The 70645-nt window shown below is 43.8% G+C and overlaps 4 protein-coding genes across 5 annotated transcripts; 2 read left to right on the forward strand and 2 right to left on the reverse strand.

Moving 5' to 3' along the window:
• Positions 1-5146: 5146 nt before the first annotated feature.
• Positions 5147-26726, reverse strand: grm6a (glutamate receptor, metabotropic 6a). The gene is made up of 14 exons (XM_069680706.1): positions 26145-26726; positions 24711-24927; positions 23948-24083; positions 23692-23846; positions 23311-23451; positions 22988-23188; positions 14364-14503; positions 14054-14176; positions 12171-12435; positions 10579-10814; positions 10319-10480; positions 8132-8281; positions 5340-5480; positions 5147-5236 (listed from the first exon to the last, which is right to left on the reverse strand). Exons 1-14 carry the CDS (start codon positions 26724-26726, stop codon positions 5147-5149), a joined length of 2739 nt encoding a protein of 912 aa, XP_069536807.1.
• Positions 26727-28789: 2063 nt separating this feature from the next.
• rad51c (RAD51 paralog C) lies at positions 28790-36973 on the reverse strand. The gene is made up of 4 exons (XM_069680731.1): positions 36813-36973; positions 31009-31237; positions 30341-30557; positions 28790-29346 (listed from the first exon to the last, which is right to left on the reverse strand). The coding sequence occupies exons 1-4, from the start codon at positions 36928-36930 to the stop codon at positions 28894-28896; spliced, it is 1017 nt and encodes a 338-aa protein (XP_069536832.1). The 5' UTR covers positions 36931-36973; the 3' UTR covers positions 28790-28893.
• A 282-nt stretch (positions 36974-37255) lies between these two features.
• abt1 (activator of basal transcription 1) lies at positions 37256-39633 on the forward strand. Its single transcript, XM_069680732.1, has 5 exons — positions 37256-37343; positions 37828-38186; positions 38418-38593; positions 38792-38977; positions 39101-39633. The coding sequence occupies exons 2-5, from the start codon at positions 37841-37843 to the stop codon at positions 39281-39283; spliced, it is 891 nt and encodes a 296-aa protein (XP_069536833.1). The 5' UTR covers positions 37256-37343; positions 37828-37840; the 3' UTR covers positions 39284-39633.
• A 932-nt stretch (positions 39634-40565) lies between these two features.
• cdk16 (cyclin dependent kinase 16) lies at positions 40566-55393 on the forward strand. 2 transcript variants are annotated; one of them, XM_069680705.1, is made up of 18 exons: positions 40566-40683; positions 42237-42271; positions 42358-42552; positions 43205-43360; positions 43501-43619; positions 43792-43920; positions 44892-44948; positions 46286-46400; positions 47269-47363; positions 47453-47515; positions 47885-48008; positions 49263-49383; positions 50406-50503; positions 50635-50740; positions 51016-51058; positions 52181-52271; positions 52360-52434; positions 52575-55393. In XM_069680705.1, the coding sequence occupies exons 3-18, from the start codon at positions 42429-42431 to the stop codon at positions 52610-52612; spliced, it is 1554 nt and encodes a 517-aa protein (XP_069536806.1). In that variant the 5' UTR covers positions 40566-40683; positions 42237-42271; positions 42358-42428; the 3' UTR covers positions 52613-55393. The 2 variants fall into 2 exon arrangements, with proteins under 2 accessions (XP_069536806.1, XP_069536805.1); XM_069680704.1 differs by lacking the exon at positions 42237-42271.
• Positions 55394-70645: the final 15252 nt, after the last annotated feature.

Raw genomic sequence — 70645 nt, forward strand, 5'->3', positions numbered from 1 at the left:
GTTCACTGTATGTTGCCTCTGTGTTACCTGTATGTTACCTGTATATTACCTGTTAGTTACCTGTTTGTACATTAGCTGTATGTTACCTCTGTGTTACCTGTATGTTGCCTCTGTGTTACCTGTGTGTTACCTTTGTGTTACCTACGGGTTACCTGTATGTTACCTGTTTGTACATTACCTGTATGTTACCTCTGTGTTCACTGTATGTTGCCTCTGTGTTACCTGTATGTTACCTGTATATTACCTGTTAGTTACCTGTTTGTACATTACCTGTATGTTACCTCTGTGTTACCTGTATGTTACCTGTATATTACCTGTTAGTTACCTGTTTGTACATTACCTGTATGTTACCTGTGTGTTACCTGTATGTAGCCTCTGTGTTACCTGTGTGTTACCTGTGTGTTACCTTTGTGTTACCTATGGGTTACCTGTATGTTACCTGTGTGTTGTATGTTACCTGTATGCTACTTGTATGTTACCTATGTTACATGCGCGTTACCTGCGTGTTACCTGTGTATTACCTGTATGTTACCTGTGTATTATCTGTGTGTTATCTGTGTGTGAGCAGACTGTAAGTCAGGTCAGTTTAACAGAATCAAACATGTTTTATTGTCAGTGCAGAAACAACATTGAAGCAAATACACACAAACTGTCAACACAGGAATCAAACAGGAAGTGGCCGTTTGAGTGAACAAGACTTTCCTCATCATTTTATAAATTCTTTTACCAATATTCAAACTTCAACGCCTGTAAATATAATTTAAATTAAAAACATGTCTCATCTTCTCTCTAACACCAAAGAGCCCATATTGATTTATTGGTAAATAATATGAAAACAGGTACGCTCAAATTCAAGGTAAGTGATGACGGAGCTGCAGCTAAACATTAAAGTCAAAACTAACCCTAAAACCAGGACCTTGGCCTATGAGGCCCCGCCCACACAGGGCTGTGATTGGTTCCTGTGTTTGACTCTGAGCTTAATGGTTCACCCAGTCCTCCAGGTGATTCTCATTGTAAACAGGAAGTGTGTATAGGGATGTATTGTCAGCAAGAACATCAAACATCTTTTGGCTTTCAAAGTAAACTAATGTTTGTTTGCTTCAGAACAAAGTCAAACACGAAGTCTTCAGTTTACTCCTTGATAAATAAAATCAATCTTAACTTCAAACTGCGGATGTGTGATATGATGTTTTTAAATCATTAATAGTAAAAGTATAATAATGTTAGCCTGGTCTGGCCTGTACTGGTCTGTTCTGGTCTGGTGTGGCCTGGTCTGGTATGTTCTGGTCTGGTGTGGCCTGGTCTGGTCTGTTCTGTTCTGTTCGTGCCTGGTGTGTTCTGATCTGGCCCGGCCTGGTCTGGTCTGGTCTGGTGTGGTGTGGTGTGGTATGGTGTAGCCTGGTCTGGTCTGTTCTGATCTGGTTTGGTCTGGTCTGTTCTGATCTTTTCTGGTCTCACTCTAACCATGTGCACTGATACTCTGAACTGTTCTAATAGTCTGAACCCTCCTCAGAAACCCACAGAAGCTCCTTTTACAGCTGTTGGGGCGAAGTCGTTCCAACGTTCAGCAGAGAAAACAGCAGAAAAAGACACTGTGACCCAGTTATGTGACTCTTCAGGGAACTGAACCGTCGGCCTGTCACTGCCTTGCTCCTGAGCCGCTCAGCTCTAAACATTAATCTTTAACCAGCAGCTGAAACATTCAGCAGCTCGTCTAGAAATATCTTCACCATCTTCTCTGTCCTCCTCGAACACGTTAGCCCTGACTACCTGCTGTATGACCCACCATATAAGGACATAGCCCCCACCCATTGGTCATATAATGTCATAAGCCCTGCCCCCAGCCATCATTCAACAGACTGAAGAGAAATAAGTAAAGACATCTTTTTATTTTCTTTGCTCCCAGGGCATGCTGGGAGACGTAGTTCCTGCTGCAAAGACTTTTGGTGATCCACACATCAACAAGTGGATTAAAATATTATTTCAATGATAATACATAAATACATAATAATATATTTATATCTGGGATTTGACATATTCACCATCTTAGAAGTGCTAACAGCTAATTAGCAGCTGAGGCTGACGGTGATATCATCCGTTCTGCAGACATTTAGTCAGAAATGTTGACCTGATGAAAAGTCACGGAACTTAAAAGCAGCTGGACTGACCTCAGCAAAAAAAGTTTACTGCAACTTGGTATTGCAATCATTGGGAGCAATGTCTTGATCATCTGGAGAAACATGTTGATCATCAGGAGCAACGTGTTGATCATCTGGAGCAACGTGTTGATCATCTGGAGAAATGTGTTGATCATCTGGAACAACGTGTTGATCATAGGGAGCAACGAGTTGATCATCTGGAGAAACGTGTTGATCATCAGGAGCAACGTGTTGATCATTTGGAGAAACGTGTTGATCATCAGGAGAAATGTGTTGATCATCTGAAGCAACGTTTTTATCATCATGAGCAACGTGTTGATCATCAAGAGCAATGTGTTGATTATCGGGAGCAACGTGTTGATTTTAATTCCCATTTCAGTCCCATTTCATCACAATCCTTCTGACAGATGTAGAACAAACATCCACAGAGGCAACATGTTGCTAAACATAAAGATAAAGAAACACAAAATGAAAAAATAACTACAGTGAGTACTTTTACTACACAGGTACTTGATGGACACCAACAGGTACTTGATGGACACCAACAGGTACTTGATGAACACCAACAGGTACTTGATGGACACTAACAGGTACTTGATGAACACCAACAGGTACTTGATGAACACCAACAGGTACTTGATGGACACTAACAGGTACTCGATGGACACTAACAGGTACTTGATGAACACCAACAGGTACTTGATGGACTCTAACAGGTACTTGATGAACACAAACAGGTATTCGATGGACTCTAACAGGTACTTGATGGACGCTAACAGGTACTTGATGGACACTAATAGGTACTTGATGAACACTAACAGGTACTTGATGAACACCAACAGGTACTTGATGGACTCTAACAGGTACTTGATGAACACCAACAGGTACTTGATGAACACCAACAGGTACTTGATGGACACTAACAGGTACTCGATGGATTCTAACAGGTACTTGGTGAACATTAACAGGTACTTGATGGACTCTAACAGGTACTTGATGAACACCAACAGGTACTTGATGGACTCTAACAGGTACTCGATGAACACCAACAGGTACTTGATGAACACCAACAGGTACTTGATGGACACTAACAGGTACTTGATGAACACCAACAGGTACTTGATGAACACCAACAGGTACTTGATGAACACCAACAGGTACTTGATGGACACTAACAGGTACTTGATGAACACCAACAGGTACTTGATGAACACCAACAGGTACTTGATGGACACTAACAGGTACTCGATGGACACTAACAGGTACTTGATGAACACCAACAGGTACTTGATGGACTCTAACAGGTACTTGATGAACACAAACAGGTATTCGATGGACTCTAACAGGTACTTGATGGACGCTAACAGGTACTTGATGGACACTAATAGGTACTTGATGAACACTAACAGGTACTTGATGAACACCAACAGGTATTCGATGGACTCTAACAGGTACTTGATGGACGCTAACAGGTACTTGATGAACACCAACAGGTACTTGATGGACACTAACAGGTACTCGATGGACACTAACAGGTACTTGATGAACACTAACAGGTACTTGATGAACACAAACAGGTATTCGATGGACTCTAACAGGTACTTGATGGACGCTAACAGGTACTTGATGGACACTAATAGGTACTTGATGAACACTAACAGGTACTTGATGAACACCAACAGGTACTTGATGGACTCTAACAGGTACTTGATGAACACCAACAGGTACTTGATGAACACCAACAGGTACTTGATGGACACTAACAGGTACTCGATGGATTCTAACAGGTACTTGGTGAACATTAACAGGTACTTGATGGACTCTAACAGGTACTTGATGAACACAAACAGGTACTCGATGGACTCTAACAGGTACTAGATGAACACCAACAGGTACTTGATGAACACCAACAGGTACTTGATGGACACTAACAGGTACTCGATGGATTCTAACAGGTACTTGGTGAACATTAACAGGTACTTGATGAACACCAACAGGTACTTGATGAACACCAACAGGTACTTGATGAACACCAACAGGTACTTGATGAACACCAACAGGTACTCGATGGACTCTAACAGGTACTTGATGGACTCTAACAGGTACTTGATGAACACAAACAGGTACTCGATGGACTCTAACAGGTACTAGATGAACACCAACAGGTACTTGATGAACACCAACAGGTACTTGATGGACACTAACAGGTACTCGATGGATTCTAACAGGTACTTGGTGAACATTAACAGGTACTTGATGAACACCAACAGGTACTTGATGAACACCAACAGGTACTTGATGAACACCAACAGGTACTTGATGAACACCAACAGGTACTCGATGGATTCTAACAGGTACTTGGTGAACATTAACAGGTACTTGATGAACACCAACAGGTACTCGATGGACTCTAACAGGTACTTGATGAACACCAACAGGTACTTGATGAACACCAACAGGTACTTGATGGACTCTAACAGGTACTTGATGGACACTAATAGGTACTTGATGAACACTAACAGGTACTTGATGAACACCAACAGGTACTTGATGGACTCTAACAGGTACTTGATGAATACCAACAGGTACTTGATGAACACCAACAGGTACTTGATGGACACTAACAGGTACTCGATGGACTCTAACAGGTACTTGATGAACACAAACAGGTACTCGATGGACTCTAACAGGTACTCGATGAACACCAACAGGTACTTGATGAACACCAACAGGTACTTGATGGACATGAACAGGTACTTGATGAACACCAACAGGTACTTGATGGACACGAACAGGTACTTGATGGACACTAACAGGTACTTGATGGACACTAATAGGTACATGATGAACACCAACAGGTACTTGAAGGACACTAATAGGTACTTGATGAACACCAACAGGTACTTGATGAACACTAACAGTTACTAACACTAATGGGTATGTTTGATATTGTGGTTTGTAGTTTCAGTACCTGAATAGTTGCAGTTTTACTGCGATCTATCTGGTTCAATCCTCGTCTCTCCATTCTGTTTCTCATTCAATGATTTCTGAGGCAACGTGGCAGCCTGGACAACAGCCTGCAACACAGCAACTTTTAGGCAACACAGCAACTTTCAGGCCACACAGTAACTGTTAGGCAACACACCAACAGCAACAATCAGCAACTATCAGACAGCAGACCTTGAAGCTTCTCTTCCTCTTCTGAACATTCTGTTCGGGGTGGAAGATTATGACGTAAACCTTCGGCATGTAGAGCATCCCGAGAGAGACAAAGGCGCTGAGAGACATGGAGACCGTCAGAGTGGCTGTCTGGATAAACATCTGTTGTGACAGAAACAGAGAGAGAACTTCCTAAAGAACCACTAGAACCTAGAATATTAGCAAACATCTTTAGCGAACTAGCGGAATTTCCTCAGTAACCATTTTAATCTCCTAAAGGACAACTAGAACCTCCTGAAGGACCATGACAACAAACTACAGGTCTCCAAAACCCTCCACAGTGCGACAAAGAACAACCTAAAGACTTTTAGAACATGTCATCCACTGAAACTCCTTAATGATTCCTACAATTTCCATGAGGACAAGCCTAGAACCACTAAAAGGACCTAGACCTTACTTAATGGCCACTTGAATTTAGAAAATTACCACTGACGACCTCTCAAAGGAGCATGGAACAATAACATGGCCCCTCAACCACCTTATGAACCACTGCAAGCTCCTAAAGAATCACGAGAACCTCTTAAGGAATCCCTAGAACTTACTCCATGGTCATAGAAACAACCCAAATTATCCAGATAATCAAAAAAGGACCCCAAAAAAAACTTGTAAGTGGCCACTAAAACTTTCCGAAGGACTATTAAAACCACTAAAAGACCTGCAAACTAAAGAACTCTCTAACCCTTCGATTCCACAGGATCCGTCTCCGGCGCGTTCCGTCTGTGCCGAGAACTCCAGAGTCGATCGCACCCATTCAATTCAATTACAGCGATTCCACGGCACGCGCCGTCCGTCTCCAGCGTGTCCCAGATGCTTGTCTCCGCTCTGCTCCGCTAAAGATACGCGCCGGGTCTATTTTTGATGGAGGCCACTTCAAACACACTTCAAGCTGAACAGAGCAGATCATTCCAAACAGGAAGTCACACACGAAAGCAGCATACAGCATCCGGTCATTTCAAAATAAAACACCATGTACAGACCGGCACAGACTCCCGTTTTTTTTGGTTTATTTTAAGATCAACACACTGAAATCTTGAAAAAAGAACACTTTTAATGAAGTAGTGTACTCAGCCATGGTAGAAGCACAAAAATCACGAAATGATTTCCAAATGAGTCGATAATCAACCTCAGATGTGCAAACTGAACTGTAGTTTGTGTGTTGCTCTGCTAACGTTGATGTTATCGCATAATTTCGATTTAAAGATAATGTAGTTCTCTCGCGATCTTGTGATCTCGCGAATCCAGCTGCTTGGGCCAGCGCTCCGCTGCGCTGTGGATCAGACATGCTTCCTGTGGGCGAGGTCTCGCGCCGTTGACGGACCAGAAACGCGGGGCAGACGGAACATGACGGAGACGGATCCTGTGGGATCGAGGGGTAAGGGATCACTTACCCACACACAGGACCACCAGGATCCACTCAATGCTCACAATAACCACCTAACTCACCTCTAACACCTCCTCAATAACCACAAGAATCAACCAAAGGATTATCAAATGCTCACAGACCCTAAATGACCTCCACCAGGACCATGTAAAGGACCTTTACAACCTCCATGTACAGATAACCCCCAAAGGTACCTCTAAAAGTCCCTCAATGACCACAAAACTTCCAAGAGGATCCTAATTTAGTCAATGACCACGAGAACAAATAAATGGAAAACAAAAAAATAATAATCACAAGTACCAAATAAATAAAGTTATTATTATTGTTACCAAACCCTAACCACCACGTTCGGATCTGATTCTGATGCTGGACATACTACAGAGGTTTGTGGCGCTAACTCTCCCAGGACGCAACTGCAGGTTTTGGGGAGAATCTCTGGGACTTACATTTCAAATATTAAACCTGAAAGAGAAGAGGAAGTGAAGATATCTTAATTTTAATTTCTGGTACATGAGATTACTCCTGTTGTTTCCTGTTGGTTTTCAGACCAGTGTGTTTCTGACTGATGCAGCTCTTTGTGTTATTTTGGGCTGTTATTGTCTCTTTTTTGTGTTTGTTGAGCTCTTTGTGACAAAGTTAAATTGCATAATAACGTCCTGGTTTATAATCTGTTTAATCCAGCTGTTCCACTTTGTGTCTAATTCCGGTTTATCTCCCAGTGTCCCTTCCTGAACTCATTTTGAACCACAAACACACATCCAGTCCAGTCTGTCTGTGTGCACACCTGTCTGTCTGATCATTCTGATCCACAAACACAGTTAGTTGTAGCCCTATAGATTATCAGTATTTAGTCATGGCCCTGTAGATTATCACGTTAGTGTTACTGTTTCGGAGCTCTGATATCTTGTTGGCCCTGAATGCAGCGCAGTTACCTGGTGGCCCGTGTTGCGTTCTATGATACTTCAGAGGAATAATTGTTGCTTATGTATGAGGTAATCATTTTGCAACTTGAAACTTGTGTTTTTCTAAATAAATAACTGAAATGATTTTCTTTTTACTTGTATTTGGCTGGTCATGACACTTGGTCTATCCCGTTTCAGCCTGTCCTGGTTTCAGCCTGTCCTAGAGTTAGCCTGTCCTGGTTTCAGCCTGTCCTAGAGTTAGCCTGTCCTGGTTTCAGCCTGTCCTGGTTTAAGCCTGTCCTGGTTTCAGCCTGTCCTAGAGTTAGCCTGTCCTGGTTTCAGCCTGTCCTAGAGTTAGCCTGTCCTGGTTTCAGCCTGTCCTAGAGTTAGCCTGTCCTGGTTTCAGCCTGTCCTAGAGTTAGCCTGTCCTGGTTTCAGCCTTTAGTGATTGATCCTAGTTCGGTTCTTACCTTCTCGGTGGACTGGGCGGTACCAAAGAAGATTGGCACAAAAGCGAGCCAGATGATGCAGGTGGTGTACATAGTGAAACCGATAGGCTTCGCCTCGTTGAATGTCTCGGGAACGCCCCGACTCTTCACCGCATACACAGTACATGTAACCTAGCAACAAGAATGAAACCGGTTACCCAGCAACCGAGAGAGTACAGCCTTCAACAACTCTTCATACCTGTTCTTTGTGACATCAGAGGCTTCAAACCAATCAGCAGCATGAACACTAATCAGCTGCTTTCTAACACTATATACTATATAATATAAATATAACTATATGCAACGTGAGCGAGGGTCAGTGACAAAATCAGTTTAATGACATTGTTTTCTGTTGGAATGTCCTAACTGGCCGTGAGAAACGCAGCGCCCTGACCCTTTGACCCTGACGACCTGTTTCTATTTTCATTCCTGTCACTCGTGTGGACAAGGACGTGGAGCAGTTAATTCATGAAGGTCAGATGAGCAGTTATCTGTATGATACCTCCTCATTTCACTTCAAAAATCTAAATATAGTGGCAGCTGGCTGGTGGAGTTTGCTAAGGTGCTGGGAGCGTCAAGTAAGAAAATGTTTCTTGATATTCTTTTACTTGTCTCGCTCAACAGAGCTTGTTAGCTTTCTTTACAAAGTGAAGATAGTGGTGCAATAGTATCCATATCTGTGATTGAACTGTTGTGCCTTGACTTGTGTTAACACCGGGGCCGTCCCGACAAGGATATCAACATATTCTAATATTGATGTTAACGTCTGTTAAAGGTGCTATATCTAACTTTCAGAAAATCCTCATTCCTAGCGACACGGTCGGTCATTGAGGGAACTGCAGTCAACCTTCTTGTACGTGCTCGTGCGGACACTCGCAGTTTTTGCCGAAGATACACGAAACTGAGCATGCTCAGTGTCAGAACTCACCGGCTCAGGTGGTGAAGTTATGTGTCAAGCTAGACTGACAACACTGACATACACACTCGGATAGTATTTTGGTTGTCATAACGTTAGCGAGCATGCTAAGGTTAGCCAAGTAGATCTAATATAAATACACTGCATGACTTTTTGTCATGTGCTTCGTAACCAAACGGCAAATTACGCCGGCGAACCAGCAAATCATCACAAGCATCAGCGAACATTAGCCAGGCGGGGCAGGGCGGCTGGAGAGAGCTGGGATGAAGCTCTTGTGCTGTGAGAGAAAAAACATTGCACCCTGTGAGAGAACGCTGCACGCGAGCTTTGTTTCTATGACAACAATAAGTCGTGGGTCTGTTTTGATCCCCAAAAGCAGTCGAAGGTCTCCATGAGTCGCATGCCCTGCCGATGTTGACTCTAGTTTCCCCCCTGACGTCGGTCACTTCCTGTTTGGTCAGATGGCTTCACTAGATAAAACTTATCTTGTTTTTATTCTTGTGTGCAGTTCGTGTTGGTGTTGTTGTGGGTGCTGTCGTTTGTTAACATTATCCGTCTCCATTTCACAGCCTGCGTTGTCTCGTGTTGCTCACTGTCGACTGTAGTGGCGTAGAATGAGCTCTCGGCAGAGGTACTCGCGAACGCGCAGATATGTCACATCCTCTTGTTTCGCGGAAAAACCGTCCCGAGTGCTTTACATAAAAATCAGCTCACAGGTTGTTCGGGCTGATGGAGGAAGTTGGGAAAGGTCTCAATTTATCAGTTCCTCTGCTGTCCCTTCACACATTGGCAATAAAAAATGATATTTGATTGATGAATATATGTGAAATGTTACATATAGCCCCTTTAATATTGTAACGTTCCAGAATAATAAACTTAGGAGGCGCTATCAAATTTTGCCTTGCTTTATAATCCCCCTTAACACTTGTTACTTTGGGCCGTAGCCAACGCCAAATCAACAAAACTGTCAGTAAAATTGTCTGTTTTAACAACCGCTGTTAGCTTGAGCTCTGCACTCAGAGACTGACCAAGCTCAACACCGAGTAGGAAGAACAACAACCCACCACAGCTGATAGCAACGTGGTTTGTTTACATGACGTAATGGAAGTGTAAATTTGACGGATGCAGTGTGGACAGCGAATGGCTGTTGCAACACGATGCAACGTGATGTCTGATGCTCGCATGCTGTTAGGACACGGTGTAAGAGATCAATCGCAGATCAATGAAGCATCAACACTGTATCACTGTGTCACCATGAGAACAATGCTGTAGCCAAGGCAACAGATGATCGACAGGTCGGACATGTCACACTTCAGGATGCCTCGGGCCAGGTCAGGGTTCGGGGGGCGGAGCTCCTCGTAGTCAATGATGGTGTGTGGAGGGATGGCGGCGAACCACAAAAACACACCAAGGACCTGAAACACACACACACACACACACACAGGTAGGAGCTTTGTCATATTACTCGCTGCTTTATGAGAAACAGAAAGTGGTCTGACACCTGAGTTCTCACCTGGACAGAGATGAGGATGAAGGTGATAATGAGCTGGGAGGTGGGGCTTATGAACTTGGGCGGAGTCACAGACCTCTTGCCCTGTTCGAAGATACGGTAGATTCGGTTGGTTTTGGTCAACATGGCAGAGTACGTGATTGCCATGCCAAGGCCCAGCAGGAGGCGCCGCAGTGCACACGCCACCACACCTGGCTCAGCGATCATCAGGAAGGTGATCAGGTAGATCAGGAATATACCTGCAGAGCAAGGTTATCATAGTCAATGAATTAATGAAAACTAGATTGTCATTTATTGAAATAAAAATAAAAACGAGGCTAAACAAAACAAGACTAGGTCAAAACCTAGTGTACCGCATCAGGTCAATGTGCGCTTTTGTGGGCAACACTGGAAGCGTGGCGGCTGCGGGACGTGTTCATTTTCATTTGAAATGCATGAAAACAGATGAGAGTTTTCACACTGCTGGCGTAACATGCGCATATCTCACACGACTCATGTGCCAAAAATCTAGAGAATAGGAGGCTTGTCTGTTTTTAGCGCAAGCAGTGCGTGGTTCTCGGTGAAATACAGGGTAAAAATGAATTGTGATGAGTCCTATTGATCTCTCACAGTAATATTAAGATCTCTTCCTGTAGTAAAAGTCACAGGCATGGAGGGTAAAGTAGGTCAACACTTCCGGTATGCTTTTTCAAAGTAAAAGCCCGATCTGGAATTCTGACTCCCCTCGTTTGTACGCAATGCTTTTATTTTTTGTTGTTGTTAATTTTTTCACTTTATTTGGCTCTGAAAGTACCGTCACTCACGTATAGACCCATGTGTTGGGCTGACCCCTGCAGTCAGACTAAAAATGAAAGAGGTCTTTAGCTTTCAGTTCATTTCATACACATGCCAAGTGTTAATGTGAAATAGAGTTTTACTGTCACTAAATCTCTGTGCAGAGTGTCAGTGAAAAGACACAGCATGATGTGTTTACTCTAGTGTACACTAATTAGAGGTGTGGGCTTCATGTAGCGTGATGCGGATGCTGACCATCATGCATTTATGCAGGAACAGAATGTAAAGTTTGGGAGGAAAAAAGGAAAACAAAATCGATTAGCTTTGCAGCTGCTGCAGCGTTGGCTTCCCCACGGTGCGTATCAGTCTGCCGCTCTATTACTGTAAAACACACTTTTTACTTTATTTTGAAAGTAGCAGCTGTTGGATATCTGTGATAACGATCGCTTGCTTTACGTTATAACTGACGTTGCAGGCTATGAATATGAACTCATCGGTATTACACCAACTCTGTTTCATTGCGCAGTGCTGGGTCCAAAAACTGAAGACATAATCCCCTAATGAAAGCTCACCGTTTGTTGTGACTCAGACAACACCTGTGCTGCAGGTGAAGCAAAGATACACAGAAAACCCCTGAATGAAGGGTGTGAATCATGTGTTCACTGTGAACCTGTTTTAATGAGCTGCCATTATGAAACACTGTGTAGCTTTTATTTTGAAAAGTTCTCTAAATAAAGGTTTTTATTATTATTACAGCCCACTTGTAATGCACTACTAGTACTCACACCTGGGAGCAGTCACCTGACAGTATTAGTACTTACCTGTCAGCAGTACGTAGCTGAGCTCCCTCCCTGATGCCCTGACGATGGGCGTGTCATTGAAGCGGATAAAGGTGATCACCACAGCACTGGTTGCTAGGATACCGAGCATGGCGATGGAGGCGGGCACTAGGGCCCAGGGGGAGTGCCACTCCAGTTTGATGATCGGAGTCGGACGGCAGGTGGTTCTGTTGGGGGCGGGGCGCATGTCTGACGGACAGGTCTCACAGGTAAACTCATCCACCTGGTACTGATACCCATCACAGAGCTGCAGACAGGTCAGAGAGAGAGACGGGTTTGTAGAGAGACAGACAGGTCAGGGACAGAGAGACTAACAATAATGTTTCTGTCAGTGGTCTGATGACATTAGGAAGAAAAATGTTATGGTGTAAGGTCTGATGATGGCACTCATGTTATTTATATGCAGATGACATCATTTACTATGTGTGGTGTAATCATTTTGAAGGATCTGCACACATCTGGATTCTATGACAGAGTATTAAAAAATCTGAGATTACTAGAATAAAGTCGTAATTTATGCAGAAAAAAGTCATAATATTCATAATATCAGAAGAGCAGCCAGCCGCCTGCGTTACAAATGACTAAAATCACGAGTCATTTTTAAATAAAATCACTTTTCAGAGTCTTAGGAGATAATTATGACAAAGTGGTGCTGATTCAGTAGTATTTCATATTGGTGAAACCTATACTAATGTACTGATATACAGTATAGCTGTTTAGTGTGCTTGCGCATTACTAGGTAGGAGATCTCGCATGTTCTCGCGAGATACATGTATGCTTTGCTTCCATGCTACCGGGTGTGTTGGATAAATACAGCTCCAGCTACAGTTGTGTTAAGCCTCCTGTGCAATCATTTACAAGCATAACTTCACAAGATGCTCACTGTGAAGCTATACTTTACACGTTCCTCATTTTAGTGCAGGCGGCTGGCTTCTCTTTTGATACAAAACACTGAAGTAAAAGGCAAAAAAACCGTATTCATTTTCTATCAGAGTTTCTGTAATTTTATCTCACAGTGAAAAAAAAAATCAGAATGCAATAAATGTTTTAAAAGAACCATTCTTCATCACATGATGCTTTTATTTAGAACTTTGACATAAACAAACACACATATGTTCAGTGTTGTGAAGTTCTCACCTAAAAAGTGCTAGCTGAAAGTTCAGTTCACATAGGTTGAAATAAAGTATGTCACATTCATTTATTTGTTTCATTAGCTGCACTGAGCTGCTCTTCTTCTTCAGAAGAAGAAATGATTTCGTGTAGTCATAATTCATTTTTCCACATTGGAATCTGCACTGATCTGTTCATTAAACTCTTTCAGATGGTGGTGATGATGGTGGTGGTGGTGGTGGTGATGATGGTGGTGGTGATGGTGGTGGTGATGATGGTGATAGTGGTGGTGATGATGATGGTGATGGTGATGGTGGTGGTGGTGGTGGTGATGATGGCGGTGATGAAGGTGGTGGTGATGGTGATGATGGTGATGGTGGTGATGGTGATGGTGGTGATGCTGGTGATGAAGGTGGTGGTGATGGTGGTGGTGATGATGGTGATGGTGGTGATGGTGATGGTGGTGATGGTGGTGATGATGGTGGTGATGGTGGTGGTGATGATGGCGGTGATGATGATGGTGGTGGTGATGATGGTGATGGTGGTGATGGTGATGGTGGTGATGGTGGTGGTGATGATGGCGGTGATGAAGATGGTGATGATGATGATGATGGTGATGGTGGTGATGATGATGATGATGATGATGATGATGATGATGATGATGATGATGATGATGGCGGTGATGATGGTGATGATGATGGTGATGGATATGAAGAAGATGTTAGTGATGAAGAGGATGAAGAACATGGTCTCACCTCACAGTGCCAGCAGCAGGGGACGCCCTTCACCATCTTCTTCCTCTCTCCTGGTTTACATGGAAAACTGCAGATTGACTCCGGAACTGATTTATCTCCTCCGGACCACTGCATCTCCTCAAGCTGACAGACAGGCAGAGAGAGAGAGACAGGTCAGAGAGAGAGACAAGTCAGAGAGAGAGATACAGGTCAGAGAGAGGCAGGTTCAGATCAGAGATACGGGTCAGAGAGAGAGACAAGCAGAGATAGAGACAGTTTAAAGAAAGAAATGGGACAGACAGGTAAAAATCATCAGATGTGTCTCTCTTACGTTGAGTCTCAGGTTATTGGTCCACTGGCCAATGACTCGGTAACCTGGGTGGCTGTGATTGGTCAGCTGGAACTGAAAGATGTCGTAACGCCCAGGAGCGTCTCCGTTCTCATTGAACAGAACTGTTGTACCTGCACTTCCTGTTGGAGAGAAAGACAGGTTATACAAAGAGAGACAGACAGACAAACAGGTTATACAAAGACAGACAGACAGACAGGCTATACAAAGACAGACAGACAGACATGTTATACAAAGAGAGACAGACATACAAACAGGTTATGCAAAGAGAGACAGACAGGTTATACAAAGAGAGACAGACAGACAGACAGGCTATACAAAGAGAGACAGACAGACAGACAGGCTATACAAAGAGAGACAGACAGACAGGCTATACAAAGAGAGACAGACAAAGACTTTATTTAAATAAAGCAAAACTTTTTTTAAACTCTGCTGTAAGTATTGATGTGATGATGATGATTGTGATGATGATGATGATGGTGATGGTGATGGTGATGGTGATGATTGTAATGATGGTGATGGTGAGTAAGTATTCAAGTACTTCAGTGTCAGTGTAGTACTTCAGTGTAGTACTTCAGTGTAGTATTTCAGTGTCAGTGTAGTACTTCAGTGTAGTACTTCAGTGTAGTATTTCAGTGTCAGTGTAGTACTTCAGTGTAGTACTTCAGTGCAGTACTTCAGTGTAGTACTTCAGTGTCAGTGTAGTACTTCAGTGTATTACTTCAGTGTAAGTGTAGTACTTCAGTGACAGTGTAGTATTTCAGTGTCAGTGCAGTATTTCAGTGTAGTATTTCAGTGTAGTACTTCAGTGTCAGTGTAGTACTTCAGTGTAGTATTTCAGTGTCAGTGTAGTACTTCAGTTCAGTACTTCAGTGTAGTATTTCAGTGTCAGTGTAGTACTTCAGTTCAGTACTTCAGTGTAGTATTTCAGTGTCAGTGTAGTACTTCAGTGTAGTACTTCAGTGTCAGTGTAGTACTTCAGTGTAGTACTTCAGTGACAGTGTAGTATTTCAGTGTAGTACTTCAGTGTCAGTGTAGTACTTCAGTGTAGTACTTCAGTGTCAGTGTAGTACTTCAGTGTAGTACTTCAGTGTCAGTGTAGTACTTCAGTGTAGTACTTCAGTGTCAGTGTAGTACTTCAGTGTCAGTGTAGTACTTCAGTGACAGTGTAGTATTTCAGTGTAGTACTTCAGTGTCAGTGTAGTATTTCAGTGTAGTACTTCAGTGTCAGTGTAGTACTTCAGTGTAGTACTTCAGTGTATTACTTCAGTGTCAGTGTAGTACTTCAGTGACAGTGTAGTATTTCAGTGTCAGTGTAGTACTTCAGTGTAGTACTTCAGTGTCAGTGTAGTACTTCAGTGTAGTACTTCAGTGCAGCACTTCAGTGTAGTACATCACTGTCAGTGTAGTACTTCAGTGTAGTACTTCAGTGTCAGTGTAGTACTTCAGTGTAGTACTTCAGTGCAGTACTTCAGTGTCAGTGTAGTACTTCAGTGTAGTATTTCAGTGTCAGTGCAGTACTTCAGTGCAGTACTTCAGTGTCAGTGTAGTACTTCAGTGTAGTACTTCAGTGTATTACTTCAGTGTCAGTGTAGTACTTCAGTGCAGTACTTCAGTGTAGTACTTCAGTGTCAGTGTAGTACTTCAGTGTATTACTTCAGTGTCAGTGTAGTATTTCAGTGTCAGTGCAGTATTTCAGTGTAGTATTTCAGTGTAGTATTTCAGTGTAGTACTTCAGTGTCAGTGTAGTACTTCAGTTCAGTACTTCAGTGTAGTTTATTTGTTTTCCTGCAGAACATTTAAATAAAAAAGGAAAGGCTTCATCTTCATCCTGCAGAGCTCCTCCAGCTGCTGCCTTCAATTATTAACACATACACACACACACACACACACACACACACACATGAACACACTCAGTGAGTCCTCAGAGAAAACATGTAAAGTGCATTAACTGATTCTCTCTGAGAGAACAAACTGCTCAGCCCAGAACCACACAGAACCAGAACCTGGTCTGGGCTGCTCCTCATAAATCCTTGTTATGTTTGTGTTTACAGTTAAATGCTCAGTAACAGAGGTAACCTGTTGATCAACAATCCACCTGCTCACACCTGAAATCAATCAAACTATTGATAATCATTGATGATGTTCTGACCCTGTTTCCTAGCGGGATGATATCAGCTGATTCACTCTGATGTGTCTGTATGTTTACACAGTGTTACAGTTTCATGCAGCAGACGCTTTTATCCAAAGCGACGAACATCTGAGAGTTAATACGACACAAGCAACGACCGAGACAGGAGGGGGCGGAGTCAGTGAGAGCCAACACACAGCTTCAAGTGTGATCAGACACTGGTGCCAACAGGCACTGTATAGGGCGTTTCTTTTATCATCAACTACATCATCAAGGTCAATATAGTCATCATCATCATCATCATGAATATTCTAATCAACATCATCAACATCCTCAATGTCATCATCATCAAAAGCTTCAATATCATTAAGGTCAGAGGTGTTCATAAAGAGCTGGGTGAAAGGTGAAAGGGACTTTGCGGCCCAAAAAGAGTCTAACCCCAACTCATTCCACCACCGGGGGACTACAGAGGAGAATCTACACAGATTTTTATTTTCTGATGATAAGCGTTATAAACTCTTTTCTTGCGTATATTAATTATCAAATGTATAAAAACTTCAGACAGCTGGACGAGGTTTTATTCAGCCCTGAACCGCGTCTGCAGGTGTTATTCTCAGGCTGTGCGTAGCCTAACAGGCAAAACTCTGGGGAATGTCCCACACTGTTGGTTCAGCTGAAGGAGACCCAGATCAGTGAAACAGCTGTTCATAGTCTAACAAACTGAAGTCAGGATTATTTGTGTTTAAACCACTTCCTGGTCTGTCTGTGGCCCAATCCCAATCTCCACCCTAAAGCTTAAGCACTGAACACTCATGGACATTAATGGCGTCAGGTGTGCAGTGTGTGAGTGCATGAGGGTCTGAGAACTGCATAAAAATGACAAATGGGACGCACTATCATGGCATCGCACGTTGCCTGGAAACCAGATGGGCCATTCAATTTAATAAGTAAAAAATCCCACAGGAAAGTCTGCAGATATGCGGACTCACGGAAAGTCCGTAATTTGGTGTTGTAAAGTCCGCATAAGAGCCTTGCTGATCTGACAGTGGGACAGCACTAAGCACTCACGCACTTACCGGGAACACACCACAAAGTCTGTGAGTGTGGAGATTGGGATTGGGCCGAAGACCGTTTGGAGGGTGCATTCTGCACATGTGCAGTAGACTGACACCTACAGGAAGAAATGTTCTTCACACGTGACTCTGAGAAATTTCCCTCCTGCTTATTTCTTAATATCGTTCCAAAGATGAACAGTCGACCTCTTCACAGTTTCTCTTAAAGTCCATCCTGGTTTTCCAGGTGAACAGCTGGAGTCCATGTTGGGGCAAAGTTTGTGATCTCAGCAAAACCTAAATGAAGTGATGTTCACACAGAATCTACATGCACACGCTCCAATGATGAAATCAACATCTATAACACTTTAAAACACTTCAAAACCAATCCACTGCCTCCTCGGGTCACCTGACCATCACAGGTCACCTGACCAGCAGGGGTCAGCCTTAGTCCTGATGTTCAAGTGTCTGTCTCTTTATTTCAAACACTGAGTTCCTTAAAGGTCAAACCCTGAAATACACCAACATCCTAAATAAGAACACTCTGAACTGAACTGATGAAATATTCAGACATCAGGAAGAGAGAGAGACAGGTGGTTAGAAAGACAGGTGGTCAGTCAGACAGGTTTGTTGGCGTGCAGAACTGTTACAGATTAAATCCTCTCGGTCTTCCAGCTGCTGCAGCTTCTCGTCTTTATAAAATATAGATTTGATGTTAACAGGAAGAAGCTGCTGCTGTTGTTGTGCTGCTCTGAAAATCTTTCTGAAGACTCCAAACGGTCTCTGTCCGACTGTCTTCAAAGATCAGAGACTCTAAAGACTCTGAGACTACAGACTCTAAAGACTGTAAAGACTGTAAAGACTCTGAGACTCTAAAGACTGAGACTCTGAGACTCTACAGACTGAGACTAAAGACTCTAAAGACTCTGAAACTCAAGACTCTAAAGACTCTAAAGACTCTGAAACTCAAGACTCTAAAGACTCTAAAGACTCTGAGACTCTAAAGACTGAGACTCTGAGACTCTAAAGACTCTGAGACTCTACAGACTGAGACTAAAGACTCTAAAGACTCTGAAACTCAAGACTCTAAAGACTCTAAAGACTCTGAGACTCAAGACTCTAAAGACCCTGAGACTCTAAAGACTGAGACTCTGAGACTCTACAGACTGAGACTAAAGACTCTAAAGACTCTGAAACTCAAGACTCTAAAGACTCTAAAGACTCTAAAGACTCTGAAACTCAAGACTCTAAAGACTCTAAACACTCTAAAGACTCTGAAACTCAAGACTCTAAAGACTCTAAAGACTCTGAGACTCTAAAGACTGAGACTCTGAGACTCTACAGACTGAGACTAAAGACTCTAAAGACTCTGAGACTCTACAAAGGAAGTTTTTCTGCCAATGTGCCGAATGTTGCTAAGTGCTACTCATGGTGATTCATGTTGGGCCTCTCTTTAAATAACAGAACAAAGAGTCGGTCTAGACCTGCTCTTTTTGTAAAGTGTCTTGAGATAACTCTGGTTATGATTTGACGCTATACAAATAAAACTTGATTGATTGATTGATTGATAAAGACTGAGACTAAAGACTCTAAAGACTCTTAAACTCTAAAGACTCTGAGACTAAAGACTCTAAAGAATAAAACAGCCTTATGATCAGACACACAGATATCCTTTGTCTCAAAGTTGTCAGGGCTGAGACCACTGTATAAAACTAGATCTAAAATATGGCCCTTTGAGTGTGTGGATTCCCCTATTGCCTGAATGGAGTTAAAAGATTCCAGAGTGTCCATAAAATCACCAACAAGAGTTTGATCAGGGCAACAGACATGTATGTTAAAATCACCTAAAATAAGGATTCTGTCAGATTTAGAAACAAGATGGGATAAAAACTCTGAAAACTGTGACCACTGACTGTGGTCTGTAGATGATTAAAATTAGCACAGGATCCTTTAAATGAACCATAAAACCAAGATGCTCAAATGATGTAAAACCGTTATGTAAAATAGGGGTGCATTTTGAAGTTTTTCTGTAGATGACAGCAACCCCCCCTCCCCTGCCTGACAGTCGGGGTTGGTGGAGGTGAGTAAAATCAGGGGGGTTGCTTCAATAAGAGCACTACAGTCTCCTGGGGTCAGCCAAGTCTCTGTCATTATAAAAAAGTCCAATTTATTATCCGTTATAAAATTGTTACAAATAAAAGATTTATTGTTTAGGGATCTGATATTTAAAAGACCAAAATTTGCTGGGTTGCAGTTAAAAACGGGGGTTGGCGGAGTTTGCAGGCAGACTTCGATTAAGTTGGAGTGATTACAGGGCTGGGAGCAAGGTAAACGAAAAGGATGTCTGAACAGTCTTTTGGTCCCACCGGAAGGTAGAGTCAGTGACAGCAGAGGGCATATGATTGCTCTTTGCAGATGGAGGGGAGGGAGAAGAAGAGAGACAGCAGGTGTGTTGATTTTGGGGAAAGCTTGCACAGGAAAACAGTCATACACGAGGGGTGGACTGGACCGTGTGCTGGATGTTGGCAGACAGCATTTGGTTACCCCGCGTGTTGGGATGAAGCCAATCGTTTTTAACAAGTGGAGCACCATCCCTGAACAAGTTAAAGTTGTCAATAAAATCTAAGTCGTGAGATCGGCAAGCAGATTGAAGCCAGGTGTGCATGGCGAGAATACGGCTGAAACGTTCAGGTCCGTGGTTAAAAGTTGGAATTGGTCCAGAAATAAAAACAGACTTTCCACTATCCTTTAAAACGTTAAAAAGAAGATTAAAATCGTTTTTGGTGCTCTCAGACGGAGGTTGGGAGTGATGGCAAAAGATTCAAGAGTTTATCCAGAACAACGGGGACAGTGGCACCAGGAAGACAGTGTGTGATGGCGTTTAGAAAACGGATATCTCTGGTGATTGAGTCCCCAATGATGAGAGTCGTGGGCGGAAAGAGAGGACGAGGAGATGTGTGCGCGCTACCTGGTTGGGACTGGTGGCTCGAGGCTGGTGAGGAAGGCGACTGGGCAGCTCGGACAGACGGAATTGAGGACCGCATATAGGATATGTGTTTTGCCTGTGCGGAAGCCACGGAGATACATCTTTCGACCAACTGATCCTTGTCATGAAGCTCCAACTTCAAGCGTTTGATATCATCCTTTAACTGTGAGTACTGGTGTTTACATTCAGCACACACAGCCTTTATTAGTTAGGCTGAGTTAAGCTAGCAGCGGTTCAACAGGACAAATAAAACTGGCAATCTGAGCGCCCTGCGGCTAAAAAGTTATGATTGACTTAAAACACACTAATAAAACAGTAGGAATCCGCAGGTCCAGATAAAAAGTATGCCTTAAAACTTTTTAAAAAATGACAGATTATGCCAGCACTTCCCACTGGCAAACAAAAACGCAGGCGCATGCGCTAGACTCTGAGACTCTACAGACTGAGACTAAAGATTCTAAAGACTCAGAGACACTAAAGACTCTGAGACTAAAGACTTAGGGTCCGCACTTTGCTAGTTACACGGCGCACAATCTGGGCGCAAACCGAGGCACAAGGTTCAAAGGGGTTGGCTTAAGCCCCTGGATTATTTATAGGCGTGTTTTCGGTATAACATGAATCAAACCAATCAGAGTGTCAACTCTCATTCCCTTTAAGAGCCCGGTGCGCCTGCAGGCAGGCGTGTTGTTATTTACACGGCAGATTTCTTCTTTTATAAACCGGCATATGATGATCGGCATATTCAACTTTTTTCTTTCTACTGTGTCCTTGAAAACGCAGAAAAAAACACAGGCCACTCTACGATACATGCCGAAGCATGTTAAAGCCACTGAAGCGATCCCACTGCCCAACAGAAACGAAAATGAAAAGTCATGCTGTTACACAGGAGGCACAGCATTAATGATTTAAGTCTCCAGACAGACAGGATCTCATGTTTATTAAAGTTCTGTGTGCTGACCATCAAAGAAAGGTCGGCTTTAAATGTTGATTTACTTATTGTTGCTGCTGGATCACATGGCTGTGTTGTTTCCTGCGTGCGTAATTGGTACTGGACAGAGTATTAATATCTGTGGGCACGATTGTCAGTGGCACAGGGAGTTATGTTTGAGTATGGTAATTAATTTACCTCTTAGTTGCATGTGTGTGAGTGTGTCTCGGTTTCTGCTGTATTATAGAGAGCGTGCATCTGAAAGAGTGTGCAGTATGGAGAGCTTTGTGTCGGTCTCTGTATTTTTTGGCCTGTGCGCGGCTGGAGCAGGACTCTCCCTGAGGTGAAGCAGGTGTGTGTGGAGGTGAAGCAGGTGTGTGTGGAGGTGAAGCAGGTAGTGGTGAGCTTGTCCACGTCTTCCTGCACTTCTCAGCAGATCGGTAACAAACCGAAAGCAGTATCATGATTTAAGGAGACGAGGGAGACCAAAGCTTGCAGTCTGTCCCCTTAAACGTTTTTTCACTGTATCTGCAAACACACTGCTTTTTCCTGATGAGTAGAAGCGCTGCTGTGTGTCCCCGTGTGAGTGACAAGCAGACTCGTGTTGTGAACTCTCTGATGTAAGTCCATAATGCGCCCTCTAAATTGCGCCACAGACTTTAGACTTTAGACCAGGTTTTTGTTGGTCTAAGATGCAGTCGCATTCTGCGTCCTCAAGATAGCAACATGCCACCTGTTTGCCTGACCACACCTCATTTCAAAACCAACATGCCCACGGGCGCTAACGGTGGCGCAAGATCACTTGCTATTTACACAATGTGGGTGCTGGGCGTGAAAATGACAACTGCGTTGGGTGGAAGATAGCAATGACACTTGCGCTGCACGCTTTGCGCTGGGTGGACAGTAGGGCCCAGAGACTCTGAGACTCTAAAGACTCTGAGACTCTAAAAACTGTAAAGACTGAGACTAAAGACTCTAAAGTCTGAGAGGACTCTGAGACTCTAAAGACTCCAAAGACTTTAAATAGAAGATCACAGAGGATCACAGATCAGTGAGAGCTCAATGGACTCCGTGACCCTCCTGTGAAATCAGACCTTCTTATCCAGATTTTAAAGTTTGTCAGTGACGTGTCTTAGAAACACGCTGCTTTTAAACACACACTTCTCCACACGCAGCTCACCTGATCCGAACCTCAGGTGAGAAGCATCCAAACACAAGTGTTAATGGGTTCATCAGAGCAAAAACATATATACAGGGATACAAGGGGTGTATGTGTGTGGTGGAGAACTGGATGGTGAGCAGATTAAAGTATTTTGTAATAAACAGTGAGTTATAAGTAAAATAAAAATGTTAAAATAAAAAATAAACTTTAATCAGTTGATGCAGACGTTCCTCTGATTTGATGCATCTCAGTAATCTCTGATGTCGGATTAATTTAGATCAGTTAATCACAGCGCCTGAAGTTAATATGATTAAACTTTAGTAGGTTTAGGTATTTCTGTTTCTGACCGTTGAAGTTGACCGCTCTGATGTAGTCCAGCAGCAGCCGTCCCTCCACAGGGTCCATGTTGCTGCAGACGCCAGAACTGCCGGGACAAAGATCCTGATGCATGGTGTGCAGAGCGAAGGCCACCGCGTACACGGCATCGATCACAAACTGAACCTTCCCCTCCTGCTCGTACAACGAGTCCCGACCAATCCGTTCCTGCCCTGCAGGGACACCCAGGTCACATGATACATGAGGTCACATGATACACAGGCCATATGATCTACCAGGTCACATGACATGATTGATTGTTTATTCCCCCCCACCCCCCCAGGTGTGGGCGTACCTGTACATTTCTTCTTGTCAGGGTCCAGCTTGATTCCAGGTCGGGTCAGTTTACACCTGAAATCGTCCTCCCAGAACTCATTGAACCAAATGTTCCTGCGATTGTTCTCCAGAGAGCGAGACGTGAAGTACTGATCGAAGCCTGCACACACACACAGGTACACATGTACAGGTGTAAACAGACACCCACACGTACAGGTGTAAACACACTCACGTACAGGTAAACAGACACACACACGTACAGTTAAACACACACACACACACACACGCACAGGTTAAGGTAAACACATGCACAGGTGTAAACAGATGCACACGTATAGGTAAACACACACACAACAGGTGTAAACACGCACCTGAACCTAACTGTGTATGTATGTTTTACCATCTATCGATGCTCGTTTGGGCAGGATGGTGACGGCACCCTCGGCAACATCTTCGAGCTCTGTGATTGGTGAACTCTTTGCCCCCCAGCTGTCCGACCCCACAAACAGGAAGTGACCTGTCAGGTTAGCACGCTTCGCTGCCTCGAGGACACGCCTACCAGGATAAGAGGGGAGGAGTCAGAAGGGTGTCATGTGACCCTGGAGGGTACTAAATGTGATGATGTCACAGTGTGGGCGGGGTCAGTTTGTTGGTACTTGATGTCGTCCTCGTTGGCGAAGATGATGACGCCTCGCGCGTTACTCGTCTCCATCAGACGTTTAATGATTTTATCAAACTCTCCGACTGTTGGCTCCCGAGGAATCTTCACCGACTGAGCAATACACACGCCCCCTAAGAGACAGACAGGTCAGAGAGACAGACGGGTCCACCTGTGTCTGTCTGTGTTTAATAAATCTTGATTAGCAGGAAGTGTGATTTTAAAAATCCACCTGATAACAAGTTGAAGCTCCTCCCCCTAAAATACCTGAACATCTCTGCAGGACGAGACGAAGAGGAGGAGCCAGCACGTCTTCATCACTTACTGCATCAAACTATATTCACATGCCGTTTGGTGCAGCTAGATTGCTAGCTTAACCTCATTAGCTTTAGCAAGCTAGCCTATGAAAGACACTGCTCATGTGCAACGAGTGCACAGAGGTAGACAGGTGAGGTCTGAAGCGACATTTTACAGAAGAAACATCTGAAACTGTTTAATTACAGCTGAAGACTGTCTTCCAATCAGATCGCAGAACCGAGCTCAGGAGGAGGAGCATAAGAACCTAATGTTCAAAAAACAATGTTCCTGTTTCCCCAACCAGCAGAACACCTGACGGATTGACTGAGACCAGTAGTGGTTCTGGTCCTGGTTCTGGTTGGGGTCAGGGACCACAGGAATTCTTTGGATTTACCTGAACAGGTATTTTTAAAACAAACAATTTGAACAGCTTGCTGAGACAGAAAACAGAAGAACAAACGTACCGGCCTCTCTGGAGATCTGCATGAAGGCATCGACTCCACTCTCGCCGTAGTTTCCCTCTGATGCCAGTGTGGACACGTAATTCCAGCCAAGTGCCTTCACGATGTCCAGCATGGTCTGAGCCTGGTACGAGTCCGGAGGAACCACCCGCGAGAAGAAGTCATACCGGTTATTATCGCTGAGCTCCGGAGCCGTGGACGCATAGCTCACCTGAGGGATCTGAAACACAATCAGGGATTAATAATTACTCTCAGTGAATCCATTAAAGTCAGTTTACAGACGTGTTTCTGATGTTTCGACCTCAGTGATCAAAAACAGAAACATCAGAGTTCTTGATCCGTGATCAGACTAGGCCAGCCGATCCTGATAAATGCAAACACTTAAGAGGTTCGGAAAGTCCGACAGCGTGCTGAACCACCAGAGTCCACATGGAACCAGAACCAGAACCAGACCAGTTAGAGGTAAAAACAGAATCTGATGTAGAACACAGACGTCCTTCAGTCAGGGTCAAATTGCACACATGAACATACTGGTCAAACTGGAAACACACACACACACACACACACACACACAGGATTAGGGTTGTGTAACAGCTGGAGCTAAATGTGTGTCAGAGCTTTAATAACAATCACATTAACAATTAACAGTGTGTGTGTGTGTGTGTGTGTGTGTGTGTGCGTGTGCGCGTGTGTGTGTGTATGTGTGTGTGTGCGTGTGTGTGTGTGTATCTAAAAGCAGACCTCATTATAACAGACATCATCATCATCATCATCATCATCTTCTTAATGCTTCAGTGGAGCGAAACAAACTGTCTGTGTTGGTGGAAAGCTTCAAGGTCCTCAGCGTTTACATCTCACCTGACCTCACCTGGTCCACAAACATCTCCCATCAGGTGAGGAAGCAGAGACTCTACCTCAACAGGAAGCTGACCAGGCGCATGGTGAAGGCGGCGGAGCGGTTGATTAGGACCACACTACCACCCCCTCAGTGACATGTACAGCCCCCCCCCCCTGTTACCTGTATATCGCCTGTGGCTTACCTGTATATCATCTGTAGGTTACCTTTAATGTCACCTGTATGTCCCATGTATGCCACCTGCATATTACCTGTATTTCACCTGTAAATCATCTATAACTTACTTGTATATCAGTCGTAGGTTACCTGTGTGTCACCTGTTCATTACCTGTATATCACCTGTACGTTACCTGTATTTCACCGGTAGGTTGCCTTTATGTCACCTGTAAGTTACTTGTATCTCACCTGTATATTACCTGTTAGTTACCTGTATTTCACCTGTAGGTTACCTTTATGTCATCTGTATGTCCCATGTATGCCACCTGCATGTTACCTGTATTTCACCTGTATATCACTTTTAGGTTACCTTTTTGTCACCTGTATGTCTTATATCACCTTCATGTTACCTGCGTGTGTCTCACCTCGAACAGTCTCAGGATGTTGGCCACCATGATGGACACGGAGCTGGCCGATGCCCCGATCACGCCCACCACCCTCTCAGGTTTTCGGATGAGGGGCGGTTCTCCGTTGGAGCAGCGGATGTCAGACGTGTCTTTCTGGATCAGTGCCTGGACGAAGGTGAGCGACTGCTCCAGGGCGTAGGTGTCTCTGGAGCAGGTGTCCAGGATCCGGGCCCCCAGCGTGATGTTGGGCAGCAGCTCAGCGTCGCTGTTGATCTGGTCAAGAGCGTACAACATGGCCTCCATGCGGTGGATCCCCTTCTCCTTCTTCAACTCCCCGCAGGGCAAACCATGGGGGCCGCGGGCGTGGATGGGGAATAGCCCCCCCAGAGTGATGTCACCAGGTATTTTAATGGAGTGAGGGTGGAAGTGCTGGTGGGAGGCACTCACCTGGACCACCTGTCCACCAATCCAGATGCAGAGAGACAGCAGGAGGCGGGGCCATGGTGAAGACTGACAGAGACTTTGTCCAATCCAGAATGAGACAGGATGATGATGAAGGTGCAAAGGGAGGGAGGAGGGGGCGGGCCCTGATGATGTCATACTGAGGTGATGGTTAGGTGAGAGTGTTCATCCTGCTGTGGACACCTGAGAGACATCAGTCCAGTCAATCATCAATCAATCCATCAGTCAATCATCAATCAGCTTGTTTGTTTCTATGGTAACCGTGTAAAGCACTGGGAGTCACATGGATGGATGATTCTGTTTTATTAATATTTCAGGTTTTTTTCACTCAAACACAACATAAATGCTGAATGATCAAACATCTCAGAACAACATGAACAACTGATTACTTTGATTAATGATCCTTAAATTCACGCACAAACATCTAAAATAATAAAAATGTGACGCTTTTAGAAATTAATTTTGTTTTAAATTCAACGATTAATAATTGTAAAACTGCGGACCAATTTTCTAATAAACATAATGATACATATTTTAAAAACATTGATATTCATGAGTGATGTTTAACTCACGTTGTTTAAATTAATCTTCACATAAAAAGTCCGTCACAACATTCACACAGACAACTTTCAGTTAATCTCACCGGATTCTCGCCATGTTTCACAGATTAAAGTGTCGGACCATCAGAGCGGAACTCACCGGAGCGGAACCCCGTCTCCTCCCGGTTTTATCCCGGTCCTGAGCCCGTTTCCTCGCGGTCCTGTTCCCGGTCCGCCGCTGCCGGTCTAGTCCGGTAAATTGTCCCGGTGACTCCGTCAGATCTGGAACTCTGGTTCACGCCCTGCTGCTCCAATCAGGGAGGTCCAAAGGCCTGTCTGTCTGTTTACCAACCTGTCTCTCTCTCTGTCTAATTAAATCATGAACGTGTGTATATGTGTGTGTGTGTGTTCAGGTGTGTTATGTGAGGAATCAGTTCTGTGATTTCAGTCAGAATAGATCATCTCTGTCAGAGAAGATCTTTGAGCAGCAGACTGTCAGTGTTTTATATTTGGAGAGCGCCCTCTGCTGATGACAGTCAGTCATCAGCATCCATTAACCAGTCTGTGTGTTTATGTGTTCGTCAGTTTACCTGTTCAGGGGCCGATACTACGAGGCGAGTTCAACAGACCCAGGCTCTCTTTACCTGTTCTGGTTTCACTTAACCTGACAAAGGAGATCACACTGAGCGGTCCAATGACCCTGGTTATCAACTCGATAAGTATACCCAGTTTTTCTATGAGCGCGCTCACATTAATGTGGCGTAGTCTGCAGCGTCTGACCAATCACACACAGGGACAAGTCTGCCGTCAGCTGATCGGCATATTTTACAAACTCAGAGAAACTATGATTTTAGAAAGATATGAAGAAGTTAATCCAGACTGAAATCCACTCAGCTGCAGCTGCTGGATGCAGGAAGTCTGTAACATCACTGCTCCATCATCAGCACCACATACTGACTGTAACATCACTGCTCCATCATCAGCACCACACACTGACTGTAACATCACTGCTCCATCATCAGCACCACATACTGACTATAACATCACTGCTCCATCATCAGCACCACATCCTGACTGTAACATCACTGCTCCATCATCAGCACCACATACTGACTGTAACATCACTGCTCCATCATCAGCACCACATACTGACTATAAAATCACCTTTGTTACATTACATGTATTTATAACAGACTTATTCTCTCAGTCGTATCAAACAGACTTATAGAGAAAATCAAATAAATATAAAGTTTACTTTCATATTTTGTAAGTACAAAAGATCTTCATGCTTCAGTGCTGTGATCAGTCTCTGTTGTTGATGTTTATCAGTGAAGCTCGATGAACATCTTTCATCAATATACTTCAGAAAATCAGACGGTAAACAGGAAGTGTTTTACCGTTCTTTCTCTCCCTGCCCCCTTTCACAATCCGCTCACAGAGCTCCTGAATCAAGAGACCTGATTGGTCATTGGGTGGTGATTCCCACAGGTTGAGCTCTATACTGACTCTTACTAAACTTCAAAGTTAATTTATTGGACAGATAAATGAAGAATTAAATAATAATTGACCTCATCAACTGTTTTTCAAAATAAAAGTTTCGTCACTTTTTAAAGTTTAAATAAAAAAATAAAAGTTGAACTTGAAGAAGAAAATCCAGAAAAAGTATTTATTTATTAAACAAACTCAGCTCAGCCTCTGATTGGCTGACAGACTCTCAATCAGGAGCTGCTTTCTACCACGCTGGCAGCTGATTGGTCACTGTGTGTTCAAGGCGGTATGCGCTGCGGCAGTTCTGATTGGTTGGCATCTCTGAAGCCCTCAGAGGTGATCTGGTATTGGACGGTGGAGTCCATGTGACCAGGAGATTTAAAGATGGCCGCCAGCCGTCTTGGCCCTGCCCAGTGTAGGAGGAGCCTGATGGTTGGGGCGTGGCCCCAGCTCTCCCCAAGGGCGGGGACAAGCTGTGATTGGCTACCCTGCAGGCGTGTTGTCATCTGGTTGGTCACCACCACGGCCATGTTGTGGCTGGTTGCCATGCCGATGAGCTGCTGGGCGATGCCGTTGAGGAGGCGCGTCCTCTGCGACAGCTCGTCAAAGTGCTGCCGGAAGGGAAATGCCACACTGTCAATCACCAGGAGGCGGACCCTTTGATGTTCGGACAGAAAGTCAGGCAGCAGGTGGAGCTCAGCCAGCAGCTCCACGTAGTCATGGCAACGCACCTACGGGACAGAAGGCCAATCACAATCATTATTACTGATGACTTAACAGTAACAGCCGTCACCATGACGATCTGACATCACCTGCTGCAGGTGTTCTTAACTGATTGATCACCTGACTTCTCTAACTTCCTGTTTAAGTTCTTTACTTTGTGGGTGCTTCTCATTACATTCATTTGCACATCCTCACGACCTCTCTCCTCGACTGAACTGGAAATCCTTCCTCCTCCACCCTGATGGAGGAACTTCCAATGGAGGAGACGAGGATCGGGGAGAGAGGAGGCTCCAGGAGGAGCTCCGAGTGAGGATAGACAGGTGGATCCTACGCAGAAGTGTTTTAACCAAAGGTGTGACATAATTGGTGTGGAAGTCCACACAGATGTATTGACCCACATTACAACTACATTACTAGAAACAGGATAATTACATTACAAAGTGTTGTGGCACCACACAAAGCAGATGTAGGCCTGTTATCTTTTTATTTATCATTTACTTTACAATGAAATCAATAAAGTTGCAGCTCTGAGCCGATTAACGTAAATAAAAATAAATAAAAAAGCCTCAGTAATCATAACATTGATCTGTACATAAAGACGATTTAAAGGAAAATTTAATGATTCAAATAATTAACAGAAATGTTAACACTTACATTTGGCCAGGTTAAACAATTTACACATCTCAAAGAAAGGTTTTTTTATTTGTTAGACTTTTCTACCCGTCTGTCAAAGATATTTCAAGAAGCGGCTCTGTAAACACTCTTAAAGATTGGTCCGACAGCTGATACAGCTGAGCAGCATGTCATCAGTAAGATAGGTCGCCTAACGGTGTTGCTATTGACCCAAGAATTTCTCATTTGGCTGATTCCCCTCCTCAGTCCTTGCGTCTCTTCCTCGCATCTCTCTTTCAATTCCTCGCTGGGAGGAGCTAAGACGCGAGGAGACATATCACTGGATTGAAAAGAACCCCTCAGAGTGGGATGACGGCTGCTATTGGTTACCAGGAAAATGTTGGACAGGATACTTTCAACGCTGAGGGTTGTCATAGCAACTCGTTGTTCGTCGTCTTCAACCAATAAGGAGCAGTGTTGGACTGCGGCGGCGGCAATGTCGACAACTCTCTGAAGCAGGAAGCTGCCCTCAGTGTCGATGAAGACCACCTGACCTCCGACCCCCCCGAAACAGGAAGGGATCTGAACGTCCACGGCCAGCTGCAGGCTGCAATGATGTCATCAAAAACGTAACTGACACAAACACTATGCTGTAAGTAACAAATATTATTATATATATTATTATACATATTATTATCAACAACTGAATTTTCCCTCTGGGGATCAATGAAGTACTGTATTATCTTATCTTAATTTATTATCATCAGTGATGATTTGATCTTTAATTTATTTATTTTCTCTTTGAATCGAAATAAAAAAATGTTTATTTCCGGAGGAACTTTATTAGTCTGTTTATGCCGACAACATTATTTGACAAACAGCTAAAGCTAGCCTGACGGGTAGCCTGACAATTACCCTCACAGTTAGCCTCATGGGAGCAGGAGATCACATGAGCCAGTCAGGGAACTAACTAAAGGGAAATCACGAAAGTGTGTTTGCGTGTATAACTGTGTGTGTGTGTGTGTGTGTGTGCGTGTGTGGGTGCACGCCTGTCTGACCAAAGCTGTGTTTTTCCAACTCCTGGAGCTCCACAGATCTCGGTGGTTTTCCCAACAGGAAGCCCTCCTCCGAGTGCGGCGTCAAGCTGTGAGGAGAAGGTGACGATGCTCCTCAGCTCCTCCTCCTCCTTCTGCAGAAGCTCCAGAGCTGTGAGAGAAACTGCTCCTTCACCTGCTCCCCTCACAGCCTGCAGCACCTCCAGCGCCTCCTGCTGGGACAGACTGGCCCCTGTAGCAGAAACACATCAAGTGATGCAGAGACGTCACGTAACCCTAACCCAGAAGTAATCAAACATGATGATCCTGTCAAGTGCAGGGAGGACATTAAATCAATTTATTAAAGCTCTCTGAGGATTTTAGATTCAGAAACAGGTTTTAGATTAAACTAGGGCTGCAACAACTAATTGATTAAATCGATGATTAAAAATGTTGGCAATGAATTTCATCATCGACTAGTTGGGTCTCTGTAAACATGCACAGCATGCGCTGTGAAAACGTCACTGGGGGCAGCCAGCAAATGCCGCGGCGTGTGTAGATCACGTGGTGAATTACAGGAAGTTACACCGTCTCCGCTCTTCTCTGAGATAAACATTATTATTAACATGATGATGATAACATGATTATTTTTCAATGATGACTTTCCGTTTGTTGTGCAGTGCTGACGATGTGTCCGCCTCCGGTAGATTAGTGTCCGTTTACACGGACAAACGCAAGATTACGGTTTCTAACGTTCATTTAAAAACAAACGTAACGGACTGAAACTCCGCCTGTTTCCTCTCCTCTCTGTGATGGGCCCATAGCCGGGCCGCTGGTGAAGCAGCGGAGGACAGTATACCGTGGTAGTAAAGCTGTTAATGAGTTAACGCCACTGGTCAAGCTAATTTAACGCTAGCCCTTGATAAAGCTAATGCCCGGCTTCATTAAACATCACAACATGGAGAGAAAACTGGCGGAGAGTATTTCTGTCCGTCACGTTGTGTTTAAATTAACTTGTAATCGTGTGTCACTAAACTATCGCGGATAAGCTGAAGTTCGGTCGGACAGACACTGGAGTGTAACATGACGTTACGGAGTTTTTGAATACTTCATGCCGTTAGTCAGAGACAGACTAAAGTGAATCTTTCTTTTATTCACAACAGAAACTTGAGCAGTGTCTGATTAAATAAATTGGTTAGTTACATTTCCCTGTTACACTCAGCTCACGGCTGCATCCCCATGTCCTGTTTTATGGTAGTGGTCTGTCTGTACTTTACTTTTACATGTGAAATTACTCAGTAAATCAACAAGATATTAATTGAGTTACATAATTGATATATTAACATTGCATTGTACAAGAAAACAAGTTTATATATAATATATATATATATATATATATATATATATTTGTTTTGAATATAACGTTAATACTAAAATTAAGCTTTTTTTCTTTTAATCCGATTAATACGACTAATCGTAGAAATAATAGACAGATTAGTCGATTATCAAAATAGTTGTTTGTTGCAGCCCTAGATTAAACACATTCATGTTTAAGGTGAATTAAACTTTTGTTAAAAGCCGCCTCTTTGCTCACTCCTGAGTACAGAAATGTTGAAAACTGATTTTTGGACACTAAGTTGTATGAAATACTTGGTAGTCGTATAGTGGATGCAAAGCTATTAGCTTACTCACCCAGTCCCGGGATCGGGGTTCTGGCCGGTTCCAAATGTTGAATAAGTAGTTCCGGCGAGATGCCAGGGTCATAAAAACCAAAAAGTTTTACACTATGAAAACAACACGCAGGCAATGGTGATCCATTTTCCTCTGTACCTCCTCGAGTGCTTTCCTCGACTCCTCTCCTCGGGTCTTAGTCCCTCCCACCAGAGATGCGAGCGGAGGAGGCGAGGAAGAGGAAAGAGGAGAGAGGAGTCGGGGCAACAGACATTTAACAGCTGCTTCTCATATCTCTTATTTGATATATCCTTGCTCCTCGCTCGAACCGGAAGTACACTGAACAAAAGTATAAACGCAACACTTTCGTTTTTGCTCCCATTCTTCATGAGCTGAACTCAAAGATCGAAGACTTTTTCTATGAACACAAAAGGCCGATTTCTCTTTAAATCTGTGTTAGTGAGCACTCCTCCTTTGCCGAGATAATCCATCCACCTCACAGGTGTGGCATATCAAGATGCTGATCGAACAGCATGATTATTGCACAGGTGTGCCTTAGGCTGGCCACAATAAAAGGCCACTCTAAAATGTGCAGTTTTATCACACAGCACAATGCCTCAGATGTCGCAAGTTTTGAGGGAGCGTGCAGTCGGCATGCTGACTGCAGGAATGTCCACCAAAGCTGTTGCCCGTGAATTAAATGTTCATTTCTCTTCCATAAGCCGTCTCCAAAGGCGTTTCAGAGAATTTGGCAGTACATCCAACCGGCCTCACAACCGCAGACCATGTGTAACCAGCCCAGGACCTCCACATCCAGCACCTTCACCTCTAAGATCGTCTGAGACCAGCCACCCAGACAGCTGCTGCAACAATCGGTTTGCATTACCAAAGAATTTCTGCACAAACTGTCAGAAACCGTCTCAGGGAAGCTCATCTGCATGCTTGTCGTCCTCATCGGGGTCTCGACCTGACTGCAGTTCGTTGTCGTAACCGACTTGAGTGGGCGAATGCTCACATTCGATGGCGTCTGGCACTTTGGAGAGGTGTTCTCTTCACGGATGAATCCCGGTTTTCACTGTACAGGGCACACAGTTCTTGCATGGCCAGCAAACTCACCGGACATGTCATCCACTGAGCGTGTTTGGGATGCTCTGGATCGGCGTGTACGACAGCGTGTTCCAGTTCCTGCCAACATCCAGCAGCTTGGCAGCCATTGAAGAGGAGTGGACCAACATCCCACAGGCCACAATCAACAACCTGATCAACTCTATGTGAAGGAGATGTGATGCACTGTGTGAGGCAAATGGTGGTCACACCAGATACTGACTGGTTTTCTGACCCCCCCGGACCCCCCCAATACAGTAAAACTGCACATTTTAGAGTGGCCTTTTATTGTGGCCAGCCTAAGGCACACCTGTGAAATAATCATGCTGTCTAATCAGCATCTTGAAATGCCACACCTGTGAGGTGGATGGATTATCTCGGCAAAGGAGAAGTGCTCACTAACACAGATTTAGACAAATTTGTAAACAATATTAGAGAGAAATGGGCCTTTTGTGTACATAGAAAAAGTCTTCGAGATCTTTGAGTTCAGCTCATGAAAAATAGGAGCAAAAACAAAAGTGTTGCGTTTAAATTTTTGTGCAGTGTAGTTCCGGAGCCGCCGTATTGAGGATCGTCTCAAAGCTCTTATCGCTGCTTGGAGGAGCGAGGAGCGAGGAGTGAGGAGAGAGGAGGGAGTTCCGAGGAGCGATAAGCGAGGATACACGAGAGCAGCCTCCACAGAAGTCTTTTACTGGCCGACACGCCCCCTTATTACAGATCAGTTAGTGATTGGACGCTGCAGCAGATCGGACTGATGTGAAACTTCACAACATCACCGGAGTTTCATATTGCAGAGAGGAAGAAGCTGACCTTAAAACAGACTTTACAGGGCGCCTTGAAACCGACTATAAACAACGTCGGTATAATGAGTTGGTATTTGACAAGCTGAGATCGTTTAGAACGAAATATTGATCATAACTTGTCGTAAAATATATAAAATGCAGTGAATAACTGAAGATTTGATTTGTTTTCTGAGTCAACATCTGAGTAAAAATCATCTAAAAATCAAAAGAAGCAAAAACAGATTCATTTCTATTAAATTGAATAGAAACAAATACCTCTCGTCATAATCAGTTATTCCCCTGCTAACTTTTATTACACATGAATGAATGAATTCAGAGGGAGCAGGAGAGTCTCTCTGTCAGCAGGTAACACAACGTGTGAGCGTGATCATCAGTGAGGTCGGGTTTGATCAGCGGGACGTGATTTCTATTTATCCTGAAACTTTGAGCCTAATCAATAATGTTCATAGTGCAGCAGGAACACAGATTGCAGCCTGTTCTTCATGTGCAGGTGTTTGTTACACAGGTAACAGGTTACAGAGAGGAAACACTGTTACTGTTTTATTAGAATACAGAACACATGTGTGCACACACATTATGCCATTATGTATATATAAATTTCAAAAAGTAACGGCTGCTTTTATACTTGTCAGAAATGATGAGGACCAAATAAATGATCATTTGTCTTATCTGAGTGCTCTCGGCAGTGGTGGTGGAAAATCTACAAATGATGACTTTGACACAGATTTGTCTTTTGATTATTTAATTATAAAAGACTTTTGCGTAGTAAGAGCAGCACAGAGACTAACAGCTCAAACACACGTGACACAGGCTGAATGAATGAGGACGTGAATGAGGGTTTTATATTCTAGAGGGAGGAGACAGAGCCAAACTCTGAGTCTCCTGAAGAAAACCTGCTCCCGACCAGGTGATGTTCACAGACACAGTTACCATAGTAACCAACTCAGAGCTGAAGTTACCTCTCTTTCTGAAACGGCAAACCTGAGGTTCCCTAATTTCAGGGTTAAACTAAACCCGCTTTCTGAAACGGGCCCCTGCTGTGCCTTGTGCGTAAATGTTTGTTTATATGTTTATATATTAAAAAAGACAAACTTTTATTTAACCGTTTAAATTAACCAATTAAAATTGTTAAGTGACGGTTAATGGTTAACTGGTTGCAGTGCACATCCCTACAACTTATGAATACAAAAACAACACATACATTTGAGTCGTCCTGCTCCCGCCGTGGTTTCTATATTCCAGCTGTGTTTCACGCCTCTAAATACGTCAAGGGTGCCGAAAAGACCTCCGCAAAGGATACACTGGTGTATACTCGCTCATAGCTCCTCCGGCAAGCCTCCCCGATCCTCGATCCTCTCTCCTCGAGATGCATTTTATGAATTGAGACATCCTTCAAGATGGCGTGCTGACATCAATTTCCGGGTCACAGCCAGGGGGACCGAGGACCAAGGAGACGAGGAGGCACAAAATAGAGTAATGATAAAGGCTAAACGGCTGATGGATCAGGTCAGCCGAGAGACCGGCCTGCCGCGGGTGGAGTAATACTGGATTTGTCAGATAAGAAAATAGTGCCAAAAAAAGACGCAGTATATGAAATCCTAGGACAGTGTTTTTATGTTGAAAATGGATCACCATTGCCTGTGTGTTTTTGTAGGGTAAAACGTTTGGAACCGGCCAGAATTCAGAACTCCGACCAAGGGACTCAGTGAGTAACCTAATAGCTTTGCATCCACTACTCTACTAGCAAGTATTTTATACAACTTTGTGTCCAAAAATCCAAACTATCCCTTTAAGAGCCATTCTGTGTCCACATGAACATTGCAACATTAAATAGATAATAACAGATGTCCACAATGTTTTACCACCAAATGTTTATGTTCAACAATAATCCAATTATCTTAATTACAGCTATTCTAGACAGATTTCTGTTTCTGATATTAAAACATGTTATTTTGAGGCTTTTTGTTTTACTTAAATAACAGAATCAGAACACCAATGATTCATAGCAGATCATTTTCCGTCTGTTCGAAATGTTGTTAATGTCAGCACATAAAACATTAAACTACCAATAGCGTTTGGTGCAGACAGTGGAAAGTAATGTTGAAAATACACAATAATAGTATTTTACATTAGTGTTATTATAACGATGACTAGAAAGACATTTTGCATTTAGTTCAGTGATTAGCCATCACCTTTAAATTGGAGTTTTTTTGAACGGAGTTTGGTGAAGGTGTGTTATCTGTGTGTTACCTGTGCTGAGTTGTGGCGGTTTGAGGTGCAGCAGGTCTGCGGTGAACCGGAAACCAGCGCTGACCAGTTTAACTTTCACAAAGGGATTCAGAGGCAGACTGGACACTGGTCTCTGCATCTTTACTGCTTACTGCTAACGTTAGCTTCACTTCAAAACATCCCGCCATGACAGGTATCCCAGCATGCCTTTCATCTCTGCTCAGCGTTAAACACGTTGAAAAATCAAGTATACTTCCGGTTTGACTTTTCAACCTTGCTGAAACCTAATGCTCTTTATACAAAGCCAATCGTTAAAAACCTCACACTTAATTAAAAGAATAAGTTTAAATTTGAATTTGAAAATGTCCCTGCTGACAGCGCTTCAATTAAATCTGTTTTTTTTTCTGATGTGGCGGACAAGTCGTACTTTGAAGGCGCAGCCAGGATGTTAGCTCCTGACGTCATTAAGACGCGACAGAACTTACGCACGAGAACGAGAGCAGCGTCGTTGTTTTAATTTGTGCTGATGAAGATTTTCAAGTAAAACTGGAGGTAAGTTTTAATTTGAAACGTTTTAATGTGAAAGAAAGAGATCCGGAAGTGATTCTGTCTGTACAAAGACATTTAATTATGTTTCCTCTTTCGAGCTGCTGTTTGTTTTTGAGTGTGTGTACAGTGAGAGTGATGTGTGAGTGTGTTCACATACCACACAAACAGTTCATTGACTAGACCTGATTATTGATTGATCGTTTACTGATTAATAATCGGATAGAATCGATAAAAGAACTTTAACCAGATCAAGATTTTGAAACTGTCAAACCTGCAGAGATTCTCGCGTAGGCTCAGAGTAAAGAACACACAAACACACACACACACACACACACACACACACACACACACACATTAAACCCTCAGCTTTCTAGTAAAAATCTGTGAATGCAGCAGTTAACAGTCTGGAACATTCACACAGCGTGAGTTCATGTGTGAAAAACTCTTTTCTTCCTCAGCATGAATCTATTCATGTTTCTGTTTGTAGTGATCTGCAGAGGATGGAGAGAAGACAGGAAGAGGAGGAGGAGAGGAAGACTACAGCTCAGAGAGGGGAGGAGGAGGTGGAAGAGACAACAACAGCTGGTGCAGAGAGAGGGGGTGATGAAGATGAAGAACAGAAAGACCAAGGTGGAGATGATGAAGATGTCGATTGTGGTCATGACACTGCCAGGATGAAAGAGAGCCCTAAAAAGAGAGGTGTTCAAGACACTTCCTCTTCAGTCAGGAAGTATGTTCCTGGTATCATCTACCTGGGTCACATTCCTCCGAGGCTCCGCCCCAAACACCTGAGGAACCTGCTGTCGGTGTATGGAGAAATCGGACGCATATTCCTTCAACCTGAAGGTAGTACGCACATATTGCACATAATGTACGAGTACGCACATATACAGATACATGTAAATACTATTGCAGTACTTATACACACTGACCAAACACCAGACTGTTTCATAAAGGAGGCTCTTCTCGTGAAAAGTCTGGGATCAACCTACACACTGAACCAGGATAAGTTTATAAACAATGTGTTGTTTACTCTGTCCATGTTTCCCTTTCTCCACTTGTCTCCTCTGTCCTCAGACGGGCAGGTGAGGAAGAGGAAGAGGAGGTCGGGGTTGAGGAGGTGTGACTTCACTGAAGGGTGGGTGGAGTTTACCGACAAACGAGTCGCCAAGAAAGTTGCAGCATCTTTGCACAACACGCCGATGGGAACCAGGAAACGCCAACGCTTCACGTCCGACCTGTGGTCCATCAAGGTGAGTCCGCCCTGCAACATTACTGCCAAACCTTTCACATCAAAGTAACACCTGTGATATCACAGCCCTGTTTGTCTGCCTGTAGTACCTGCACAGGTTCCAGTGGACTTACCTGTCTGTCTGCCTGTAGTACTTGCACAGGTTCCAGTGGACTCACCTGTCTGTCTTTCACCTGTCTGTCTGTCTGCCCGCCCTTAGTACCTGCACAGGTTCCAGTGGACTCACCTGAGCGAGCGTTTGGCGTACGAGCAGACAGTTTTGCAGCAGAGACTCAGGACTGAAGTGTCTCAGGCGAAGCGGGAGACAAACTTCTACCTGAACAATGTGGAGCGGAGTGCTCATCTGGACAACATGAGGAGGAAGAGGCGGAGAGATGGACAACAGGTAAACTCACCTGAATATATCAGAATCAGAAATACTACATTTCACGGGGGGAAATTCAGGATACCTGCCCTTCTGGTAAAGTCACAGTGACAGTTACTGTAAAACTTTATTTGTTGTTGTCAGGTGGACGACAAGATGTGGGACTTTACGCAGCGTCAGACAGAGGACGAGATCCAGATGAAGAAGAAGAAGAAGAAGGACTTTGTTACCCAGAAGCACCTGGACAAGGCCCACCTCCTTCAGCAGAAGAGCCAGTCAAACGTATCACTGCTGGCTAAGATTTTCAACTCCAAAAATTCAGAGTGACGGGAGAGAGAGAATTGATTGGCCGTTTGACTAATATGGAAACAGGAAGCAGATTGTGACACGCCCACCTTCACGACCCAATCACAGGACAGGTCTAGGCCGGAGGTGGAGCCTTCTGAATTCTCTACTCCTGTACCTGTACAGTCTTTTTTTCCACTATTGTCTTTTTGTGAACAAGTTGCTAACAATAATTTAATAGTTAAGTGGACTGACCTTTGACCTTGTCAGGGCACAGTCTGACTTACCTGTACAGGTGTTGAACTTTCATGATGTCAAAACATATAAATCTTTAAATCTCTGTATAAAATGTTTTAAATAAATCTCATTTATGTGACTGAATTACAGCTGTGCTTTATCACCCCCCACCTATCCATCAGACACACCTGTTTCACCTGAGTCACACAGGTGACTCCTCCTAGCGTCTCAGCTCCTTGCTGAACAAAGACATCGGCTGTGTTTGAAATGCCATACTATACAAGCAGTACGTCCTGATGTGGCAAAAATGTAGTATGCAGTGTGCAAACAAAAGCAAAATGTGCAGTATGCCGAAAGTTTAACAAAAATCTTCAGTATGCATTGGATCAGTCTACCTCGCTGACTGTATCCCACACTGCAAAGCGCTGAAATTGTCACTATGGTAGTTGAAATGGCAGCAGAAGGGGCCGCTATAGCTAAAGAAGCAGCTTTTTGCTATTGGTGGGCTATTTTTTACTTTCCAAAACCCCAAAAATGGCGCCTGGTTTTAGCATGCTGCAAAATAAATGTGAACAGCTCCATACTACATACTACCGCCGAACACGGTATGCCGTATATAGTATATAGTATGGCATTTTGAACACAGCAATCATCACTTCTCAGACTTTCATGTTTTATTTTCTGTCTGTGCCCCCCCCCCCCCCCCCCCCACCATCTAATGAAAATAATTTTCATAAAAACAAAACGCCATACCTCCCTTACCAACAGGTGTGTTTGTTGAACAGAGATAAACACAGGAAGTGTTTAGAGTTTGAATATTGAAATAGATTTTTCATGATTGTATGATGATGTTTCATATCTGGTTAACAACAGAACACCTGAAAACAGCTGGGGCGGAAATGAAGGATTAAAATATCACATTAAGCCACGCAGATTTTAAAAAACGTAATTTCCTTTTAACAATGAACATTAATGCAACGTGTGTTGTTACTGTTTACTCCTACTGATCTTTTATGAGATAACCCGGGTCGGAGGTGCCGTTACGTGACGTCACACACGGTGGGCAGAATGTTCGCCGCCAGGACACACCGGAGGAGCGGAGCAGCAACATGGCTGCAGATTACTGGGAGCGAGGAAGATCCGAGACTCTGTCAGACTGAACCGAGCCAAAGATAACCCGGGACCGACCGGGACAAATCCTCCAGGTGAGTAATACACCCCTCCGAACTTCATGTGTCAACGGGTAACGGTTTAATTACAATGTGAGGGAGCCGTCAACGGAGCAGCAGCCTCACAGATAAACCCGCTCCGCCTCCGCTGCTATTTATAAACCCACTGATGACATTTACTGCAGGAAATAGACGGGCCCCGTCCTATGCACACTGATACACAAACATGTAGCAAGAAAACACACAGAACATAGACGGTACCAAAGAGAAAACCGCAGAGAGGCAGGACAACATACACATTAGCTGCTAGCTGTTAGCCGAAGGCGAAACAATGACACACATGTAGCTAAAATTATTTATTTACAGTGAAGTGTTACTGACTCATTGTGACGTTACAACACAGCTGACGTTGACAAAGCTTCCAGGTAGATAACCTGCAAGTCAGGTGTTAGCATTGTAGCTTCAGGTAGACAACCTGTCAGTCAGGTGTTAGCATGATAGCTGTCAGGTAGATAACCCGTCAGTCAGGTGTTAGCATATTAGCTGACAGGTAAATAACTAGTCAGTCAGGTGTTAGCATGGTAGCTGTCAGGTAGATAACTAGACAGTCAGGTGTCAGCATGTTAGCTGTCAGGTAGATAACTAGTCAGTCAGCAATTTGTTAAAAAAATGTTCTTCAGAGGGCTGCACTATGAGGCAAGATGAGAGAGTTTTCAGTTTCATGAAGGTGGCTCTCATTTAACCTGGCTAACTCATGATGGCAACTTACTGTGCAAAGCTCAGAGTTCAGAGTTTGTGACTGTTATGTCTGACTGTTATCTCTGACTGTTATGTCTGATTGTTATGTTATTTCTGACTGTTATGTCTGATTGTTATGTTATCTCTGACTGTTATCTCTAACTGTTAACTGTTATCTCTGACTGTTATCTGTTATCTCTGACTGTTATCTCTGACTGTTGTCTGTTATCTCTGACTGGTGTCTGTTATCTCTGACTGGTGTCTGTTATGTCTGACTGTTATGTCTGACTGTTATCTCTGACTGTTATGTCTGATTGTTATGTTATCTCTGACTGTTATCTCTGACTGTTGTCTGTTATCTCTGACTGTTATGTCTGACTGTTATCTCTGACTGTTATGTCTGATTGTTATGTTATCTCTGACTGTTATCTCTATCTGTTATCTCTGTTGTCTGTTATCTCTGACTGTTGTCTGTTATCTCTGACTGTTGTCCCTGACTGTTATCTATCTCTGACTGTTATCTGTTATCTCTGACTGTTATATGTTATCTCTGACTGTTGTCTCTGACTGTTATCTCCGACTGTTATCTGTTATCTCTGACGTTTATCTCTGACTGTTGTCTCTGACTGTTATCTGTTATCTCTGACTGTTATCTCCGACTGTTATCTGTTATCTCTGACTGTTATCTCTGACTGTTATCTCTGACTGTTATCTGTTGTCTCTGACGTTTATCTCTGACTGTTATCTCTGACTGTTATCTGTTGTCTCTGACGTTTATCTCTGACTGTTATCCGTTATCTCTGACTGTTATCTCTGTCTGTTATCTCTGTTATCTCAAACTGGTGCTTCAGGCTTTGTCGAGCCAGCTGACGTAAAGAAAGCCTGGGTATGTTTAACTTGCTTCGTACCCCCTGTTATGTGCTTCATGGTGAAAAATATTAGTGTGATTCCTTTCCTGTGTTGCGTGTCCAGGTGTTGGCTCCAGGCTGGCTGCTCCGCCCCCCTCAGCATCCCGCCCCTCCCCGCCCCCCCGGGCCCCCCTTATGGAGAGAATGAGGAAGATCAAACGGCAGCTGTCACTCACTTTGGGGAGGGGTGGAGCTGGTGGAGGGGACAGGGTGCTGAGTGACACAATCAACCAGGAAGTGACATCACACAGTGACTCAGGTAATAATAATTAATAATAATTTTACTGTAACAGACATCAAGTACTCAGATATACTACATACAAATACTCTGGAATTATGAGTATTGAAACACAATCCTAAATCGGGACCAGTTCCAGTGTTAAACCAGGTGTAATGTGACCAGAAGGTTGCAGGTTTTGATACCTGAGCCAGCAGGAAGAGCCTGAAGAATCAGAATCCAACACATCAGATTGCCTGGTTACTGGTTTCACTGGGCGGCGTCAGGTGTGAATTATTTTCATACTTGAACCGTAATTTTTAAACTTTTTTATGTATCAATATCATAAAATGGCTAATCTTCACCTTTATGTTCACATTATTAATCACTTCATTTTTTCATTGAACACCACCAGTAGAGGGCAGCACAGTTACAATAGTCCACCAGTAGAGGGCAGCACACTTACAATAGTCCACCAGTAGAGGGCAGCACTGTCAGATAATCTGTCTGCTGCTCTGATCTGATGATACTTTTTTTGGGGTCTTCTCCTTTGTCTACTAAATCAACCAGTCAACACCTTAACCCCTTCCACTCTTCCACAATGTCTTCCTCATCCCTTCTCCATCTCTCCTTCATGTTTTTTCCCATCTGTCCGTCATGTTTCCTCCATCTGTCCTCCACCCCCCCCCCCCAGAGGTGATGTCTCGTCGTGGTTCTTCGTCTTCTTCTTCTGGTTTGAAGGTTCGAGGTTCTTCTTCTTCAGTTTCATCCCTTCTTCAGTCGTATAGCCGGAAACCGCGAAATCTAGGACGCAGCCTGAGTTCCTACCTGAATCACACCACTCGCCTGGGTACAAATACTGCAAGTACATGTACAAATACTGCACTACATATTTATATGTATGTGATTGTAGTGCTATGTACTGTAGTACTTCTGTTTATAAACTGTTTATGTACTCTGTGTATAATTACTTTGTTTGTGTACTTTCAGAGATCGTCCATGAGGACGTGAAGATGAGCTCAGATGGAGAAAGTGATCCAGCCTCTTCATCGGACGACGTTCAGAGTCCAGTTAAAGTCCGACTGAGGAACAAGAAGATCTCCACTGAGGTACACACTCATATGCACACTAATACACACCAATATACACACATATACAGTACTAAAGGTTCACACATACAGTACCTGGGGGTGCGTGTGTGTTTATATTCCTGTAGAGAATCTGCCTGCCCGTTTGCCTGTCTGTCTGTCTCTACCAGTCTCTCTCTCTCTTGTGTTTCAGGACATAAACAAACGTCTGTCGCTACCGGCTGATATTCGACTTCCTGACGGTTACCTGGAGAAGTTTAATGTGATTGGGCCGGCTCTGTTTGAGCAGCCAATCAGCAGGCGGCTGCGCAGAGTGTCTCTGGTGCGTCAGTATGCTTCTATTCTTCCTGTTTCTATTCACCAAATCCACATGGCGGCCATTTTTCCTCTGACCTGACACTGCTTTAATGTTCTGTTGTGTTTAAGGTTGTTAGTCCTATTGTAACAATGCACCTAATTTATAAAGTTAAGGAGAACAGTACAACGCACAAAAAATAGGTTACGGGAATTACTAATAGCCGAATGTTAGAATGACACAAAATGGTCAAAACACACCACAAAACTTCCTTTTCACTTAATTTAATGTAGGAAAAAATTAACAATTAATAAAAGAGGCACATAAGTGTTGATCAACAAGAGTGTTATCGTTATATTTTAACTTAAAACAACTGACATAGTCGGCGCCAAACAGAACAAAGAAACCAAAACAGATGAGTAAATGCCAAACAAGATCCACTCAACAACAATCAAAAATACTGTTTCAGACCCAAAGTTCCTAACGAGTCCCCTAAGTTAATTAAATAAAGGCTTATGAATAATAATGTCCAAAACAAAATAACACTGTCAGTGGCGGTCCAATTGACAGTGTGGCAAGTGCCACGGCTCAATAAATACAAAAGATCCCCGCAACCTCACCCAGTCCGTATAGATGCTGAGACGAGATCCCAGAATACTCCAGCAGGAAAGGAATAATCCAATTGTCCTGAGCGGTGTCCATAATCCACATTTATATTCCTCCGTAAAAGATTTCTTCGCCAGGTCTCCCCAAACGCTGTCTGCTAGTAAGCTACGAAGAAACTGAATGCTAACATTATTATTTGATAATGTTAGATGATACTATAGGAAAGGAGTAGATGCCATGCTGAAGATCATGTTAGCTGAAGGGGGGGGGGGGGGGGGGATTTGACTCTTCAATGCAATTTCAATGAATAAAACAATTTAATGTTTTGGAACACCCTCTCCTCTCTGTTTGTCTTTCTGCCTGCCTGTCTGCCTACCTGTTTCTCTTTGCAGTCAGAAATTGGTTTTGGGAAACTGGAGACGTACATCAAACTGGACAAACTGGGAGAGGTGAGGACACACTAAATGAAAACAGAATAAACTCTTTGAAACTGATCTGTTAATAAAGTTTAATACAAATACTAGTTATCTAAGGACACTTTACAAATAAAGCAGGTCTAGACCATACTCTTTGTTAGATTAAAAAACAACAACAGATAATTTAAGTTTATGGCTGTAATTCCATTAATAACAGCACAAATATGTCGTATATATGTAAAAGTGTTTCCTCATGATATTACCCAGAAGAAGCATAAAGTGAAAAGAATCGGTCCGAGCACAGAACCTTGTGGAACTCCATGACTAACTTTGGTGTGCATAGAGGACAAGATGACTGATTTCTGTCTCATCTGTCTCTCCCTTACCTGTCTGTCCTAACTGTCTCTCTTTTTCAACCTGTCTCTTTCTCTATCTGTCTGTCTCTCTACAGGTCTGTCTCACCTGTATCTCTCTCTACCTGTTTTTCCACCTGTCTTTGTCACCTGTCTCGCTCACCTGTCTATCTGTCTCCCTCTCTAAACTGTCTGTCTCCCTAACTGACTCTACTTTTCTGTCTCACCTTCTCCAATCTCGGATCCCGTCGGCTATAGTCTGACGACGATATAGCCTCTGGGGACATCTGTGAACATGCCAGGGCAAATGGGATAAACGACTTCCAGTCAAGACTTCCTTTTCCGCGTGCTGCACTGTTTACAGAAAAAGAACGTTTTTCTTGTGATTGACTTTAATTAAGGTGTCTTACCTTTGCCGAAATTTCAACATCATGATGCAGATTAGTAACAAGTCAACATGAAGCTTTCTCAGGTCTGTCCTCAAGAGGAGAAGAAAGCTACTTTCAAAATGCTCGTTTGTTAAACGGAGGTCGGATCCATAATTTCTGATGCATTCAAGGAAGTCGGGAAATCTGAACGCTTTACGGCATTTGTGACACAGCGTCAGGGATTTATCTCAAGTTGAATTTTAGATCTAGATCAGACTGTTAGCTGTTAGCATGCAGATGTCAGATTAATAAGAAACTAATTCACCGTCATATCGGCAGATTGGAAGCCGAGATGTCATTACAGCGGATTATGTTCCGCCTGCTTTTGCTCTCCACACGGACTGATGTTCCTGCATACGCCGCAGCCTGCTGATCCGTGATTGGCCAATATTACTCGGACTGCAGGCATACTACGAACGGAACCAGAACACTTGCCGTCCTGGAAATCCACGTCCCTGCCTACAGATTCTACATTTCTACGTAGAATCTGTATATAGAGATTACACCTTCTCTAACCTGTCTGTCTCTCTCCTATCTCTCTCTCTACTTGTCTGTCTTACCTTTCTCTCTCTCACCTGTCTGTCTACAGGGGACTTATGCAACAGTGTATAAAGGTCGCAGTAAACTGACAGAGAATCTCGTTGCTCTAAAAGAAATTCGTCTTGAACATGAAGAAGGAGCTCCGTGTACCGCAATCAGAGAAGGTACTACAGTACTTATGCTATACTACATATACTACTACCTCTAGTTTTGTTGAATGGACTGCTCGTGTCGTATCAGAAGCACTGCAATATTGGGTATCACTACAGTATCAGTATCACCATAGTAGCAGTATTTTGGCTGGGAATCAATCATGGACTGTATAAAAAGATGGACGGCATGACAGCTCCCTAAAAGTGAAGCCAAAAAATTTTAAGCACCCCCTGCTGACTGGCTGCGGTATAGCTCATAAAGCCCGCCTCCTCCATGTTAACAGATGGGACATGAGTCAAACTATAAAATCAAAATACACGTCAAATACATTTTTCTCAAACATGGTTTCTGTCATTATAGTTAGTTCTTATCATGCTGATCTACATCTAATGGTTCATTTTTCTGACAAGTTTTCTTTTAATTAGTTGTTTGACGCTGTAAAAAGGATGATTGACAGCTGTGTTGACAAATACAGCTCCTGGAGCCAATCTGTTATGGATTAGCAGAGTAGAGGAGGACCGTGGAGAGGAAACATAACTAAAACAAGCACTTCAGTCATTGAAGTTTCCATACCTGTGAACCTTAGCCTCGGACCAACACAGAGAAGTTAAATATGCCGACATGTCGGATCTTTGCCATTTTTTTGGTAATTTAAGTGTGTATTTTGGTTAGCAGAAGTGGCTACGAGCACTACGAATGCTCCACCCGCCAATCTCTACTGCGCAGTCTCTGGCTCCAAATGACATCACCATCGGAAGATGGCAGTGCCTAACACGGGGACTGTTTCGGCATCAATTTTGTACAATGAGAGCAGATGGAGATGCATCGTCCCTCTTTATATACAGTCATTGGTATCAATGTGTGTATTTTCTTCCTTAGTGTCTCTGTTAAAAGATCTGAAACACGCCAACATCGTCACTCTTCATGACATCATCCACACACAGAAATCCCTCACCCTGGTGTTTGAATATCTGGTGAGACACACAGACACACACACACACTCACACACACACGTCTTTATTTGGTGTATTGATTGGAAAAAGTTTTTTCTTTTGTTTTTCAGGACAAAGATCTTAAACAGTATCTGGACGACTGTGGAAACATCATTAATGTACACAACGTCAAAGTAAGAATACTTTCACTGTATCTGTTTGAACATGATTGTATTGAAGTGTACAATATATTGTATATGTCAGTTGGTCATTCAGTGGCTCTGTGGGCTGTTCAGTTGCTCAGTCTGATAACCCTGTCCTTCAGTTTTCTCTCCTAGAGGCTGAAATGCTGAATGTTCATTTCACCTGGTAAAAGGCAGTGTGGCATTGTGATTTAAATAACTCCTTAATACTTTGATGTCACTGAACCCTCTATACATATACACTCGCACTTAGACACACAAACACATACACACACTATTAAGGCAATGTCTGTTCAGTTGTGTGTCTTTGTCCAGTTAAACAGTAACTCGCTCCCATGACTTTACTGATTTTTCTCTCAGCTCTTTCTTTTCCAGTTGCTGCGTGGTTTGTCATATTGTCATCGGAGGAAAGTTCTCCACAGAGACCTGAAACCCCAAAACCTGTTGATCAACGAGCGAGGAGAGCTGAAACTGGCTGACTTTGGTGAGTTGACTATATGTGTTTATTGCTGCTTTTAACAGACACGAGTGAACACAGACCGAGTGTAAAAACATTTCAAAATTAAAGTCTGGCTGCAGAGTGAAAAATGGTTGCATTGTCCAAATGTGGGTGAATTACAAACCAACAAACTACAGCAAACAAACAAAGACCACACCATCCTTTGTATACAGACCTCTTCATCATGTCTACAGACCTCTTTGTCTAGTGTACAGACCTCTTCATCTAGTCTACAGACCTCTTTGTCTAGTGTACAGACCTCTTCATCATATCTACAGACCTCTTCATCTAGTCTACAGACCTCTTCATCATATCTACAGACCTCTTCATCTAGTCTACAGACCTCTTCATCATATCTACAGGCCTCTTCATCTAGTCTACAGACCTCTTCATCATATCTACAGGCCTCTTTGTCTAGTCTACAGACCTCTTCATCTAGTCTACAGACCTCTTTGTCTAGTGTACAGACCTCTTCGTCTAGTGTACAGACCTCTTCATCTAGTCTACAGACCTCTTCATCATATCTACAGACCTCTTCATCTAGTCTACAGACCTCTTCATCATATCTACAGACCTCTTCATCTAGTCTACAGACCTCTTCATCATATCTACAGACCTCTTCATCTAGTCTACAGACCTCTTCATCATATCTACAGACCTCTTCATCTAGTCTACAGACCTCTTTGTCTAGTGTACAGACCTCTTCATCATATCTACAGACCTCTTCATCTAGTTTACAGACCTCTTCATCATATCTACAGACCTCTTCATCTAGTCTACAGACCTCTTCATCATATCTACAGGCCTCTTCATCTAGTCTACAGACCTCTTCATCATATCTACAGGCCTCTTTGTCTAGTCTACAGACCTCTTCATCTAGTCTACAGACCTCTTCATCATATCTACAGACCTCTTTGTCTAGTGCACAGACCTCTTCGTCTAGTCTACAGACCTCTTCATCTAGTCTACAGACCTCTTCATCATATCTACAGACCTCTTTGTCTAGTCTACAGACCTCTTCATCTAGTGTACAGACCTCTTCATCATATCTACAGGCCTCTTCGTCTAGTCTAAAGACCTCTTCATCTAGTCTACAGACCTCTTCATCATATCTACAGACCTCTTCATCTAGTCCACAAACCTCTTCGTTTGGAGTCAGAACCCTAACCCCCGTATTGATTTCACTCAGGTGTAGTAGACACTGTGATAATGTGACTCAGGTGTGTTTGTTTGTTACAGGATTGGCTCGAGCAAAGTCGATCCCGACAAAGACGTACTCTAACGAGGTGGTGACGCTGTGGTACAGACCGCCGGACATCCTGTTGGGTAGCACCGATTACTCCACCCACATTGACATGTGGTTAGTACGGTTGCACTATTGTAGTGTTCTGTAGTACCATTGTAGTACACTGTAGTAGCATTGTAGTGTTCTGTAATACTCTTGTAGTGTTCTGTAGTACCATTGTAGTACACTGTAGTAGCATTGTAGTGTTCTGTAATACTCTTGTAGTGTTCTGTAGTACCATTGTAGTACACTGTAGTAGCATTGTAGTGTTCTGTAATACTCTTGTAGTGTTCTCTAGTACCATTGTAGTACACTGTAGTAGTATTGTAGTGTTCTGTAATACTCTTGTAGTGTTCTTTAGTACCATTGTAGTACACTGTAGCACTAGTGCTGAGAAACTCTGTTACACAGACAAGTAGGGCTGTCATGGTACTACATTTTTCTAACTGCGGTGAAGCACTAACGCCCCCTTGCGGTTTGCCGGTTGACGCTGCCCCAGCCTGCGGCCCAGTCACCCAGTCGGTAAAGCATCATCGACATCAGTGAACACGGCATGAGCGGTGGAAACTCAAGTTTATTAACCACTACAAAGTTCGTATCCTTAATAGTTTAAATGAAATCCGTGGTAACGAGCTAGTTGTTGTATCCACATGTCACAAGAGTGCACACTGCTGTGCTGATTAGATGCACAGGGGGTTGAAACAGCGGTGCGCTGACTGCAAGGTTTATTTAGCTGATTACTGATTTTTCGTTCCGTTTGAAAAGATGAGGCGCTTACCTGGGACGACTGGATAGTGACTTTACTGCATCCCTTTAGATTTCAATGCGCCAGAGACACAGGGTGAGTATAGCAACATCACTGGGTCTATGATATTTAAAGAAAAATAGCAGTGATGACGGTCTCTGGGTCCACCCCAGGCTAGGAGTCACATAACCGCGGTATTGCAGCCATGTGGTTACCGTGACAGCCCTGTAGACAACCAACATTGTTCTTCATCATCGTACATTAGGCTCTACTGACCTGTCATTCTCTCTGCCGTTTTTTTTTTACCTGCCTCTCTGTCTGTCTGTGTGTGTCTCTGCCTGTCTGTCTGTAGGGGTGTTGGTTGTATCTTCTATGAGATGGCGACAGGTCGTCCTCTGTTTCCTGGTTCAACGGTGGAGGAGGAGCTTCACTTTATCTTCAAACTGCTCGGTGAGCCAATCAGCTTTTGTTTTTCTGTCAACTCAATACTCTCATCAGTCTGTGTGTTTTTACTGTGTATTTTTATGAGTATATTTTGTATTTCATGAGTTTATCGTGTATTTTATGTGTTTTTTGGGCAGGTACTCCCACAGAGCAGAGCTGGCCAGGGATCAGTTCTAATGACGAGTTTGTGGCGTACAACTACCCTCAGTACAAAACCGAGAGACTGAGTACTCACACTCCCAGGTACACAATATACTACTCACAGAAACACAACTGTACTACTCACAGATACTCTTACACAGTGTTGACAGCAGTCTGTCATGTGCTGTTTTGTTGTTTGGAGTAAAAACAGGAAGTTAAGCTTTCATTGGCTGCTTGTGACTTCCTGTCAAACAAACAAGAACAATAAACACAGTTTCATCTGGAGAGTTAAATCTACTTGTCCATGGATATATAACTCTGTGTGTGTGTGTGTGTGTGTGTTTGTGTGTGTGTGTGTGTGTGTGTGTGTTGTTCAGGCTCAGCAGTGAAGGTGTGGAGCTGTTGTCAAAGTTCCTGCAGGTCAGTACACCAGTGTCCGGTCGCATTTGAAGCTGTTTGTTGGCTCTTACTGACTCCGCCCCCTCCTGTCTCGATGGTTACTTGTGTCGTATTAACTCTCAGATGTACCTTGCTTTGGACAAAAGCGTCTGATACATGAAATTGTAACATTGTAACTTAAAAATATGAAAAAAAAACAACATCACTGTAATAATAACAATAACAATGAATAAAGTAGAATAAGTGTTTACAGTCAGTCATCATGAACTTATTAGGCAAGGCACAAATGGTGGACAAAAATGCATGACTCAAGAACTTTTGTCTTGAGTCATGCTGTGATCTGTATTCTGGTGTTAATCGCAGAAGAGACTGATAACCCTTGGCCTTATATACTCTGTGGTGGTCCTCCTTTCTGTGGAGCTTTCTAACACTCTGAACATCTCCTTTTATTATCTGCATGTCCTCCGCTCATCTCTTAGTGTGTCAGAAGTGGGATGAGTTTCTCCTTCTTTTGGGCTCCAATAGACACGCACCCAGCTGCTTGTGTCTGGGTCCAACTCAGGAGTTGGACACTGTTAGGACTGACCATAGGACAAGACAGATTGTCAAAAAATAGCAAAAAGAAATCACTCTAAGCTTTAAAGCATATGATTTAAAACACACAGTTAACAGAAGACATGTTTTTCACACAGAATATATAATCTTCACTCAGGTTACATGATTTACTTTATACTCAAGTTTTTTCAAAATTCCTTCAACAGAGTCGCTGTATGGTGGTCAGGAAATGAGGGTTGGACAGGTTGGATGTGGTGTGATGCCCTACAAAGAAAGCATCCACCAAGTGCACTCGCAGACTGTAGGCCTAATCCTTTGGCCAAGCCACAGTCCATTAAGTTAGCATTGGAACCTGAAGCATGACTAAGGGAGAGGGAGGGAGAGTCGAGGGTGATCTGAGACTGAGGACAAAAGGGACAAATAGGAGAAGTAGTTTGGCTAACCAATGCCCTCTTCTTCATTGATGAGCCTGGTCTCTGGGACAGAACTTCTCTCTGTGTTTTAATCTCGTTAACAAACTGTTCATCTTGAAAGATTAAACTTTACTTCTACATTTCATTTTTTGTTTAAACTTTATTTAAATCATAGTTTGAAGGCAAGAAGAGGGTCTCAGCGGACGAGTCCATGAGCCATCGTTACTTCAGTAACCTTGGAAACAGAGTTTTGGCGCTTCCTGACAGTGAGTTTAACATTACCTTTGACCTTGTTTGTAACCTGTGACATCTCTGTGTACTGTGACATCACAGTCTGTCTGATGCTTGTTTCAGCAACGTCCATCTTCAGTCTGACGGAGATTCGACTGGAAAAAGAAACACTCAGACCGACAGTCACACCTGACCCAGGTAACACACACACACACTTCTCGTTCTGATCTTGTGAGAACACTCTGAGGACTTTAACCTGACTGAACCTTCAGTCAGCAGAAATGTTGAGATGTTGATAAAAATATTTTTAAAAATTAAATACGTTTATTTCTATTAAGCAAACAGCCCGACAAGGAGGCGGAGTCTACTCTTCTGACATCACAAATAAGGCGGAGTCATGATTCCGACAACACCAACAAGGTGGAGTCAGGTATGCCATCATCGGAAGGTAGGGTCGGCTGCAGAACAAACAAAGGGAAATTGAATGGAGACACGGGGAGAAACTGCTGCTGGAGAACAAAAAGTAAAATACAGGCAGACGCAATAATGAATCACAACCCGTCCAATCAGTTCACAGCATGTTGTCTCTTATGGCAACCGATTCACCGCAGCACACAAACAGATGGATGACTTAAAGCTTGTTGAACACAAAACATTGGAGTGAATTCTGTCTTCCATTTTCACTGCACAGTTTCAACACAAGTTTTTTAAAGACTTTAACAGGATCCTGGAAAACCTGGAATTCTGTGATGCAGCTTTGTTGTCATGGAAACACCTGGATACCGTTATGTACTACCTGTGTGTACACCTGCACAGTCTGCAGCAGCACTGTTAGAGTTAATTGGCCGTTGTTATACCTACTAAACAGGATGACATCAGTGTGACAGAAATACATGATGTCACGGGGTGACTCTGGTCTGTTAACGTATATTTGAGTGCAGCTTTGAGCTGAATTCAAACTTGATTCCAGTTTGAAGCAAAACATTACACAGCTGAAAGATGTGAGGTCATCATCAGGTGAGACAGGAAGTGATTGATTTTCAAATGTTTTAAATTTATAACTGCACAGAAAGTCTTTGTGTCTGAAGAGATGAAGAGCGTCACATTTTTAAACCTCAGAGTTTTACAGTGTTTCTAAAGTGTTCAGAGCTGCTGCCACAGTGCGGGTTTACTTTTCCACCTCAGTGTTATTTATTATTAAACCGACTCAAGGAGAAGCCATGTTTATTCTGACACAAGCCTGCAGAAAGAAACTTTTATTTTGAAAGTGTGAAATTGGTTTCTGCTGTTCTGCATGTGGGTGTGTGTTGTACAGTCAGACTGTATACTGTAATACTGTTAATGTATACCAATACTGTAAAGTGTAATACTGAAAAACTGTAACACTGACGTGTCAGGGGACAGTGGAAGACTGATACATTTTAAACAGCGCACAGGTTGTTTCCTGCTTTTCTCTGTAAAGTCCCTCAGCGCTTCAGGTATCATCTACGAAACTTTCCTGATCAGCCTTTCGAGTTTGACTTCAAAAACGACAAGTTTCTGTTTCAGCGTCCAATGGCAATACGACGGACAGCAAACATACAGCCAGCGCAGAGACTTGTGAGGGGGGTAAACCCTCGTGTGCTCATCGGGGGCCTGTTTGCGGTTGTGGGAGGAGCTTTGCCAGCAGTTTGTCTTGAGATTTTCGTCATTTTAGGTAAAGTAAGTAATTTTTTTTTTTTTTTTTTTTAAGTTTAATTTTTTCAGGTTTAGGAGCTTTTATATATTTTTTTAAACAAGCTGATGTTGATACTGATGTGAATTTTTATTTTTTAGCTGTGAAAAAATATTAGCAATAGAATATAATTATGATCAGAAGACAATAATGATTGATCAGTGTTGACTATGTTTGACTCAGAGGAATCTGAGTGTTTAATCTGCTGTAAAAAATGACATGTATATGTTTGTATGTGAGAGGTTAAAAATATACAGTCCATAAAAAATGCACCTTCCTGATATTGATAATCAGAGGATTAATTACAGCCGATTAGCAGAAATAAAAGTATTAAATATCAGAATCCAGTTATTTAGTGTTTGTTTTTAAATAATTTAGGGTGATATGTAGAAAAATTTAATGTAAAATATTTGTTGCTCTGCATGAATACATTTAGATCAGATCCACTGCGGAGGTGAGTTCTCTGAAGAGGCAGTAAATCTCTTGTTTTCTGTTTCTGTGAATGAAATATGTCGAAGGAAGGGATGTCACAGGGGGCGGAGTTAGTCACGTTAATGCTGAGTTTATGATGAATGACTGTTGAATGTAACTACAAATTGTTGACGTGGGCGGTATTTACAGTAATCTTCATTTTTACAGATAAGTTTTGATCTGCAGTGTAAACAGCGTTTAGATCTGAAACATCAGATACTGAGAGTTGAGAGTGATCCTGATCACCCAGTAAACCTGGTTCAGGGGCAGGTTGCTGAGATCTGATGGATGCAAACTAGACAAGTAAACATGCAAACACCTTACATTAATTACTATTATTGTAATTAAAAACTTGTGTCTGACTTCAGATCATTCCTGAGAAACAGCTGTTTAATGTTGAGTCTTTAATTATTGGATGTTGCTGTTGATAAGGAAACAGATTTTCAGCACTATTTTTAAAAAGTAAAAATATATGATAAATTATCTGATCAGATAAGAACAGTCAAACAGTTCCAGCGCTCTCTTCCTGATCATTTTCTAAACAAGGAAATAGCTCAAGTAAAAAGACGCAGAAACAGAGAGCGATTTGTTGACTCTGTCATGTTTATCAGCAATCAAACTATGAGCTGTTGGGAAATATGTTTATTGTCCACATGCATCCAGATGCTTGTTTTTCTGCTTCTGAAAATGAAATAAGCTTTGTTTTTGGTGGACAAGATACCAAAGTTATCTGTAACATACGACACTGCATGATCAATACTTCTAGATAACTTCTATGCTGTTTATTTTTTGAATAAATCTTCCATCTGCCAAGAAAGCGCTGCAACGTATCTGATGCTATAACTAATCTGCATACTTGAAATATCATGTATGGAAAGTATATCCTGTTAATGTGTGCAATTATGTTTACGACATGTATTCTGGATATATTTACAGTATATGAAGTACAATAAAGTTCTTTATTTATTATCAGTGTTTGTGTTTCTGTTTATCACATCAGTTTGACCTTCTATATTTCTGAGCTGCTGCCTGTGCTTGTACCTCCCTTTAGGTTCTGCTTGGTAGAACTGGGCTCTGACAGTTGGCCGCGAGGTGGAGGAGAGCATGCCAAGTCTATTAAAGGAGAAGTTTGGTTTTTTTAAACCTGGGCCCTGTTTTTACAAATAAATTACTCATAGGAACAAAAACATTTGAAATCGGTCCAGTAGATGGCCTCTGCTGTAGCTGCGATACGGCCCTAATGGCTGCAACATAATCCCCTGGGGCAAATGCGCCTAATCAAGGTACGTCCACTAAAAGGGATAAAGGATGAAAACCACCCCGAAATTGCTCCTTGCTTGAATAACTTTTTTTCTGAAGGTCACAGAGACTTAAAAGTCTGCCTCCACGCAACGTCAAGACAGAGGGGTTTTTTTGTTTTGTTTTTTCTGCACATTTTAGTGAACAATGAATAAAGCAACTATGAAAGATCAACAAAACGTGATCAAATGTGATTGTGTTAATGTGTGTTTCGATTATTTAGATATATACTTTTCTGATGCAACTAACTGAAATGAACAAAATTTAAACAATTAAATTCAATAAATAAACAACAATTAAAGAAATTAATTGTGTTTGTATGTCAATCATTTTGGTGTATGTGTGCGTGCATGTGTGTGTTGAATAGTTACATTTGATCTTTTAGTTTTGCATGTTTTTGTCTTTTTCGTTGGAAAGCTGTGAAAGTTCTCAGTTTCAGGAGTTTCTCCTGACATTGCTCTATGTATCTGTTGTATGCTTGTCTGTGTGTGAGTGTGATGTCGGTGTCATTGAGGGCCATCTCCTCAGAGGACCAGCGGAAGTGCGATGTTGCAGGTACTGACCTGCTAACTGAACGCTGAAATGGCTTACCTTCAGCTTGCTGGGCAATGAGCTGCACATCCTCTGGCTCCTGCCTGGTTTTGTCATCCTCCTCCTCCTCTCTCTTCCACTTGTTTTGTGTGTCCCGTTTTCTCTGTTGCTTGTGGTCCAGTCTGTAAGGTATGGAGTGGTGCAAGCTCCACACACTGAAGGCCTGGAGTTTCTAGAGCAGGAATCTCCCCTGTATTAACAGGCTTTGAAGTTTCTGCTGAGGGAGGGGCAATTCATGAACCAGCTCTCACAGTTGCTCATAACTGACATAGTCATTATTCTGCATCATTCCAACAGAGCTGACAAAGTTCAGTTCAGTTAGTTGATCAGGCTTTGAGAGGTTCATCCTTGCCAGTCGAAGAATGGTTACCTCGATCCAGGGCATGCCAAAGTTCTTGTAACGTTAGACAGTACGGGGGTATGCCAAGCCCCGCCTCTCAATCTCCAGGCACACATCCCCCGTCAGTGAGGCAGCCTGTTCCTGTGTTGAAGGCAGGGAGTCTGAGCTGTGTACCTCCACATACTCGTGTGCTTTCATGTTGACTCTCCTTGTCCTCTTGGCATCCTGAAATTGGCTGAAAATGGCTGGGAAGAATTTCAGCTTTAGCTCCTGGAATCCCAGAACAAGGCAGGTGGCCACATCATGGCGAGCCCTCCTTGTCATCTCCCTTGCCTTCCCAAAGGCCCTTGGGAAGGGAAATGCCTCCCGGGTGGCTAGTTGCTCCGCCAGTGCTTTTATTGTCATGGACCCCTTGAGGATCCAACCTGAGGGCTTTGTGGAGGATTTCATGTTGTCTAAAGGTATCCACTCTTTTGGAACCTTCCACAAGTCCCCCAGGAGGACTTTGATGAGCTCAGCACCAATAAATGAGGGTGCTGTATTAAAGGTCTCTGTCAAGGGGAAGAGCCGCAATATACTTTGAGTTAGGCGTTCATCGCTTGTCCAATTACTTATGGGTGGAGGATCAGGAACCCACGATGATGGGTGTTGCTCTTGGGATTGACGGAACAGGTCCCCAATGATGCACTGAAGTGAAAGTCAAACGGGGAGAGGGGGTGCCCGTAGAGCAGCTCTTCCAAGGCCAGTTCAGCCTGGTATGTTTCCCATGAGGCAGCATAGCCCCCCATCTCTCTGTGAAAGGCATAGTCCTTCCTCAGGACAGAGTTCAAATTACCCATTGTGTGGCCCAGGATTCCCAACAGTCCCCCTTCTGGCTTCTCCTGGAATGGGAGCACCACTGGCCTGGTATGCAGGAGGCGGCTGAGTGCTTCAGTGTTGAAATGCGCTGTAGGATCAATGTGCTGGGCAATGGTGTCATTCTTCCACAGGAACATGCCCTGCTCTATTCTACGCTGAAGCTGGCCCAGACATTGCATTTAAGGGTTAGGATCTGGGGCTAGAGCCCTTCCCCGTGAAGGGAAGAAAGGTGCGCGGTCCATCCGCCCAACAGACCGCCCGTACCCCTGGTCCCAGTCATAATGACGAGTGCGCTGGCGCCTCCTGGCACGCCACACCGTCATCCAATCATCCATACCTATTTTTTGTTTTAAATTTTTTTTTTGTTTTTTTGTTTTTAATAAATAAATAAAAAATAAAAATGAACTAAAAACGCTTTCCACACTGGCACACCAAATAATCAAAAACAGCTAGCTTGTTGACTGGAGAGAGCGAGATGTTGCCTCATCAAAAGCCAGGCTGCAAGTGAGCCCTCAAACTGCGTTCACTCCTTTTATACTTTTATATATTTTTAACCATGTTTTAACTTAACCAAAATTAAATGACTAAAATGAAATGCCTTTTTAGTTTCCTTACTTTTAATACTACCCCATGAAATTTAACCCTTTTAACACTACCCTATGAATTTTAACCCTGTATATACCAAATAAAATGAATTGTATATTATTTTTAATATATCTAGCGTGGGGATGAAGGAAAGTCCTTTTTCCAGTAGTTTTATTTGGGGCTCTGTCGGTTGAAAGTTGTTGGCCAGGAGTAGGTTCGGAACAACGGATCCTGCTTTCTAGAGCTGTCAGTTTTAACTGACTTGTGCTTCTAAAAAAGACAGGGAATGCATAGGCCATCTGTGGATTCCCTGATTCAAACCTCACTCTGATACTCGGCAGGTCGGGCTGAGAAAGCATGTCAAATTTATTTAATGTTCAGTCCAGTGGGATATCTGGTGTCGAGTTGACGAATCCAGTATCTCTCTGTCTGCTGCCGTTGTGCAGCTGTCCAATTAATGTTGTGTTCGAGTCCGCTCACTTCTAGTGATTGAAGGCCGTGTTCCAGAAAATGTGGGACTAATTTAGTGTGCATTTCTTTCTGGTTCTTAATGTTATATCTGTGTTGTGCCAGTCGGATTCGGATGGAATTCCCTGTTTCTCCTATGTACTGGCTCCCGCATTTGTTGCATGTGATGATGTACACGCAGTTTCTTGTGTCCAGATTGATTTTCTGGAGGATGGGAAATACCTGTTTGGTTCCCCTGTTCTTTACAGATTTTTTCTCTTTAAAGAACTGCGGTTTGTTTTTGTGTGGTTGTCCCGGTTTTGGTTTTAGTTTACTTTTGACTAAGATGTCCTGTAAGTTTTTGTTTTTCCTATATGCTGATATGATCCTAAATTCCTGCATCACAGAATTGTTCCTTTGAGTGTCTTCAAAGTTCCTTTTGATTCTGTTGTTAATGTGGATACTTAGGCTCGAGTAAGTTGTTATCAGGGGGATGGGAGTTTTGAGGTTCTTCTCCTTTGTTTCCAGAAACGACTTTCGGATTTTCCTCAGGAAGCTCCGGGCGTAGCCTCTTTTCCTCAACGACCCATATAGAGTCTGAGTGGCCTTTTCAAATTCCGTGGACTGGCTGCAGATTCTGTGGAATCTTAAGAGTTGGGATTTAACAAGTCCTCTGAATGTGTGTTTTGGGTGGAAGCTGTTTTTGTGTAGTAATGAATGTGTGTCAGTATCTTTGAAATAAACCTTTGTGTCTAATGTGTTAGTGCGGTTAAAATCAGGGCCTTTGTATGTGGTGGTGTCTAAGAAATTAATTGAGGAGTTATGTGTGGTGTGTTTAACTTTGATCGATGTGTGGTGCGTGTTTAAGATGTTCATGAAGTCTAAAAATGTGTCTGTGCCGTGTGTCCATGTGCCCCAGATGTCATCTAAATATCTAAAGTAGTGTGTGGGTTTGTGTGTGCATTTCTCGAAGACTGTTTCTTCCCAGTCAGCCATGTAAATGTCCGCATAGGCTGGTGCGAATTTCTTGCCCATTGCTGTCCCTTTGATTTGGAGGTAAAATTCCTGGTTGAATTCAAAGTCGTTTTTCGTCAGGTTGATGAACAGGAGTTCCAGGATTTCTGCATCCGGTCTGTCTTTGTCCGGGTATTTGTTGAACCATTTCCTAACTGCTTCTAGTCCCTCTGTTGTTTCTATGTTAGTGTATAGGCTGTCTACATCTATACTGAATAAAAACGCAGACTGTGGGACGGTGATGCCTCTGATTTTGGCTACAAAATCATAGGTGTCCTTTATGTAGCTAGGATGGCGGTTCGACAGAGGATTTAGAAAGAAATCTATGTATTCTGCCGTCCTGTAGGATTCACTGTTGCAGTCAGAGACAATCGGCCTTCCTGATGGAATCTCATACGGTTTAGGCCATGTGTCTGGTGCTTTGTGAATCTTGGGTAGTAGGTAGAATATCCTGGCTCTGGGTGCTTCTTTTCCCTTTAGGTAGCTGCTCTGTTTCGTATTGATGTATTTTTTGTCCAACAGCGTATCTATGATTTTATTTATGTCCTCCACTGTTTTTAGGTAAGTGGGTTCCTGTAGTTTCCTGTAGTGTTCCTGGTTGTTGAGCTGTCTCTCAGCCTCCCAGATGTACTGTTCTCTGTCCATGATCACTATAGCGCTTCCCTTGTCTGCTGGTTTAATGACTATGTTTCTGTTTTTGGCTAGGTTCCTGAGGGCTGTTACCTCCTCCTGCGTTAGGTTACAGTGATCTCTATGTTGTTCTGGCAGTACGTCTAGTGCTTCCCTGTCTAGGGTGATCAAGTCGGTGATTTCCTGGGCAATTTGTCCCCCTCTAGGCTCCCATTTGGATGTGGGCATGAAGGGTATCCTGTCCTTTTTTCTCTTGTTTTGGAAAAAGGCTGCCAGTTTTAGTTTCCTGTGGTATATTCCTATGTCCTGTCTTAGGTTATTCCTCTGTTGTTTGTGGATATCTAGCGTGGGGATGAAGGAAAGTCCTTTTTCCAGTAGTTTTATTTGGGGCTCTGTCGGTTGAAAGTTGTTGGCCAGGAGTACTATGTTCTTGCTCCCCTCCTCAGTTTGTAGGCTTGTGGGGATGTCTAGTTTAAATGCGTCATCCAGTGTTGCAGCATCTTTTCTGCTGTTTCTGTGGTCCAGTGGACGTTGTCCCTTGCTGTTTTAAAGTCCTGTTTCCGCAGTTTTGGGATGTGATTCGTATTCTCCATGATGTACTTATTCAGTGTATCCAGGTTCCTCTGTTGTTCCGGGGGTAGTGTGTCCGAGTAGTTGATCACCGGGATGTAGATTTCTGCGTCCGGGAATGCAAGTTTGGATGCTCTGCGAGCCTTCTGCACCTGCTTTATTGTTGTTTCCTTTGGTTTGTTTTCCCTGTTATTGATCCCGAAAGAGAGCACTACTTTCTTCACCGTGGTGTTGTCCCTGTGTGCTTGTAGCAGCGGTTCCACGTGGGAGAATTTAGCGCCCGGATAGCTGTCAATCTGGACATCCTCGTTCGTGTGTGGTGGGATGTTAGCCAGATTCGAGTCACCGATGATGAGACAACTTTTCCGGGTTTTCAGGGACCAATCCAGGTTTTTCCTACTGGTGTTTGGGTGGCGTGTTGGTCTGTAAGTTGTTTTGGGAGTCTCGGTAGAGACTAGTGTCCGTTGTACAGTTACTACGGGGAAGATGTGCGCCCTGGGAGGAGTGGGGGAGGAGGGAGAGGAGGCTGGAGAAGCCGGTGCAGTGGAGAGGTCAGGAAACGGGATGGAGAGAGAGGGTGAAAGTTGATTCAAGTTAGGGTTAGTGTCCGGGGAAAGATTAGGGGACAAGGCAGCAGGAGACGGGAGCGAGGGAGAGGATGGAGGTGGGTTAGGGTTAGAGTCAGGGGAAGGATAAGGAGACGAGGCAGCAGGAGCCAGGGTAGAGAGAGAAGATGGAATTTGGTTAGGGTTAGAGTTAGGGTCGAGGGAAAGGTTAATAGATAAGGCAGGAGGGTTCAGGTCAGGCATGCAGGGTGAAAGGTTAAGATTAGGCACAGATGAGTGAGAGGTGTGGGTAGAGAGGAGGGAAGCAGAAAATGGAGAGTGAGAAGGGAGGAGAGAAGCATCCAAGTTAGATGCTGGGGAGATGAGGGAGGCAGGCGCACAGGATGCAGAGGCAGTGGGGGAGGCATGCAGGCGGGATCTCGGTCTAGGTGTTGGAGTGACCGAGTGGGTAGAGAGCTGCAGGGAAGAAGGTGCAAGTGGTGAGCCTGCCGGGGAAATCTCAGACGGCTGGAAGGCCGGAGGGGGAGTCGCGGCTGGTTCTGCGTTGCTCCTCTTTTTATTCTCACGGCTCCTGTTGTTCGGCGTGCGTCGGGTTTTTGGAATCTGAGGGAATTCTGTCTGTGACAGTGCCGGCGTGTCTGCAGGGGCGATCCTTGGAGGGATCGTCCAGGGGGCAGGATTTTCATTCTCTCCTGTGCTAGCACTCTGAGAGCTGTTGCCGGTCTCTGTCTCCCTCTCGGTTTCCTCCGTCAGCACGCTGTACCGGTTCTGAGTGGTGGTCGGTGGCTGTGAAGGTGTTGTTTTGGGGCTGTTTACGCTGATGATGATGGCCCTGGTGTGCTCCAGAGAGCTCCTGTGCAGTCTCTTGCCGAGGTTGTTCCAGGCCCAGCGTTGAGCTACTTCCCATGGTTCTCTCCAGTTTCCTGTGAGCACCTGGGAGAGCTCTGCGGACAGTCTGTCGATCTCATCAGTGTAGTGTCCATCAAGGATTACTCGAGTATTGTAGCCCCAGTTTCTAGCATTGCCTTCCAGGAGGAGCAAGGTTTTCCCTGTCGGGCAAGCTGGTTTGATGAGATCCATCAGTTCCTTCATCTTGCGTAGCAGGCTGGGAGGATCCGGTCTGGACTCTTTGTTGTGGTCCACGCTGACAGTAATATTGCGCAGGTGGTGTACCATACGGATCAAATTAAACATTATTCTCACCGTGATTTGAAAAGAGCTCTGACACTGTGTCATTTGTCTTTTCCTGTGGTGCTGTGTGTGTGCTGTGGTGTAGCCTCTCTGGTAGTGTGTGTTGTCAGCCCGGGGCTGGCGTCTACCTTTGTGGCTCATACTTACCTAACAAATTTAACAAGGCTTTAGTTGGCACCGTTAGGTATCGACCTGTGTTAGATTTGTGTTTTTGTGCTGTAGGCTGAGTCCTCCGGAGTGCTGTTTCTGCTGGAGGGCTGCTGCAGCGTGTGGAGAGGTCCTTTGTGAAGGTCTCCTGAGTAAACTGAGTAAGGTATCAACCTAAGTCAGTTTTGCTCCTTGTTGGTCCTCTGTGGAGAGAGTTCTCTTCCGTGGAGGGAGGGTTCGTCCTTCTGGTTCTTGCTGGAGGTGGAAGCTTGTCCTTTTTCTCGGTGTGTAGGTCGCGACGTTTCGATCTGGTTAGATCTTCATCAGGCAGTGTGGCTGCTCAGTGTTTTGCTGCTCTATTTGTGTCTGTGTATTTTGGGCTCCGCCCGCTTTCTCCGCCCCCTCCTTTCTCATTGATCGGTTTGATCTGGACAGTCTGCCAATGGCAGGGCTGCTTCCCCAGAGGCACGAGCTGGTTAGGTTCGGGACAACGGATCCTGCTTTCTAGAGCTGTCAGTTTTAACTGACTTGTGCTTCTAAAAAAGACAGGGAATGCATAGGCCATCTGTGGATTCCCTGATTCCAACCTCACTCTGATACTCGGCAGGTCGGGCTGAGAAAGCATGTCAAATTTATTTAATGTTCAGTCCAGTGGGATATCTGGTGTCGAGTTGACGAATCCAGTATCTCTCTGTCTGCTGCCGTTGTGCAGCTGTCCAATTAATGTTGTGTTCGAGTCCGCTCACTTCTAGTGATTGAAGGCCGTGTTCCAGAAAATGTGGGACTAATTTAGTGTGCATTTCTTTCTGGTTCTTAATGTTATATCTGTGTTGTGCCAGTCGGATTCGGATGGAATTCCCTGTTTCTCCTATGTACTGGCTCCCGCATTTGTTGCATGTGATGATGTACACGCAGTTTCTTGTGTCCAGATTGATTTTCTGGAGGATGGGAAATACCTGTTTGGTTCCCCTGTTCTTTACAGATTTTTTCTCTTTAAAGAACTGCGGTTTGTTTTTGTGTGGTTGTCCCGGTTTTGGTTTTAGTTTACTTTTGACTAAGATGTCCTGTAAGTTTTTGTTTTTCCTATATGCTGATATGATCCTAAATTCCTGCATCACAGAATTGTTCCTTTGAGTGTCTTCAAAGTTCCTTTTGATTCTGTTGTTAATGTGGATACTTAGGCTCGAGTAAGTTGTTATCAGGGGGATGGGAGTTTTGGGTTAGGGTTAGGGTTAGGTTCGGGACAACGGATCCTGCTTTCTAGAGCTGTCAGTTTTAACTGACTTGTGCTTCTAAAAAAGACAGGGAATGCATAGGCCATCTGTGGATTCCCTGATTCAAACCTCACTCTGATACTCGGCAGGTCGGGCTGAGAAAGCATGTCAAATTTATTTAATGTTCAGTCCAGTGGGATATCTGGTGTCGAGTTGACGAACCCAGTATCTCTCTGTCTGCTGCCGTTGTGCAGCTGTCCAATTAATGTTGTGTTCGAGTCCGCTCACTTCTAGTGATTGAAGGCCGTGTTCCAGAAAATGTGGGACTAATTTAGTGTGCATTTCTTTCTGGTTCTTAATGTTATATCTGTGTTGTGCCAGTCGGATTCGGATGGAATTCCCTGTTTCTCCTATGTACTGGCTCCCGCATTTGTTGCATGTGATGATGTACACGCAGTTTCTTGTGTCCAGATTGATTTTCTGGAGGATGGGAAATACCTGTTTGGTTCCCCTGTTCTTTACAGATTTTTTCTCTTTAAAGAACTGCGGTTTGTTTTTGTGTGGTTGTCCCGGTTTTGGTTTTAGTTTACTTTTGACTAAGATGTCCTGTAAGTTTTTGTTTTTCCTATATGCTGATATGATCCTAAATTCCTGCATCACAGAATTGTTCCTTTGAGTGTCTTCAAAGTTCCTTTTGATTCTGTTGTTAATGTGGATACTTAGGCTCGAGTAAGTTGTTATCAGGGGGATGGGAGTTTTGAGGTTCTTCTCCTTTGTTTCCAGAAACGACTTTCGGATTTTCCTCAGGAAGCTCCGGGCGTAGCCTCTTTTCCTCAACGACCCATATAGAGTCTGAGTGGCCTTTTCAAATTCCGTGGACTGGCTGCAGATTCTGTGGAATCTTAAGAGTTGGGATTTAACAAGTCCTCTGAATGTGTGTTTTGGGTGGAAGCTGTTTTTGTGTAGTAATGAATGTGTGTCAGTATCTTTGAAATAAACCTTTGTGTCTAATGTGTTAGTGCGGTTAAAATCAGGGCCTTTGTATGTGGTGGTGTCTAAGAAATTAATTGAGGAGTTATGTGTGGTGTGTTTAACTTTGATCGATGTGTGGTGCGTGTTTAAGATGTTCATGAAGTCTAAAAATGTGTCTGTGCCGTGTGTCCATGTGCCCCAGATGTCATCTAAATATCTAAAGTAGTGTGTGGGTTTGTGTGTGCATTTCTCGAAGACTGTTTCTTCCCAGTCAGCCATGTAAATGTCCGCATAGGCTGGTGCGAATTTCTTGCCCATTGCTGTCCCTTTGATTTGGAGGTAAAATTCCTGGTTGAATTCAAAGTCGTTTTTCGTCAGGTTGATGAACAGGAGTTCCAGGATTTCTGCATCCGGTCTGTCTTTGTCCGGGTATTTGTTGAACCATTTCCTAACTGCTTTTAGTCCCTCTGTTGTTTCTATGTTAGTGTATAGGCTGTCTACATCTATACTGAATAAAAACGCAGACTGTGGGACGGTGATGCCTCTGATTTTGGCTACAAAATCATAGGTGTCCTTTATGTAGCTAGGATGGCGGTTCGACAGAGGATTTAGAAAGAAATCTATGTATTCTGCCGTCCTGTAGGATTCACTGTTGCAGTCAGAGACAATCGGCCTTCCTGATGGAATCTCATACGGTTTAGGCCATGTGTCTGGTGCTTTGTGAATCTTGGGTAGTAGGTAGAATATCCTGGCTCTGGGTGCTTCTTTTCCCTTTAGGTAGCTGCTCTGTTTCGTATTTATGTATTTTTTGTCCAACAGCGTATCTATGATTTTATTTATGTCCTCCACTGTTTTTAGGTAAGTGGGTTCCTGTAGTTTCCTGTAGTGTTCCTGGTTGTTGAGCTGTCTCTCAGCCTCCCAGATGTACTGTTCTCTGTCCATGATCACTATAGCGCTTCCCTTGTCTGCTGGTTTAATGACTATGTTTCTGTTTTTGGCTAGGTTCCTGAGGGCTGTTACCTCCTCCTGCGTTAGGTTACAGTGATCTCTATGTTGTTCTGGCAGTACGTCTAGTGCTTCCCTGTCTAGGGTGATCAAGTCGGTGATTTCCTGGGCAATTTGTCCCCCTCTAGGCTCCCATTTGGATGTGGGCATGAAGGGTATCCTGTCCTTTTTTCTCTTGTTTTGGAAAAAGGCTGCCAGTTTTAGTTTCCTGTGGTATATTCCTATGTCCTGTCTTAGGTTATTCCTCTGTTGTTTGTGGATATCTAGCGTGGGGATGAAGGAAAGTCCTTTTTCCAGTAGTTTTATTTGGGGCTCTGTCGGTTGAAAGTTGTTGGCCAGGAGTACTATGTTCTTGCTCCCCTCCTCAGTTTGTAGGCTTGTGGGGATGTCTAGTTTAAATGCGTCATCCAGTGTTGCAGCATCTTTTCTGCTGTTTCTGTGGTCCAGTGGACGTTGTCCCTTGCTGTTTTAAAGTCCTGTTTCCGCAGTTTTGGGATGTGATTCGTATTCTCCATGATGTACTTATTCAGTGTATCCAGGTTCCTCTGTTGTTCCGGGGGTAGTGTGTCCGAGTAGTTGATCACCGGGATGTAGATTTCTGCGTCCGGGAATGCAAGTTTGGATGCTCTGCGAGCCTTCTGCACCTGCTTTATTGTTGTTTCCTTTGGTTTGTTTTCCCTGTTATTGATCCCGAAAGAGAGCACTACTTTCTTCACCGTGGTGTTGTCCCTGTGTGCTTGTAGCAGCGGTTCCACGTGGGAGAATTTAGCGCCCGGATAGCTGTCAATCTGGACATCCTCGTTCGTGTGTGGTGGGATGTTAGCCAGATTCGAGTCACCGATGATGAGACAACTTTTCCGGGTTTTCAGGGACCAATCCAGGTTTTTCCTACTGGTGTTTGGGTGGCGTGTTGGTCTGTGAGTTGTTTTGGGAGTCTCGGTAGAGACTAGTGTCCGTTGTACAGTTACTGCGGGGAAGATGTGCGCCCTGGGAGGAGTGGGGGAGGAGGGAGAGGAGGCTGGAGAAGCCGGTGCAGTGGAGAGGTCAGGAAACGGGATGGAGAGAGAGGGTGAAAGTTGATTCAAGTTAGGGTTAGTGTCCGGGGAAAGATTAGGGGACAAGGCAGCAGGAGACGGGAGCGAGGGAGAGGATGGAGGTGGGTTAGGGTTAGAGTCAGGGGAAGGATTAGGAGACGAGGCAGCAGGAGCCGGGGTAGAGAGAGAAGATGGAATTTGGTTAGGGTTAGAGTTAGGGTCGAGGGAAAGGTTAATAGATAAGGCAGGAGGGTTCAGGTCAGGCATGCAGGGTGAAAGGTTAAGATTAGGCACAGATGAGTGAGAGGTGTGGGTAGAGAGGAGGGAAGCAGAAAATGGAGAGTGAGAAGGGAGGAGAGAAGCATCCAAGTTAGATGCTGGGGAGATGAGGGAGGCAGGCGCACAGGATGCAGAGGCAGTGGGGGAGGCATGCAGGCGGGATCTCGGTCTAGGTGTTGGAGTGACCGAGTGGGTAGAGAGCTGCAGGGAAGAAGGTGCAAGTGGTGAGCCTGCCGGGGAAATCTCAGACGGCTGGAAGGCCGGAGGGGGAGTCGCGGCTGGTTCTGCGTTGCTCCTCTTTTTATTCTCACGGCTCCTGTTGTTCGGCGTGCGTCGGGTTTTTGGAATCTGAGGGAATTCTGTCTGTGACAGTGCCGGCGTGTCTGCAGGGGCGATCCTTGGAGGGATCGTCCAGGGGGCAGGATTTTCATTCTCTCCTGTGCTAGCACTCTGAGAGCTGTTGCCGGTCTCTGTCTCCCTCTCGGTTTCCTCCGTCAGCACGCTGTACCGGTTCTGAGTGGTGGTCGGTGGCTGTGAAGGTGTTGTTTTGGGGCTGTTTACGCTGATGATGATGGCCCTGGTGTGCTCCAGAGAGCTCCTGTGCAGTCTCTTGCCGAGGTTGTTCCAGGCCCAGCGTTGAGCTACTTCCCATGGTTCTCTCCAGTTTCCTGTGAGCACCTGGGAGAGCTCTGCGGACAGTCTGTCGATCTCATCAGTGTAGTGTCCATCAAGGATTACTCGAGTATTGTAGCCCCAGTTTCTAGCATTGCCTTCCAGGAGGAGCAAGGTTTTCCCTGTCGGGCAAGCTGGTTTGATGAGATCCATCAGTTCCTTCATCTTGCGTAGCAGGCTGGGAGGATCCGGTCTGGACTCTTTGTTGTGGTCCACGCTGACAGTAATATTGCGCAGGTGGTGTACCATACGGATCAAATTAAACATTATTCTCACCGTGATTTGAAAAGAGCTCTGACACTGTGTCATTTGTCTTTTCCTGTGGTGCTGTGTGTGTGCTGTGGTGTAGCCTCTCTGGTAGTGTGTGTTGTCAGCCCGGGGCTGGCGTCTACCTTTGTGGCTCATACTTACCTAACAAATTTAACAAGGCTTTAGTTGGCACCGTTAGGTATCGACCTGTGTTAGATTTGTGTTTTTGTGCTGTAGGCTGAGTCCTCCGGAGTGCTGTTTCTGCTGGAGGGCTGCTGCAGCGTGTGGAGAGGTCCTTTGTGAAGGTCTCCTGAGTAAACTGAGTAAGGTATCAACCTAAGTCAGTTTTGCTCCTTGTTGGTCCTCTGTGGAGAGAGTTCTCTTCCGTGGAGGGAGGGTTCGTCCTTCTGGTTCTTGCTGGAGGTGGAAGCTTGTCCTTTTTCTCGGTGTGTAGGTCGCGACGTTTCGATCTGGTTAGATCTTCATCAGGCAGTGTGGCTGCTCAGTGTTTTGCTGCTCTATTTGTGTCTGTGTATTTTGGGCTCCGCCCGCTTTCTCCGCCCCCTCCTTTCTCATTGATCGGTTTGATCTGGACAGTCTGCCAATGGCAGGGCTGCTTCCCCAGAGGCACGAGCTGGTTAGGTTCGGGACAACGGATCCTGCTTTCTAGAGCTGTCAGTTTTAACTGACTTGTGCTTCTAAAAAAGACAGGGAATGCATAGGCCATCTGTGGATTCCCTGATTCAAACCTCACTCTGATACTCGGCAGGTCGGGCTGAGAAAGCATGTCAAATTTATTTAATGTTCAGTCCAGTGGGATATCTGGTGTCGAGTTGACGAACCCAGTATCTCTCTGTCTGCTGCCGTTGTGCAGCTGTCCAATTAATGTTGTGTTCGAGTCCGCTCACTTCTAGTGATTGAAGGCCGTGTTCCAGAAAATGTGGGACTAATTTAGTGTGCATTTCTTTCTGGTTCTTAATGTTATATCTGTGTTGTGCCAGTCGGATTCGGATGGAATTCCCTGTTTCTCCTATGTACTGGCTCCCGCATTTGTTGCATGTGATGATGTACACGCAGTTTCTTGTGTCCAGATTGATTTTCTGGAGGATGGGAAATACCTGTTTGGTTCCCCTGTTCTTTACAGATTTTTTCTCTTTAAAGAACTGCGGTTTGTTTTTGTGTGGTTGTCCCGGTTTTGGTTTTAGTTTACTTTTGACTAAGATGTCCTGTAAGTTTTTGTTTTTCCTATATGCTGATATGATCCTAAATTCCTGCATCACAGAATTGTTCCTTTGAGTGTCTTCAAAGTTCCTTTTGATTCTGTTGTTAATGTGGATACTTAGGCTCGAGTAAGTTGTTATCAGGGGGATGGGAGTTTTGAGGTTCTTCTCCTTTGTTTCCAGAAACGACTTTCGGATTTTCCTCAGGAAGCTCCGGGCGTAGCCTCTTTTCCTCAACGACCCATATAGAGTCTGAGTGGCCTTTTCAAATTCCGTGGACTGGCTGCAGATTCTGTGGAATCTTAAGAGTTGGGATTTAACAAGTCCTCTGAATGTGTGTTTTGGGTGGAAGCTGTTTTTGTGTAGTAATGAATGTGTGTCAGTATCTTTGAAATAAACCTTTGTGTCTAATGTGTTAGTGCGGTTAAAATCAGGGCCTTTGTATGTGGTGGTGTCTAAGAAATTAATTGAGGAGTTATGTGTGGTGTGTTTAACTTTGATCGATGTGTGGTGCGTGTTTAAGATGTTCATGAAGTCTAAAAATGTGTCTGTGCCGTGTGTCCATGTGCCCCAGATGTCATCTAAATATCTAAAGTAGTGTGTGGGTTTGTGTGTGCATTTCTCGAAGACTGTTTCTTCCCAGTCAGCCATGTAAATGTCCGCATAGGCTGGTGCGAATTTCTTGCCCATTGCTGTCCCTTTGATTTGGAGGTAAAATTCCTGGTTGAATTCAAAGTCGTTTTTCGTCAGGTTGATGAACAGGAGTTCCAGGATTTCTGCATCCGGTCTGTCTTTGTCCGGGTATTTGTTGAACCATTTCCTAACTGCTTTTAGTCCCTCTGTTGTTTCTATGTTAGTGTATAGGCTGTCTACATCTATACTGAATAAAAACGCAGACTGTGGGACGGTGATGCCTCTGATTTTGGCTACAAAATCATAGGTGTCCTTTATGTAGCTAGGATGGCGGTTCGACAGAGGATTTAGAAAGAAATCTATGTATTCTGCCGTCCTGTAGGATTCACTGTTGCAGTCAGAGACAATCGGCCTTCCTGATGGAATCTCATACGGTTTAGGCCATGTGTCTGGTGCTTTGTGAATCTTGGGTAGTAGGTAGAATATCCTGGCTCTGGGTGCTTCTTTTCCCTTTAGGTAGCTGCTCTGTTTCGTATTTATGTATTTTTTGTCCAACAGCGTATCTATGATTTTATTTATGTCCTCCACTGTTTTTAGGTAAGTGGGTTCCTGTAGTTTCCTGTAGTGTTCCTGGTTGTTGAGCTGTCTCTCAGCCTCCCAGATGTACTGTTCTCTGTCCATGATCACTATAGCGCTTCCCTTGTCTGC

This window comes from Semicossyphus pulcher, unplaced genomic scaffold (genome assembly GCF_022749685.1).
Source record: "Semicossyphus pulcher isolate SPU_LCO1_2020_fin unplaced genomic scaffold, fSemPul1.0.p SCAF_40, whole genome shotgun sequence".
Taxonomy (NCBI): domain Eukaryota; kingdom Metazoa; phylum Chordata; class Actinopteri; order Labriformes; family Labridae; genus Semicossyphus; species Semicossyphus pulcher.

Excerpts from the sequence above, each read along its gene's own strand:
- cdk16 (XM_069680705.1), top strand. The coding sequence starts at position 42,429 with ATGGAGAGAATGAGGAAGATCAAACGGCAGCTGTCACTCACTTTGGGG. Across the intron at positions 48,009-49,262 it reads GCTGAAACTGGCTGACTTTG|GATTGGCTCGAGCAAAGTCG; the intron begins GTGAGTTGACTA and ends TGTTTGTTACAG. Across the intron at positions 50,504-50,634 it reads CTTTATCTTCAAACTGCTCG|GTACTCCCACAGAGCAGAGC; the intron begins GTGAGCCAATCA and ends TTTTTTGGGCAG.
- grm6a (XM_069680706.1), bottom strand. The coding sequence starts at position 26,726 with ATGACATCATCAGGGCCCGCCCCCTCCTCCCTCCCTTTGCACCTTCAT. Across the intron at positions 24,084-24,710 it reads GCAGATCTCCAGAGAGGCCG|GGGGCGTGTGTATTGCTCAG; the intron begins GTACGTTTGTTC and ends TCTGTCTCTTAG. Across the intron at positions 5,237-5,339 it reads AGAGGAAGAGAAGCTTCAAG|GCTGTTGTCCAGGCTGCCAC; the intron begins GTCTGCTGTCTG and ends GCTGTGTTGCAG.
- abt1 (XM_069680732.1), top strand. The coding sequence starts at position 37,841 with ATGGAGAGAAGACAGGAAGAGGAGGAGGAGAGGAAGACTACAGCTCAG. Across the intron at positions 38,187-38,417 it reads CATATTCCTTCAACCTGAAG|ACGGGCAGGTGAGGAAGAGG; the intron begins GTAGTACGCACA and ends CTCTGTCCTCAG. Across the intron at positions 38,978-39,100 it reads GGCGGAGAGATGGACAACAG|GTGGACGACAAGATGTGGGA; the intron begins GTAAACTCACCT and ends TGTTGTTGTCAG.
- rad51c (XM_069680731.1), bottom strand. The coding sequence starts at position 36,930 with ATGCAGAGACCAGTGTCCAGTCTGCCTCTGAATCCCTTTGTGAAAGTT. Across the intron at positions 31,238-36,812 it reads ACCGCCACAACTCAGCACAG|GGGCCAGTCTGTCCCAGCAG; the intron begins GTAACACACAGA and ends TTTCTGCTACAG. Across the intron at positions 29,347-30,340 it reads TCCTGTCCAACATTTTCCTG|GTGCGTTGCCATGACTACGT; the intron begins GTAACCAATAGC and ends TCTGTCCCGTAG.